General features: G+C 33.3%; 2 protein-coding genes across 8 annotated transcripts in view; one reads left to right on the top strand and one right to left on the bottom strand.

Moving 5' to 3' along the window:
* Positions 1–22,269: 22,269 nt before the first annotated feature.
* Positions 22,270–31,079, bottom strand: LOC127732749 (uncharacterized). The gene is made up of 4 exons (XM_052241940.1): positions 30,958–31,079; positions 28,561–28,698; positions 24,343–24,436; positions 22,270–23,389 (listed from the first exon to the last, which is right to left on the bottom strand). The coding sequence occupies exons 1-4, from the start codon at positions 31,077–31,079 to the stop codon at positions 23,258–23,260; spliced, it is 486 nt and encodes a 161-aa protein (XP_052097900.1). The 3' UTR covers positions 22,270–23,257.
* Positions 31,080–35,038: 3,959 nt separating this feature from the next.
* LOC127732674 (ral GTPase-activating protein subunit alpha-1-like) overlaps positions 35,039–72,089 on the top strand; it is an 88,198-nt gene continuing 51,147 nt past the window's right edge. For 5 of the 7 annotated variants that reach the window (XM_052241838.1, XM_052241839.1, XM_052241841.1 and 2 more), the window contains exons 1-20: positions 35,039–35,242; positions 45,391–45,501; positions 46,003–46,052; positions 47,049–47,106; positions 47,306–47,349; positions 49,084–49,237; positions 49,397–49,518; positions 49,959–50,097; positions 50,993–51,125; positions 51,876–52,131; positions 54,615–54,686; positions 55,217–55,342; positions 57,157–57,390; positions 57,755–57,828; positions 60,275–60,386; positions 62,583–62,705; positions 63,598–63,718; positions 65,343–65,477; positions 69,343–69,519; positions 71,878–71,934. In XM_052241838.1, coding sequence (XP_052097798.1) covers positions 35,116–35,242; positions 45,391–45,501; positions 46,003–46,052; positions 47,049–47,106; positions 47,306–47,349; positions 49,084–49,237; positions 49,397–49,518; positions 49,959–50,097; positions 50,993–51,125; positions 51,876–52,131; positions 54,615–54,686; positions 55,217–55,342; positions 57,157–57,390; positions 57,755–57,828; positions 60,275–60,386; positions 62,583–62,705; positions 63,598–63,718; positions 65,343–65,477; positions 69,343–69,519; positions 71,878–71,934 — 2,425 coding nt within the window. In that variant the 5' untranslated portion in view covers positions 35,039–35,115. The remainder of the gene's footprint in view (positions 35,243–45,390; positions 45,502–46,002; positions 46,053–47,048; positions 47,107–47,305; positions 47,350–49,083; positions 49,238–49,396; positions 49,519–49,958; positions 50,098–50,992; positions 51,126–51,875; positions 52,132–54,614; positions 54,687–55,216; positions 55,343–57,156; positions 57,391–57,754; positions 57,829–60,274; positions 60,387–62,582; positions 62,706–63,597; positions 63,719–65,342; positions 65,478–69,342; positions 69,520–71,877; positions 71,935–72,089) is intronic. The other 2 variants (XM_052241844.1, XM_052241843.1) reach the window with 2 other exon arrangements.

Consider the following 72,089-nt stretch of genomic DNA (forward strand, 5'->3'; position numbering starts at 1 on the left):
AAAATTTCTACACCAAATTAAAGCTTATTGATAGAGGAATAAACTGAGTATAAACGATATGTGCCGCAATGACCATTAGAGGGGTTACGGAGGACCTTAATGCCAAAATACGCGTGAAAATTAAGAAATAGCCAATTTTGAATAATGAAATGGATATTTTGAATAATGGAATGGACTGCTGCGACCTTTTAGCCCCTAATTATAGATATACCTTATATCTCATTCGAAAGCTTATTAAGAGAGGAACAAAAGGTATATAGTCAATATGTTCCGCAACGCATATTAGAGGAGTAACGAAGGACCTAAATATCGAAATACGCGTGAACATTAAGAAATAGCTTATTTTGAAAAATGGAATGGACTGCTGCAACCCGTCAGCCCCTAATCAAGGAAAAAATTTCTACACCAAATTAAAGCTTATTGATAGAGGAATAAACTGAGTATAAACGATATGTGCCGCAATGACCATTAGAGGGGTTACGGAGGACCTAAATGCCAAAATACGCGTGAAAATTAAGAAATAGCCAATTTTGAATAATGAAATGGATATTTTGAATAATGGAATGGACTGCTGCGACCTTTTAGCCCCTAATTATAGATATACCTTATACCTCATTCGAAAGCTTATTAAGAGAGGAACAAAAGGTATATAGTCAATATGTTCCGCAACGCATATTAGAGGAGTAACGAAGGACCTAAATATCGAAATACGCGTGAACATTAAGAAATAGCTTATTTTGAATAATGGAATGGACTGCTGCAACCCGTCAGCCCCTAATCAAGGAAAAATTTCTACACCAAATTAAAGCTTATTGATAGAGGAATAAACTGAGTATAAACGATATGTGCCGCGATGACCATTAGAGGGGTTACGGAGGACCTAAATGCCAAAATACGCGTGAAAATTAAGAAATAGCCAATTTTGAATAATGAAATGGATATTTTTGAATAATGGAATGGACTGCTGCGACCTTTTAGCCCCTAATTATAGATATACCTTATACCTCATTCGAAAGCTTATTAAGAGAGGAACAAAAGGTATATAGTCAAAATGTTCCGCAACTTATATTAGAGGAGTAACGAAGGACCTAAATATCGAAATACGCGTGAACATTAAGAAATAGCTTATTTTGAATAATGGAATGGACTGCTGCAACCCGTCAGCCCCTAATCAAGGAAAAATTTCTACACAAAATTAAAGCTTATTGATAGAGGAATAAACTGAGTATAAACGATATGTGCCGCAATGACCATTAGAGGGGTTACGGAGGACCTAAATGCCAAAATACGCGTGAAAATTAAGAAATAGCCAATTTTGAATACTAGTAATGAAATGGATATTTTGAATAATGGAATGGACTGCTGCTACCCTTTAGCCCCTAATAATAGATATACCTTATACCTCATTCGAAAGCTTATTAAGAGAGGAACAAAAGGTATATAGTCAATATGTTCCGCAACGCATATTAGAGGAGTAACGAAGGACCTAAATATCGAAATACGCGTGAACATTAAGAAATAGCTTATTTTGAATAATGGAATGGACTGCTGCAACCCGTCAGCCCCTAATCAAGGAAAAATTTCTAAACCAAATTAAAGCTTATTGATAGAGGAATAAACTGAGTATAAACGATATGTGCCGCAATGACCATTAGAGGGGTTACGGAGGACCTTAATGCCAAAATACGCGTGAAAATTAAGAAATAGCCAATTTTGAATAATGAAATGGATATTTTGAATAATGGAATGGACTGCTGCGACCTTTTAACCCCTAATTATAGATATACCTTATACCTCATTCGAAAGCTTATTAAGAGAGGAACAAAAGGTATATAGTAAATATGTTCCGCAACGCATATTAGAGGAGTAACGAAGGACCTAATTATCGAAATACGCGTGAACATTAAGAAATAGCTTATTTTGAATAATGGAATGGACTGCTGCAACCCGTCAGCCCCTAATCAAGGAAAAATTTTTACACCAAATTAAAGCTTATTGATAGAGGAATAAACTGAGTATAAACGATATGTGCCGCAATGACCATTAGAGGGGTTACGGAGGACCTAAATGCCAAAATACGCGTGAAAATTAAGAAATAGCCAATTTTGAATAATGAAATTAATATTTTGAATAATGGAATGGACTGCTGCGACCTTTTAGCCCTTAATTATAGATATACCTTATACCTCATTCGAAAGCTTATTAAGAGAGGAACAAAAGGTATATAGTCAATATGTTCCGCAACGCATATTAGAGGAGTAACGAAGGACCTAAATATCGAAATACGCGTGAACATTAAGAAATAGCTTATTTTGAATAATGAAATGGACTGCTGCAACCCGTCAGCCCCTAATCAAGGAAAAATTTCTACACCAAATTAAAGCTTATTGATAGAGGAATAAACTGAGTATAAACGATATGTGCCGCAATGACCATTAGAGGGGTTACGGAGGACCTAAATGCCAAAATACGCGTGAAAATTAAGAAATAGCCAATTTTGAATACTAGTAATGAAATGGATATTTTGAATAATGGAATGGACTGCTGCTACCCTTTAGCCCCTAATAATAGATATACCTTATACCTCATTTGAAAGCTTATTAAGAGAGGAACAAAAGGTATATAGTAAATATGTTCCGCAACGCATATTAGAGGAGTAACGAAGGACCTAAATATCGAAATACGCGTGAACATTAAGAAATAGCTTATTTTGAATAATGGAATGGACTGCTGCAACCCGTCAGCCCCTAATCAAGGAAAAATTTTTACACCAAATTAAAGCTTATTGATAGAGGAATAAAATGAGTATAAACGATATGTGCCGCAATGACCATTAGAGGGGTTACGGAGGACCTAAATGCCAAAATACGCGTGAAAATTAAGAAATAGCCAATTTTGAATAATGAAATTAATATTTTGAATAATGGAATGGACTGCTGCGACCTTTTAGCCCCTAATTATAGATATACCTTATACCTCATTCGAAAGCTTATTAAGAGAGGAACAAAAGGTATATAGTCAATATGTTCCGCAACGCATATTAGAGGAGTAACGAAGGACCTAAATATCGAAATACGCGTGAACATTAAGAAATAGCTTATTTTGAATAATGGAATGGACTGCTGCAACCCGTCAGCCCCTAATCAAGGAAAAATTTCTACACCAAATTAAAGCTTATTGATAGAGGAATAAACTGAGTATAAACGATATGTGCCGCAATGACCATTAGAGGGGTTACGGAGGACCTAAATGCCAAAATACGCGTGAAAATTAAGAAATAGCCAATTTTGAATAATGAAATGGATATTTTGAATAATGGAATGGACTGCTGCGACCTTTTAACCCCTAATTATAGATATACCTTATACCTCATTCGAAAGCTTATTAAGAGAGGAACAAAAGGTATATAGTAAATATGTTCCGCAACGCATATTAGAGGAGTAACGAAGGACCTAAATATCGAAATACGCGTGAACATTAAGAAATAGCTTATTTTGAATAATGGAATGGACTGCTGCAACCCGTCAGCCCCTAATCAAGGAAAAATTTTTACACCAAATTAAAGCTTATTGATAGAGGAATAAACTGAGTATAAACGATATGTGCCGCAATGACCATTAGAGGGGTTACGGAGGACCTAAATGCCAAAATACGCGTGAAAATTAAGAAATAGCCAATTTTGAATAATGAAATTAATATTTTGAATAATGGAATGGACTGCTGCGACCTTTTAGCCCCTAATTATAGATATACCTTATACCTCATTCGAAAGCTTATTAAGAGAGGAACAAAAGGTATATAGTCAATATGTTCCGCAACGCATATTAGAGGAGTAACGAAGGACCTAAATATCGAAATACGCGTGAACATTAAGAAATAGCTTATTTTGAATAATGGAATGGACTGCTGCAACCCGTCAGCCCCTAATCAAGGAAAAATTTCTACACCAAATTAAAGCTTATTGATAGAGGAATAAACTGAGTATAAACGATATGTGCCGCAATGACCATTAGAGGGGTTACGGAGGACCTAAATGCCAAAATACGCGTGAAAATTAAGAAATAGCCAATTTTGAATAATGAAATGGATATTTTGAATAATGGAATGGACTGCTGCGACCTTTTAGCCCCTAATTATAGATATACCTTATATCTCATTCGAAAGCTTATTAAGAGAGGAACAAAAGGTATATAGTCAATATGTTCCGCAACGCATATTAGAGGAGTAACGAAGGACCTAAATATCGAAATACGCGTGAACATTAAGAAATAGCTTATTTTGAAAAATGGAATGGACTGCTGCAACCCGTCAGCCCCTAATCAAGGAAAAAATTTCTACACCAAATTAAAGCTTATTGATAGAGGAATAAACTGAGTATAAACGATATGTGCCGCAATGACCATTAGAGGGGTTACGGAGGACCTAAATGCCAAAATACGCGTGAAAATTAAGAAATAGCCAATTTTGAATAATGAAATGGATATTTTGAATAATGGAATGGACTGCTGCGACCTTTTAGCCCCTAATTATAGATATACCTTATACCTCATTCGAAAGCTTATTAAGAGAGGAACAAAAAGTATATAGTCAATATGTTCCGCAACGCATATTAGAGGAGTAACGAAGGACCTAAATATCGAAATACGCGTGAACATTAAGAAATAGCTTATTTTGAATAATGGAATGGACTGCTGCAACCCGTCAGCCCCTAATCAAGGAAAAATTTCTACACCAAATTAAAGCTTATTGATAGAGGAATAAACTGAGTATAAACGATATGTGCCGCAATGACCATTAGAGGGGTTACGGAGGACCTAAATGCCAAAATACGCGTGAAAATTAAGAAATAGCCAATTTTGAATAATGAAATGGATATTTTTGAATAATGGAATGGACTGCTGCGACCTTTTAGCCCCTAATTATAGATATACCTTATACCTCATTCGAAAGCTTATTAAGAGAGGAACAAAAGGTATATAGTCAAAATGTTCCGCAACTTATATTAGAGGAGTAACGAAGGACCTAAATATCGAAATACGCGTGAACATTAAGAAATAGCTTATTTTGAATAATGGAATGGACTGCTGCAACCCGTCAGCCCCTAATCAAGGAAAAATTTCTACACAAAATTAAAGCTTATTGATAGAGGAATAAACTGAGTATAAACGATATGTGCCGCAATGACCATTAGAGGGGTTACGGAGGACCTAAATGCCAAAATACGCGTGAAAATTAAGAAATAGCCAATTTTGAATAATGAAATTAATATTTTGAATAATGGAATGGACTGCTGCGACCTTTTAGCCCCTAATTATAGATATACCTTATACCTCATTCGAAAGCTTATTAAGAGAGGAACAAAAGGTATATAGTCAATATGTTCCGCAACGCATATTAGAGGAGTAACGAAGGACCTAAATATCGAAATACGCGTGAACATTAAGAAATAGCTTATTTTGAATAATGGAATGGACTGCTGCAACCCGTCAGCCCCTAATCAAGGAAAAATTTCTACACCAAATTAAAGCTTATTGATAGAGGAATAAACTGAGTATAAACGATATGTGCCGCAATGACCATTAGAGGGGTTACGGAGGACCTAAATGCCAAAATACGCGTGAAAATTAAGAAATAGCCAATTTTGAATAATGAAATGGATATTTTGAATAATGGAATGGACTGCTGCGACCTTTTAACCCCTAATTATAGATATACCTTATACCTCATTCGAAAGCTTATTAAGAGAGGAACAAAAGGTATATAGTAAATATGTTCCGCAACGCATATTAGAGGAGTAACGAAGGACCTAAATATCGAAATACGCGTGAACATTAAGAAATAGCTTATTTTGAATAATGGAATGGACTGCTGCAACCCGTCAGCCCCTAATCAAGGAAAAATTTTTACACCAAATTAAAGCTTATTGATAGAGGAATAAACTGAGTATAAACGATATGTGCCGCAATGACCATTAGAGGGGTTACGGAGGACCTAAATGCCAAAATACGCGTGAAAATTAAGAAATAGCCAATTTTGAATAATGAAATTAATATTTTGAATAATGGAATGGACTGCTGCGACCTTTTAGCCCCTAATTATAGATATACCTTATACCTCATTCGAAAGCTTATTAAGAGAGGAACAAAAGGTATATAGTCAATATGTTCCGCAACGCATATTAGAGGAGTAACGAAGGACCTAAATATCGAAATACGCGTGAACATTAAGAAATAGCTTATTTTGAATAATGGAATGGACTGCTGCAACCCGTCAGCCCCTAATCAAGGAAAAATTTCTACACCAAATTAAAGCTTATTGATAGAGGAATAAACTGAGTATAAACGATATGTGCCGCAATGACCATTAGAGGGGTTACGGAGGACCTAAATGCCAAAATACGCGTGAAAATTAAGAAATAGCCAATTTTGAATAATGAAATGGATATTTTGAATAATGGAATGGACTGCTGCGACCTTTTAGCCCCTAATTATAGATATACCTTATATCTCATTCGAAAGCTTATTAAGAGAGGAACAAAAGGTATATAGTCAATATGTTCCGCAACGCATATTAGAGGAGTAACGAAGGACCTAAATATCGAAATACGCGTGAACATTAAGAAATAGCTTATTTTGAAAAATGGAATGGACTGCTGCAACCCGTCAGCCCCTAATCAAGGAAAAAATTTCTACACCAAATTAAAGCTTATTGATAGAGGAATAAACTGAGTATAAACGATATGTGCCGCAATGACCATTAGAGGGGTTACGGAGGACCTAAATGCCAAAATACGCGTGAAAATTAAGAAATAGCCAATTTTGAATAATGAAATGGATATTTTGAATAATGGAATGGACTGCTGCGACCTTTTAGCCCCTAATTATAGATATACCTTATACCTCATTCGAAAGCTTATTAAGAGAGGAACAAAAAGTATATAGTCAATATGTTCCGCAACGCATATTAGAGGAGTAACGAAGGACCTAAATATCGAAATACGCGTGAACATTAAGAAATAGCTTATTTTGAATAATGGAATGGACTGCTGCAACCCGTCAGCCCCTAATCAAGGAAAAATTTCTACACCAAATTAAAGCTTATTGATAGAGGAATAAACTGAGTATAAACGATATGTGCCGCAATGACCATTAGAGGGGTTACGGAGGACCTAAATGCCAAAATACGCGTGAAAATTAAGAAATAGCCAATTTTGAATAATGAAATGGATATTTTTGAATAATGGAATGGACTGCTGCGACCTTTTAGCCCCTAATTATAGATATACCTTATACCTCATTCGAAAGCTTATTAAGAGAGGAACAAAAGGTATATAGTCAAAATGTTCCGCAACTTATATTAGAGGAGTAACGAAGGACCTAAATATCGAAATACGCGTGAACATTAAGAAATAGCTTATTTTGAATAATGGAATGGACTGCTGCAACCCGTCAGCCCCTAATCAAGGAAAAATTTCTACACAAAATTAAAGCTTATTGATAGAGGAATAAACTGAGTATAAACGATATGTGCCGCAATGACCATTAGAGGGGTTACGGAGGACCTAAATGCCAAAATACGCGTGAAAATTAAGAAATAGCCAATTTTGAATAATGAAATGGATATTTCGAATAATGGAATGGAATGGAACGCTGCGACCCTTTAGCCCCTAATTATAGATATACCTTATACCTCATTCAAAAGCTTATTAAGAGAGGAACAAAAGGTATATAGTCAAAATGTTCCGCAACTTATATTAGAGGAGTAACGAAGGACCTAAATATCGAAATACGCGTGAACATTAAGAAATAGCTTATTTTGAATAATGGAATGGACTACTGCAACCCGTCAGCCCTTAATCAAGGAAAAATTTATACACCAAATTAAAGCTTATTGATAGAGGAATAAACTGAGTATAAACGATATGTGCCGCAATGACCATTAGAGGAGTTACGGAGGACCTAAATGCCAAAATACGCGTGAAAATTAAGAAATAGCCAATTTTGAATAATGAAATGGATATTTTGAATAATGGAATAGACTGCTGCGACCCTTTAGCCCCTAATTACAGATATACCTTATATGTCATTCGAAAGGTTATCAATAGAGGAACAAAAGGTATATAGTCAATATGTTCCGCAATGCCTATTAGAGGAGGAGTTACGGAGGACCTAAATGTCGAAATACGCGTTAAAATTAAGAAATAGCTAATTTTGAATAATGGAATGGACTGCTGCGACCCTTCAGCCCCTATTTATAGAGGAAGAAAAAATATTATCAATATGAGCTGCAATGCCGTATTCAAATGATAGTGAGGACCAGAATCTTACAAATATGCTTGTAAAAAAATACCAGTAAAAGCTTCACTGCCAACTGATGCTCCTCGAACTACATTTCATGTACATATGCTTGCAATTATAGTGAGAAAGAAGCAGGAACCTTCATCGAAAATATTTTGTCTGTATACATGTGTTGCAATTAATAATTGATAATGGGGTACTGTACCGAACCGGTATTTGAACTAATAGTAATTTTAACCTATTCCCTATATCAACCATCTGTATAAGTTTCATTCCACCAAGCAAGATAAATATGTGCTACTATCTGTATATCATTTTTTTTTAGCTCACCTGGCCAAAAAGGACAAGTGAGCTTTTATCATCACTTGGCCGTCGTCGTCCGTCGTCGTTAACTTTTACAGAAATCTTCTCCTCTGAAACTACTGGGCAATTTAACCAAAATTGGCCACAATCATAATTAGAGTATCTAGTTTAGAAATATGTCTGATGACCCCGCTTGCCAACCAACATGGCCGACATGGCTTAAAATAGAACACAGGAATAAAATGCAGGTTTTGTCTATTATCTTGAAAACTGCTACTAATTGAGGCAATAGAGAAAAATAGACAAATAGAAAGAGGTTGAAATGTTCAAAATGATCAGGTCTACTTATTATCTATTATTTCAAAACTTTTGGCTAATATTCCAAAAATGATCAAAGCACATAGTCGAAATCGTCAGACGACTCTCGAGTTATTGTCCTCTTTGCCTGCTATCTTGAAAACTATAAAAAAAAAAGAATAGATAGACACTTAAAAAGCAAAAATCAGTGTATATAATGTGCGAATCCTGAAATACCATTTTTGCTGTATCCGTTATGAATTTCTAATATAGAATGATAAATAAACAGATGATTTTTGAATAAAATAAGAAATAATACATAATGTGTACTGTTTTTATAAATTCATAATATAGGTATGAGATGCGGACGGGTTTTCAACGCGCCTACAGCCATCCAGGTGTAAAATTGATACACGAATAGATAAATATTAAGAATAGTTCACGAACAGAGCGTGCAAGAGATTGAAACGCAGCAGTTAAGGTTCATTTGCAGAAAAATGTACCTTTTAACATAATTATTAATGTTGTATAACTTAAAACAGGTTTTGTTATCCAGCTTGTTGATATTGAATTAAATTCCACTATTCTGTTTTCGTTATGCGATTCATGTTAACTGTCGAATAATGATACTAGACTTCATTTTCACTGTAGGGGCGATTCATTTCTATTGTACATGCGATGCATTTTCACAGAAGGAAATTAATTAATTTTCATCATATAAAGTCTTAATTCAGCCGACTTTCTAGCAAAATTTGTGAAGTCAGAAGGATTGATTATATATGCATACTTTGTGAGTGAAAGTCTGGGGTAATATATCAATAAATTCCAAAAAATAGCATTTATGGCTAATATTGTCCATTCTATTTTCTGTAATAATTTGTCCAGATTCAGATCTATATGTAGGATAAAATTTATCCTTTCATATGACACGCCATCATTGAATACATATATCTTGGACAGTTAAGGCAAAGCAGTTTTCGGTTTCGGTCTAAATCTACATCACATACAAATAAAACTTCATTAGAGCTATTTTCCTAATGCTTGTAGTTTAAAGGTGCGGTTGGCTTGCTTGCTTTGTTTGTATAAATGTTTGCTTAGGCATTGAAATTAAGTTGAGCAAACATTTATACAAACAAAGCAAGCAAGCCAACCAAACCTTTAATCTACAAGCATTAGGAAAATAGTTCTAATGGATGCATCTTAGATAACAAAGAGCATTCAAAAGACGATCTTCATTTCACGATTGAATGGGTGGTAACGTTTTCATCTAGCACAAACAATTACTTTACATTTGACGCTTGGATGACTGGATAATTGATATTTCTCATGCCATTGTGTATACATCTTATACAGTAAAGAAAGTTCGAGCAACAGTTGAGTCACCTTAATTTATGTTTGAATTTCTTATAAATCGTTGTTACAAATAAGAAATACGTAATTGTAAGAATACAAGGATATATTGAATACAGTTTATTATTACATGTTTAAATTGTTCGGGGTATAACCGCCGTACAGTTGATTCCGGACGTTAATCGCTGCATCGCAAAGCGATATTGGTAGATAGACCGTCCTAATATTTTCACCAAAGACTAATTGACGTACTGTTCAGTTAAGTATTCGATGTTTATGAAATCAAAGTTTACTGCCCCTGACAGCATTATATATTATTTATATTACATGAACACCATGTGACTATTTTAAATAGACAGTTCTGTGAATTACTTGTAAACATCGAAAAAAACAATCACTCTGTGTAACTCAAACTTGATTAAACTACAAATATAGCATAGTTGGTTGGCTCTTACACTAAATGCGACCGTGTATTTTGTGATTTGTTGTTGATTAAAATACATAATGCGAATGAGAAACCCGTTGTTTTATTCTATTTGCAGACATTTATTTGAAAAACTGACCTCAGAATTTTGGCACTGAACGATTTATTCTCTTTGTAGTTTGTTTGCTTTCTTTAGAACCGTTCGTTGTACATTCTTGTACTGTTCGTTGTGCAAAAGCCTATCAATATGGAGGAAATATGTATGAAACGGCGTGACAAATTTTCAAAGCTTACAAAGCTTTAAAAAAACGTTATAGTCATTGATGTTCTACTCCAGTATATTTCCGGATCCATGACACGCTAATAGAAAACTCACCAAAAATATTTGAATATGCATGATATGAACGTGTATCATCTTAAGGCGATGCGACGCATATTACCCTGACCTTTGAACTCAAGATCAAAATACTGGATTTCTTAAAAAACTGGATTGCAATCAGGCGCTGCCGATGAGTGGGCTTCTCTAGCTCCAGTAAGTTCTGTTTCACGTCAAACAAATACAAAATTCAGGTTGTTTTAATCTTCAATATGAAATGTTAGAAATGTCAAATAGTTTTAGTAGTTTCAAATGCTTGCTAACAAAAAATAAAAGATAGGTATTTCAATAGAAACAGCTAATTTTGTTCTCGATGTTTTACTAACGAACGGTACATACCTTTGACGAAAATACGCAACGAACGTACTGAAAAAAAAATTGACGAACGGTATACAACGCACAACGTCCGGAATCAACCATACGTTGGTTATACCCGTGTATATTTAAGTAAGCATCTGCAAATAGCTTGTATTTCAAATTGTAAATATCATCAATATTAAAGTCATTAAAAGACTATTTTCAGTTGTTGCATTTCGAATTATCATATAAAACAACAATGAAAATTCATCGCACCTCCAAAAAAACCCACATCAGAAATGATCGCACTCATCGCATTTATAGTTAAAATGAATCGCATTCAATAATCAATATTATGGATTCAGCTGCTTTAGTTACACTTTTTTGGACTTTAATCCTGTTTTTATACATTAAAAAGTTATATTCTAATGAAATTGTGTTAAAACAAAGTTTCAAATCAATTATTTTGTATTTTCAAAAAGTAAACAAACGCAGTTTTTCCCATCATCTTTTTTTCTACAATAGACATACTAGCATACGACAGTGAAAATGAACTAGCTGGATTCGCACTTTATATACACTGATAATGATCACCAAGACAAGATCTACAAATAAGTCAAATTTTGCCGAAATCGTTGGTTTACTCTTTACAGGAGTGATTTCCTTAAATGTTATTTTTTCATCTTTTATTTGTGTTTTGAGCTAAAACTAAAGAGAAAAGAGAGAAACTTTAAACAGAAAAATTGATCAGCAATACAAGATAAAAAAAAAATTTGTCATGAATTCTATTCTAGAACTTTGTTGAAGATGCTCATAGACCTAGGTGAGCGACACAGGCTCTTTAGAACCTCTAGTTAAATAATATTCTTCTTTGATTAACATAAGACGGTAACCATACCTTTATTCTATAGACCCAAAAATGAACAGGCTTACACAGTTGTTTTAAAAGAGGCGATGCCTCTGCAGCTAGCTTATTCAACAAAAAGGCACGTGGACATCCACAAATATTACCGTGCAATGCCAGAAAAATGACAAACCTGCTCCAGATTATCCTCAGATAATACTGTTCGGTCATCAGTGAACGGAAGAATTGTTTCTCTCTCCTTTTCACATGACATAACTTGAAAACCCAAAGCCTCATATATCTTGTAACATGGCCAAAACCGAAATGTGGTATTCAACATGAAGGGCAAACCGTGAGTTTTTCAAACGAACAGGAAAAAACATCTATATCCCTTCCGCAGACCTAACAAATTCAAAAGTTTAATTTACCAACATTTAGAAAAACAAAATTAAATTATCAAAATTATTACCACTTCAAACTGTCCAGAAACAACCAAGCCACTCACATTAACAATTAAAAGATTCCCGTAAAAGTTGCAAACTGTCTTGGATTAAACGACTACAGACAGCGTTTTCTCTAGGTCTTAATGACAATATCATTGACCAAATAAACATCGTTCTAATTCTACGATAAATGATCCCGTATAAATGTTTAAAAACAATGGTAGACATCAATTAGTATGCAAACTGGGTCAAATGCCAATTAGTAAAATTACATAATATTTATGACGAGTATGAGAAAAATCGTTTTTTAGTCCAAAATATATGTGTTCACGTATCATTACAGCTTTTTGTCACCATAGACTGTTTCCTCGAATAAACAAACCCGAAGATCATAAAAGGTATTTTCTAAAAAAAAATACATTTACATTATTTTTTCTAGTTTTTTTAATGACTCTACCATTCAAAACATTATACCTCCATATTTTGAACCACCTAAAATTTCTCATACGTAATACAAAAATCCAGTACAAGTTAAATTTTTAATTATAAGTCAGGTACATAAAACGTCAGTAAAGAAAATAATGCTCCTAAAAGGTATAAACATTCTGATTAAAAAGATAGAAATATTGTCCTCCGTCGAAAATAAATTGGAAAGTGTGTCGTCAGGTCATTTAAGATTCTCTTTCATCCTATCGTGAAAATTGGTATAAACAAGAACTGATTGTAACAGGATGCTGTTACGAAGTCTCCCAAACGAAGCTCCCATAATTCGTAATTCCCAGGTTCGCCTGACATTGGGCAACGTCCAGTGAAAATTGGTTTGGTCCAGTAAAGTTATATGCATAAGTGATGCCTAGGGACTAACCCTGTATATCATTCAAATTATCTTGGCATGACAAACCAGAATATATATGGTTTAGGGGTGGGATTCTCGACCATTTACAAGATACTAGAACATAGGGGGGTGGGGGGAACCCCTGGGGACTGACCCTATACGTCATTCAAATGTTCATTACATGACGAACAGGAATATATATGGTTTAGGGGTGGGGATCTCAACCATTTACAAGATATTAGAACATTGGGGGTGGGGGGAACCCCTGGGGACTGACCGTATATGTCATTCAAATGTTCGAGACATGACAAATAGGAATATATATGGTTTAGGGGTGGGGATCTCAACCATTTACAAGATATTAGAACTTTCTCAAATGGCAGGGGGTCGGAATGACCCCTGGGGACTAACCCTATATATCATTCAAACCATCTTAGCATGACAAACCAGAATATATATGGTTTAGGGGTGGGGATCTTGACCACTTACAAGGTATTAGAACTTTCTTAAATGGCAGGGGGTGGGGGTGACCCCTGGGGACTAACCCTGTATTTCATTTGATGTGCTTTATCATGACAAACCAGAATATATATGGTTTAGGGGTGGGGATCTCGACCATTTACAAGATATTAGAACTTTCTCAAAAAGCAGGGGGTCGGGATGACCCCTGGGGACTAACCCTGTATATCATTCAAACCAGCTTAGCATGACAAACCAAAATATATATGGTTTAGGGGTGGGGATCTTGACCACTTACAAGGTATTAGAACTTTCTTAAATGGCAGGGGGTGGGGTGACCCCTGGGGACTAACCCTGTATTTCATTTGATGTGCTTTATCATGACTAACCAGAATATATATGGTTTAGGGGTGGGGATCTCGACCATTTACAAGATATTAGAACTTTCTCAAATGGCAGGGGGTCAGGATGACCCCTGGGGACTAACCCTGTATTTCATTCAAACCATCTTAGCATGACAAACCAAAATATATATGGTTTAGGGGTGGGGATCTTGACCACTTACAAGGTATTAGAACTTTCTTAAATGGCAGGGGGTGGGGGTGACCCCTGGGGACTAACCCTGTATTTCTTTTGATGTGCTTTATCATGACAAACCAGAATATATATGGTTTAGGGGTGGGGATCTCGACCATTTACAAGATATCAGAACTTTCTCAAATGGCAGGGGGTCGGGATGACCCCTGGGGACTAACCCTGTATATCATTCAAACCATCTTAGCATGTCAAACCAGAATATATATGGTTAAGGGGTGGGGATCTTGACCACTTACAAGATATTAGAACTTTTTTAAATGACATGGGGTGGGGTGACCCCTGGGGACTAACCCTGTATTTCATTTGATGTGCTTTATCATGACAAACCAGAATATATATGGTTTAGGGGTGGGGATCTCGACCATTTACAAGATATTAGAACTTTCTCAAATGGCAGGGGGTCGGGATGACCCCTGGGGACTAACCCTGTATATCATTCAAACTATCTTAGCATGACAAACCAAAATATATATGGTTTAGGGGTGGGGATCTTGACCACTTACAAGGTATTAGAACTTTCTTAAATGGCAGGGGGTGGGGTGACCCCTGGGGACTAACACTGTATTTCATTTAATGGGCTTTATCATTTAGAACATTTTCAATTAAAAAGATTGTGTTTATCACAAACGGTTTCAATTTATAATCATTTGAAAATTTTAAAAAATAAAATCCCATAGGGTTCTATAGTAAAACCCTCTTTTCTTTTTGCCCCTCAAAGTACCCCTTTATAAACCCCATTGCACAAACAAAACCCTGATTGCACCACTAGACATGTTAGTCTAACATATTGTGAAACCCTAAGTTAATCTGACAAGCGGTTTTGGAGAACGGGTAATACTTCCAATTATAGGACTAAAAACACAATTTAAGTAATCGCAAAGTATTTTGTGTTCGTACCGGCCGACAAAGCAGCCAACGATGTGGTGGTGGTATGACGTAAATACTACACGGAAGTCCTTAAGAATGAAATTACTCATTCAACTACATTCAAGGCCGTGCGCTCCATACATAGTCAAATAGTAAATAACCTTGTCGCTATCACAGCACAGCTAAAGGACTCCTCTGAATATTTGAAAGTCCGTACTATGTATTGGCATCCTAAACTACACAACAAAAACGTACATATTTCGTTTCCTCTCGGGTTTTAGTAAATGTTCTACTTCTAATCTTACTTGGCTGTTAACTGGTCCTCTTACTTTTATTACAAAACTTGTTATTAATTTCTGTAATAAAGCATATGAAAATAATTGAATTAACTATTTTGGAGTGTTATAAACTATTTGGATGTTTTGGATAAATTACGTGCTTTTGATGGTCCGTTCAATTCGGTTGACAGTTATGATATTTTCGACTCTATACACTATATTACAATATGGTCGCAGATTTAATTGCTTCAAATCATATAAGGTCCTTCTGTAATGAAAACGGGAAATATGCTACTTTTCAGTATGTCTTTTTACCGTCTCCGATTTAGTGGTGTTGCATCTTACAAAGTCTACCCGAAGTATTTTACAAAGAATTTCATTCAACCGGGGCTGGGGACCGTCTTACTCTTGCAGTAAGGTGAGAGTTTATCTTTTACTCCGTGTTGAAGGCCTCACTGTGATTTGAAGAGATGAAGAACAGCAACGAAAGCGCTGTTCCTTTGCTTTTTGTGTGTTTGTTTTTTTTTTGCTGTGCATGTACTGATTTTGTGTCATGGATGGATAACCCATATCCTTTGCTTTTCTATCAAATATGCTTACTGGAACTGTGATGAGATGATTAGAGCTTTAAATTTTCTTCTTGACAACATATATGTACGTTTCGGCAATAAAGGTTAACGAAATTATGTAGGTATTCCGATGGGTACCAATTGCGCCCCTTTAATAGTAGACTTGTTATGAATCACATTTTATGGCCAAAATCAGTAAAAATCCGTTTTGCTTTAAATAATCCAGAATTTTCGAATTTTACTGCGGGAATTCACCCAAAGGTAATTAGTTTGAATAAATCTAATACATCCAGCAATATTTTTCTTTATCTAGATTCGGATATTTCAGTTCCACACGGAAACTCTATACAAAAATTTACGACAAAAGAGACGATTTATGGTTATTTCTCGCCTTTAGAATGGTGGCGTTCCTTTCGCCCCTACTTACGGTGTGTATTTTTCACAATATGTTCTCTTTGCCCATGTCTGTAGTCATGTTTTAGATTTCAATGAACGTAATTCATGTTTAACTGATAGATTATTAAGTCAGGGATTTTGTTATCAAAAATCAATTAAAACCTTATCCAAATTCAATATTTAGTTTAGAAGTTTGGCTGTACCTGAAGAGTTCTTATTAAAAGTGGAATACCACATCCTAATTTTTACGACAATGTTGATTATAAAGCCCGTAAATTTAAATACGATCAATGTAAACTAATTGATCCTATATATAAACTTATCATTAAAGGTCATAAATTTACCACAGTAGAAAAATCTTTAAAGATTGTTGTTATTGGTATTAACATTGAGTTTGTTTTTGATAAAATTGAACCATGAAAACTAAATATATATTGCTATATATATTCCTACATCCTGTCGATACTGTTAACATATATTTGGGCATTGCACAGGGTTATGCATTTCTCAGACTGTTTATAACGTCTTCACATTAAATATGTTGGATGTGTAAAGATTGATATATATAAGTCTGGGATAACATAATTTTTTTTACTGGTAATTGGGTTTGAGTAACTGCGAGTACTCTTATTTCGATGCTTTATGTTGTGATGTAACACCACTTACCCAGGTTAGGGGAGATTGAGCGCTTACAAACATGTTTTAACCCGTCATATTCTTTATGTACTTGTCCCAAGTCAGGGTTTTTTATTTCAGTTGTTGTCGTTTGTTCATGTCTGTCATATTTGTTTTATTGTAAACTGTTTTGTTATAAAATAGGCCGTTAGTTTTCTCAATTGAATTCTGTCACATTTTTGCATGTCGGGGCCTTTTATAGCCGACTACATGGTATGTTTTTCCCCTCATTGTTGTAGGCCGTACAGTTGCCTATGATTGCTTACATCCACTTCGTTTGAACTTTGAAGGATAGTTGTCTCATTAGCAATCATACCGCATCTCCTTATTTTTATATAACTTCCCTTCCCAGTTCAATATATTGCTTGTGTAAATGTTTCATTCCAATCATGCAAAAAAAAAATCAAGTTAGAATAATCCTACAACCATTTAAAAAAAAAGAATAAGGATAAGCGAATAAGGAACGAATAAGTAACAGGGCATCAGTCAAGCGCGGAAACGGGTACATATGCGCTAATAGGACAATTTCACCGCTACGAACTAAGAACTAACACCAGAGAGAAGAACAGAAAAGAAAGCATTAAACAGGTGCAGCGTATAAAAGGCGAATAAGGAACAAATAACTAGCGAATAAGTAACAAGGTATCAGTCGAGCGTTGAAACTGGTACATATGCGCTTACGGGCTTAGTCTAACTCTGCAAAAACAGAACTAACACCAAAGACATGAAAAGAACTAAAAGGGATGTACAAGTACCCGGTTACGTCCACTCCGTGTTTTTGTTAGATGTATTTCTATTTGTATCCACCTGATGAGTTAAGCCTTTTTCAACTGATTTTTATAGTTCGTTCTTATGTTGTACTGCTACACCACTGTCCCAGGTTAGGGCGGGGGTTAGGGGGGTCCCGCTAACATGTTTAACCCCACCACATTCTGTATGTATGTGCCTGTCCAAAGCCAGGATCCTGTAATTCAGTGGTTGTCGTTTGTTGCTGTGTTACATATTTGTTTTTCGTTCATTTTTTGTACATAAATTAGGCCGTTAGTTTTCTCGTTTAAATTGTTTTACATTTGTCATTTCGGGGCCTTTTATAGCTGACTATGCGGTATGGGCTTTGCTCATTGTTGAAGGCCGTACGGTGACCTATAGTTAATTTCTGTGTCATTTGGTCTCTTGTGAAGATTTGTCTCATTGGCAATCATACCACATCTTCTTTTTTATATCAACACCAAAGACATGAAAAGAAATAAGACGAAATCATTAAAAGGGGGCAATGTATAATAAGCGAATAAGGAACGAATAAGTAACATGGTATCAGTCGAGCGCAAAAACAGATACATACGCGCTAATAGGTCAATTTCACCTCTACGAACCAAGAACAAAAACCAAGAAAAGAAAAGGAAAGAAAGCATTAACAAGGTGCAACGTATAAAAATCGAATAAGGAACAAATAAGTAGCGAATAAGTAACAGGGTATCAGTCGAGCGCAAAGACGGAGACATCCGCTTTAACAGGAAATAACAATTCACCGAACCCATAGCTAACACCAAAGACAAGAAAAGAAAGCATCAAAAAGGGGTAGCGTATCAAAACGAATAAGGAACGAATAAGTAGCGAACAAGTAATGGGGTATCATTCGAGCGCTGAAACGGGTACATACGCGCTAACAGGGTATTTTTACCTCCTCAAACCAGAGTTAAGGAAAGAAAAGAAAGCATTAAAGGGGGCAACATATGAAAAGATTATAAGGAAAAACAAGTACCGAATAAGGAAAATGATTCAGTAACGAATAGGTAAGAAATACGGAATAAGGAATAAAGAATAAGTAACGAATAATAAATAAGTAATAAGTAAACAAATTAGCGAACCTCAGGGTCGCAGCAGCGCAGCAGTCAATTCCATTATTCAAAATAGTTTTTCCATAATTCAAGATTGGTTATTTCTTAATGTTCACGCTTATTTTGGTATTTAGGTCCTCCGTAACCCCTCTAATGGGCGTTGCGGCACATATTGATTATAACCATTTTGTTCCTCTGTCCATAAGCTTTCGAATGGTGTATAAGGTTTCTCTGTAATTAGGGGCTGAAAGGTCTTAGCAGTCCATTCCATTATTCAAAATAAGCTATTTCTTAATGTTCACGCGTATTTCGATATTTAGGTCCTTCGTTACTCCTCTAATATGCGTTGCGGAACATATTGACTATATACCTTTTGTTCCTCTCTTAATAAGCTTTCGAATGAGGTATAAGGTATATCTATAATTAGGGGCTAAAAGGTCGCAGCAGTCCATTCCATTATTCAAAATATCCATTTCATTATTCAAAATTGGCTATTTCTTAATTTTCACGCGTATTTTGGCATTTAGGTCCTCCGTAACCCCTCCTAATGGTCATTGCGGCACATATCGTTTATACTCAGTTTATTCCTCTATCAATAAGCTTTAATTTGGTGTAGAAATTTTTCCTTGATTAGGGGCTGACGGGTTGCAGCAGTCCATTCCATTATTCAAAATAAGCTATTTCTTAATGTTCACGCGTATTTCGATATTTAGGTCCTTCGTTACTCCTCTAATATGCGTTGCGGAACATATTGACTATATACCTTTTGTTCCTCTCTTAATAAGCTTTCGAATGAGGTATAAGGCATATCTATAATTAGGGGCTAAAAGGTCGCAGCAGTCCATTCCATTATTCAAAATATCAATTTCATTATTCAAAATTGGCTATTTCTTAATTTTCACGCGTATTTTGGCATTTAGGTTCTCCGTAACCCCTCTAATGGTCATTGCGGCACATATCGTTTATACTCAGTTTATTCCTCTATCAATAAGCTTTAATTTGGTGTAGAAATTTTTCCTTGATTAGGGGCTGACGGGTTGCAGCAGTCCATTCCATTATTCAAAATAAGCTATTTCTTAATGTTCACGCGTATTTCGATATTTAGGTCCTTCGTTACTCCTCTAATATGCGTTGCGGAACATATTGACTATATACCTTTTGTTCCTCTCTTAATAAGCTTTCGAATGAGGTATAAGGTATATCTATAATTAGGGGCTAAAAGGTCGCAGCAGTCCATTCCATTATTCAAAATATCCATTTCATTATTCAAAATTGGCTATTTCTTAATTTTCACGCGTATTTTGGCATTTAGGTCCTCCGTAACCCCTCTAATGGTCATTGCGGCACATATCTTTTATACTCAGTTTATTCCTTTATCAATAAGCTTTAATTTGGTGTATAAATTTTTCCTTGATTAAGGGCTGACGGGTTGCAGCAGTCCATTCCATTATTCAAAATAAGCTATTTCTTAATGTTCACGCGTATTTCGATATTTAGGTCCTTCGTTACTCCTCTAATATAAGTTGCGGAACATTTTGACTATATACCTTTTGTTCCTCTCTTAATAAGCTTTCGAATGAGGTATAAGATATATCTATAATTAGGGGCTAAAGGGTCGCAGCAGTCCATTCCATTCCATTATTCGAAATATCCATTTCATTATTCAAAATTGGCTATTTCTTAATTTTCACGCGTATTTTGGCATTTAGGTCCTCCGTAACCCCTCTAATGGTCATTGCGGCACATATCGTTTATACTCAGTTTATTCCTCTATCAATAAGCTTTAATTTAGTGTATAAATTTTTCCTTGATTAGGGGCTGACGGGTTGCAGCAGTCCATTCCATTATTCAAAATAAGCTATTTCTTAATGTTCACGCGTATTTCGATATTTAGGTCCTTCGTTACTCCTCTAATATGCGTTGCGGAACATATTGACTATATACCTTTTGTTCCTCTCTGTATAAGCTTTCGAATGAGGTATAAGGTATATCTATTATTAGGGGCTAAAGGGTAGCAGCAGTCCATTCCATTATTCAAAATATTCATTTCATTATTCAAAATTGGTTATTTCTTAATTTTCACGCGTATTTTGGCATTTAGGTCCTCCGTAACCCCTCTAATGGTCATTGCGGCACATATCGTTTATACTCAGTTTATTCCTCTATCAATAAGCTTTAATTTGGTGTTGAAATTTTTCCTTGATTAGGGGCTGACGGGTTGCAGCAGTCCATTCCATTATTCAAAATAAGCTATTTCTTAATGTTCACGCGTATTTCGATATTTAGGTCCTTCGTTACTCCTCTAATATGCGTTGCGGAACATATTGACTATATACCTTTTGTTCCTCTCTTAATAAGCTTTCGAATGAGGTATAAGGTATATCTATAATTAGGGGCTAAAGGGTCGCAGCAGTCCATTCCATTATTCAAAATATTCATTTCATTATTCAAAATTGACTATTTCTTAATTTTCACGCGTATTTTGGCATTTAGGTCCTCCGTAACCCCTCTAATGGTCATTGCTGTACAATCGACTTGTTATATATATAATTAGAGGATGAAGAATAGCGAAGGTCCAGTGAAAATAAAAAAAGACCACGTAGAGTATTTTAATTTATAAATATATGTTTTGGTATTCAGGTCGTCCATACATTGAACCAAGGAATTTCTGTTAGTTCTAGTTAGGAAAACCCACTAGTTTATCCTCCGAAACTAGGAACCAGATAAATAAATCAAATTAGAATTTAAAGAGTGTTTTTATTTTATTTTTCTGATATCAATTTCAATATTTGTTAGATAACAACAAAAAGACTAATTTAGAAATACGGGATATAGCTAAAGTGTCACAGTCAATTTTTTTATTTTTATTTCACTATTCACCGCTTTAATTGAATAATGAAACATAAACTATTTCATTATTCATTATTCATCACTTAATATTGAATAGTGAAAAGTGAACTATTTCATTATTCATTATTGAATTTTGAATAATGAAAAATGAATAATGGACGTACTTCAGCGTGTTGAAAACAACCGGCCTGATTTATGTACAAATAATGAATGAAAAACAAATATGATATAAGTCTTTATGAATATAAATTCGATGGAAGTTTTACACCTGCAAATAAATACATTTAATACGATTCCGTAATTTTGATTGGCCGAGGCATTCAAAAAGTTTTATCTTATTTCCTTATAAATACAACATCTATGACTGCATGTGCTCTCCATGACAACGTGAAAACAATGCAAAGAAAAAACGAAATGCTTTATAATATTTGACGTTATTTTATTGTTGAAGCATTCAAATTTAGTTATAGGAATTGAAGGCTATTTTTTGTAATTTTATAGATTATAGCTGTCGGATCATAGGTTCTGACCTTTTTGTTCTTTCTTGTGGTGTTTTTTTGTTGTTGTATTGATATCTTTCTGTAATGAAGTCAAGGGTCATTATTGCATATTATTTCATATCTATTTACAGAGCTTTTTTGAACATTTGTATGGTGCAAGTATGTTGTATTTTCACCTTACATCTTATTGGCGTCGTTTCTTTTTACATATATCCCACTTTCATATCTCTACGAAGATGTTCAGGGACCCATTTAGTAGAATACTAGGAATATGAGAATATGATTCTGTATTCAAGCCAGTTTCTTAATATGACAATTTTGTAACCTCGCAAATAAAAAATGACATTAATTACGATCCACAAATCAGTCTCCTGTGTTTTCTAATGCTTATCGGATAAGTTCGTAAACCATGCACTTACTTTATTAATAAAGACCGCCTGTAACCGTTTAATTATATTTTGAGTGTTTTGTATAGTTGGGATGTTGTTTCATTGGCATATACTCAACATTTTCTTTTAAACATGCATGGTGTACACTAGATTCTCCGTCGAATAATATCATATGTAAATCTATAATGATTTCTGTTTTTTACATATAAATTAATCCAATGGACATAAACAATAGTTACAGTTTCTGTTCTGGTCATTAAAGAATCTTACAAGTTTAAGAGAAATTATGTCAACACTGACAGATAAAATTATGAATATCAATAAAGCCGTCAATAGTAGCTAGAGGTAGAATCCATTAATTCACTGTTGGTGATTAAATTATGGTAGATATAGCTGGAGATGCTGATTGGGTTCCTTTGGGTAGTAATTTACGATTTCTGAAAAATCTCAGAAATCCTAGGGCTAACTGCGCTACCCATAACAAAAATACTATCCAACATGCAATCTACAAAGTGACAAAATATAAATCAAATATCATTGAATTCTAAAATCTATAAAGGACAATATTGAACAAATGTGTGTTTTATGTGCAATGAAATCGTGTCACCATCCACATTTCAGTTAATTACTCAGCTGGTGTTTGTTAAATATGTCGCTGTTTTGAACTATTTCCGCCAAAAGATTTTATTTTTAGCAAGTTTTGAAAATAAGTTAGTAAAATGAATGTAATATACTTTTTGCGTCCGTATTTTTTCCGTCTTATTTTGATTGCTTTTGAATGATTTCAGTTCTTTAAATTTTGTCAATCATTAACCGTGAGTATCAACAAAATACACTCTGGATTTTGAATGTACTATTTAGTAGATAATTCGAAGCGAGAAGTAGACTGAATGATGACCTTCAGTAAAGTAAGATCATGCTAAAAAGGCAATGATAACCACAAGTTAACAGACAGAAAATAACGTGGGCAATAGAAAACGAAGACGAAAAGACCGTGAGACAACAGCCAACGAGATATTTTGGAATTGCACAGCCTATCAATTACTCCGTTGAAGGTGTGCACTTATTGGCACTTTATTCTGGGAAGGATTGTTAATTTATTAGCTAAAAGGCTTTCAAGTAGTTCTCATTAGTCCATTGGCTGTTGTTTGTTGCTGTCTGGCAAAATTGTTTTTCGTTTAATGTTATTTGCTTAAATTATATCATTGAATCGTTTCAAATTATAATATCTCGTGACTTTTCATAGCTTATAATTAATCATTCATGGAAACAGTATATCAACCAGTGTTTACAATATATCAACCAGTGTTTACAATATACTGATTTTGTGGATGTTTTTGTCTCATTGAAAATCATACAAAAAAAGGTTAAACGAACGCAGCGGGGTGGACTTACAACAAAATTGCCATGTAACTTCCGGTTTAAGTCGATGTAGGAATTTTGGGATGTATAACTTACTTGAGAAATATTCATCATGCGATAGTAATGTCCAGGATGAAAATGTTTGCCAGTATCTTCATTATGCCATTCACTCCCTTCTGCATCTGAACAGCTTAAAAGTTCCAACATTTCAACGTTATTTATTGTATATATTTATAAACACTAATGAAATAAAAGTAATTTCTATACATAGCTAGCAAAACAAAACAAAATGACATGTTCCCCATTAACATGTACAATACTAGATTATTCAATAGCCAAATACTAGTAAATAAGAACTACTGTTCCTTTGCTTTTTGTGTTCTTTGTTGTGTATGTATTCATTTTGAGTCATGGATGGATGCACTATATCCTGTCTTATCTATAAGGAAAAAAAGTGTGGTACAATTTCAATATGCCTTCTTATTCCCGTGTTTCAAAAAATTGCAAAATTTATTTAAAAAAAAAAACTATTTTGGACTATACAGACGATATTATTTCAGGGAATACTTAAAAACGTAGTGAAAAGATCCATCAGTTTATTTCAATGAAAGTATGGATGATCTTTATGTTATATCCTTGTCTAAACGGATTTGGTAGAATAAGAGTCAGATTAATGTGTCCTAGAACTAGCATGTTAAAAATGACAACGGTTTTCAATCAGCACGACCATTCATCCTTTGTATGTTTGTGTGTTGGGGGAGAGGGGCATTTTTTTAAAAATAGAATTGCTTGATTCTAAATTTCTTCAGAAAAAAATGTTTCACAAAAGAAGTGGAAAAATACTAAGATTAAAAATAAGATGTGGTATAACTGCCAATGAGACACCTATCAGCCAGAGTTCAAATTACGTGGATATAAGCAATTATAGGTCATCGTACGGCCTTCGACAGTGAGAAAAACCCATACTGTACAGTCTGCTATAAAAGGCCCCAACCTGAAAAATATGAAACAATTCAAATGAAAAAAAACTTACCACCTAATTTATAACAATACAATTTATGAAAAACAAACATGACAAACATGAACCATCGACAACCACTAAAAAGTAAAATAATAAAAATACCGAACTCAAAGGAAAATTCAAGACAGAAAATCCCTTATTAAATGGCAAAGTCAAAAGCTCAAACACATCAAGCAAATTGAAAACAGCTGTCACATTCTTGACTTGGTACAGACATTTCCTAATATACCAAATGGTTCTGGTTTTATAGCTAGCTAAACCTCTCACTTGTATAATAGTTGCATATAATTCAATTATATTGAAAACAATGTGTGAGCAAAACAAACAGACATAAAAGATAAAAATGTCAAAAATTGGGCTACAGCAGTCAATATTGTGTTATAATCTTATTCACTATAAAAACAAACAACTATGTCAACAAAGAAAATCAAAAATGAAAATTACAGACTCCTGACTTGGGACAGGCTAAAAAAGAATGTTGCGCTTATATAAAGAATAAAGAAATAATAAAGAAATCTACAGATACAGCCAAACATCCTAACCAATTTTTTGTATCTTTGGAAGAATTTAGTAAAACTTTGTTGATTATTAATTTGTGGTAACGAAATCGCTGACTAAATAATTTATCAGTTATAAATAAATTGCGTTAATTGAAATATAAAGCGCGACTATACACGGGCATTGCGAAAAAGTTGAAAAATATACCGTAAGAAGGAGCCAAAAGAATATCATCGTCCAAAAAAGGAAATTAACTATAGGAAACGAAAAATCGTCTCTTTCGTCGTAAATTTCCCGTGTGAACCTAACTTATCCAAATCTTAAAGAAAAGGCAATCATCGCTGTCTGTATTATATTCATTTAAAGTTAATTCCTTTTGGGTAAAATAAGAAAATTATAGACTATTTAAGAATGTTCGCTGATCTTGTTTTTGACTTTTTGTCAGATATTTGGAATCCTCTGGGTTATTCCATGTAGTGTCATTAAAAAGTTTGCCTGCTTACCCCAACTTTTCATAATTTCATGGCATAAAGTTAAAAATTCTTTTTTGAAAATCTTATAAAATTCTTGTTATTTTTACATTGTTTTTTAAAGAAAAAAAAAACCGTGCCAATGTTAAATGTATGAAAAATCTAGAGAAAATAAATTTCCGTCAAATTTTCAACGGCTTACATCTAAAAAAAAAGAACACGGACCTTTTATTTTTTCTGCTTTTTTAGTTTGCTCATCATGGCAATGCATTACAGTCTTTTGAAAAGCTTGATATTTGAAACAGATCGATCAGTCAACATCCTAGGTAAAGGCAGAAACATCACCACAGTAACCTCACCTCACCTCATCTATCAGTTTCATGCCTGTCGGCATTTAAGGCCCAGATACATTCTTTCCATTTTACACGCTCTGTAGATGTTATCCTTGCTGTAGCCAAGCTGTTCCACGCAAGTGTCGTTCTTTCTCTCTCCATGTGGTTTTGGGACGTCCAACCTTCCTTTTCCCTCTGGTTTCCATGTTAGTGCTACTGCACTTATGCTGTTGTTATCCATTCTTAGTACGTGGCAAATCCATCTCCAACGCTGTTCCATAATTTCCTTGTTCCAGCTTTGATGTGAAGGTTTTCATTTTATATGGTGTAGGGCCTTCTTATTCTCAGAATTTGTTTTAGACATCTACTTTGAAAGGTGTTTGATTTCCGTTTGTCTTGTTCTGTTGTTTTCCAGGTTTAACATCCATACAGTAGTACCGATATAACCAAACTGTTAAATAACTTAACATCTGTTAAATGAAAGCGCTGATGATCTCCATATTTTTCTTAACCTGCTAAATTGGCCTTTGGCTTTCTTGGGCCCGTCTTCTATATCATTGTCACTCCCACCCATTGTTGTTTAACTATTCCTCCTAGGTAAGTGAAGATTTCAATATCCTCTAGGTCTGTTCATTTAACTTCACCGGATTGTTATGAGTGGACGTATTTATCTTCAATCCTATCTTGCTGTCAGTTTCTTGAAGTTTGCTTGTGTTCAGCTGTATATATTTAAATTTGGAAAGATAGTAGTGCAAGGTCATCTGCAATATCAAGGTCTTCTTATTTGGTGGTAAATTTCCATCTTATTCCTGTTGTTTCATTTTCTTTTGTTGTTTGTTTCACGACATGGTCAATGGCTGACAGAAATAAAAAGTCGGACATTACACAACCTTGCTTTTCTCCTGTGTTTACTTTCAACCATGCATTCAGACTGTACTCCTTCGTCTATGACTGCACATTCAAATGTATCGTAAAAGAGTTTTATAACTGTGATGAGTTTGTCTGTAATGTGAAATTCTTTCAAGATGGACCATAAGCCTTCCCCGTGGATGGAATCAAATGCCTTTTCAAAGTATAGAAATTTGATGTGTAGAGCAGCATTCCATTTAGAAAATTGATAAACATTGTTCAATGATGTTTCGTAAAGTGAAGAGTTGCTCATTCGTACCATTTTCTCCTTCTGAAACCAGCTTGTTCTTGTCTAAGCTCTTCCTCTACTCCTTCCTGAATTCTTTGGATGATGATTTTATATAATACCTTCAGGTCTTTTTCATAGATAAAAAAAAACAAAAAAAAAAAAAACACATGGCCCTTCAGTAGATGAACGGTCGGTGCTAACATCATTTACCTGTATGTTACTTATTTTGAATGAAACGCTTCTTTATTATAAGCTTTTTCACTTGTTCACTTCAACCAAATGTGTGTTAAATAAATAAATAAAAAAGCTAAATTTAGCCATGTAGGGTCACTGCATGAATATATATTCACAAAAAAAAATCCTAAATTCGTTATTTTAGACAAAAAGATAGCTTTTATCATTTACAACAGATAGATGGATGGATGAATGGTTGTTAAATGTCAAGTGGCAAATGCATATTCACGGGACGAGAATATGTTAGTGCGATATGAATATGAATCCTGCTTTGTACTAGACCGACACGCTGAGACGGAGTTTTAACTAGCTAGTTCACAAGGTAACAGTCCACAGAAAGACATGTCACCTTACCCGGACACATTATATCGACTCAGAGCAGACCAGTTTTTGCTCTTACTCCTTAATGCCGCGTGCTTAGCGGAGAAGCAGCAAATACCAATTTTACAGTCTTTGGTTTACCCCGGCCAGGGTTCGAACCCACGACCTCCCGTACTCGAGGCGAACACGCTATACCACGAGATCACCGAGGCGATTTCTTTACAGTGCAATACTATAATGAAAATCAAAGCATTTAAAGCATTAAAGTAATAAACAATAACAATATACCACTATTCTTACTGTGTATAATATTCATGATTTTTCAACAGTCCATTACAAAACTTTTTGAATCCAACAGATATCATACATGCAGCTATAAATGACATCAATGCCATAACGGTATTTGTTATCACATACGGCAAAACCCACATCTGTGCTCTGAAAAAAAGGGAAATTGATCAGTTACTAAAACAGCAGTTAATAAACTGACAAAAGAGTTCATCTGGTTACAGATAATACAGGATACAATCAAACTGATAAACTGACAAAAGTGTTCATCTGGTTACAGATAATACAGGCTACAGTCAACCATATTTTAAAAAGTGAGGAGTCTGTGAATTTTTAAACCAAACAATTAAGTTAAATAAGAATGTCAAGCCATAGAGAAGATGGGGAATAAATCACAATATTAACCTTTTACTTGACTTCTTATAGAAGCAAATATCTATATATTGTGCATTTTTTAATGTCCTTTGTTCTTCACTCGAGAAAAAAATGGGAGGTTGAATACTAACATAAGATACTTTAACCCTGCCACGTATTGTGTGTATATTAAGTGGTTTTATTTCTTCATGGTCTCTCAATTAAAATTTGGTGTTCAAATGTGTCAGATATATATGGTCGTCTGTTGTCTTTCAATGGCATATTTGCAAATACTTTGTTTTTATTTGTGTCAACTCAGTTGAACGCGAAATACAAGAACAAGAGATATAGGTTATAGATATTCGGTCAAAGATTCCTATACTCATACTTAGTTAAACTTTACCTTGTTGTTTGGCTTCTTCTCAATTGAACTAATGCGTACACATAATAACTACCAATTGCCAAACCGTACAGTATACAGCCTACCACACTCATGTACAAAGGGAAATTACAGTTGTTTGAACTAGATACCTTCTGCAGAATGCCATCCTCAAAATGTGCATACAGCAGACATGAATTGTCAAACTGAATCTGAAAAGGGGAACTTAAGGTCATTTAGATTTAAAGTAAAATCACTTGATAAATTTCCGATATAGATATTTGAGTATTTTACAGTTTATGTTTGTTTTGTTTGTGCTTATGTTTTTGTTATATCGTAAACCGTTATTTAAAAAAATAAGTTCTTTTCCGGTGCTTATTTTTATTATATGTCAGTTTTATGCACCTTTTGTTTGTCCACTGGTCGAAATAAAAAAGTTTCTAAAACTAGTTTTAATTCAAGCAATAGTAGTTAACCGACGTTCCAGTATTCTTACAGCTGTTATCCTAATGCTAGCAAGTTAAAGGTTTGGTTGGCTTTGCTTTCTTTGTTTGTATTAATGTTTGCTCAAGCTCAGGGTAAGTGTCTCCTGCTATACATGCATTACCAGCTATTTTGCAAATCCACAAGGTCAAAATGTCAAAGTCGGTCCGGTCGGTCAATGTTTGTGTGCCTTTCCCAAGTAAGGAACGGTTAAAGGTCTGTGGATAACAAAAGAGAAAACCAACGGCCTGCTTTAAGCTGATAATACTTAACGAAAAATAAGTATGGATATCATTAACCAAACTACAACCAGGCACCTGACCTAGGACAGACACATAAATAATGTGGCTGCATTAATAATGACTGTGAGTGCTTAAATCTGGTGCTTAACCTTGGACCATGGTGTTACAGGAGAACATTTGAACAAACTGCAAAAAATCAGTTGAAAAGGGCTTAACACATCAGATCGGTACTAAGCACAAAAAACAACTATCAAAATGACAGGAAACAGAAAGAAATCTATGAGTAAGATATCTAAGAGTGTTTGCAGTTACTGAAAGCTGTAGTTCAAAACCTAATTTCAACTGATAAAGGGACCATGTTTCCCTAAACTAAAATACCAATCATTACACCCCATACAGACTTTGGTGTTTTAAAAGACAATATACGCAGTCTGTAAAAGGCATACTTTGCAATGTCAAATCACATGTCTTAACAGGATGCAGAATCATAAGTATTTTAAAATAACTTGATACCAATAAAGTTTTGTTGGGAACTTAACTTGAATATAAAACCGTTCTGGAGTTCAAGTGCCCACAATAATCGGGAGCGGGGTCATTATTGCTCTAAGAATGTTAATATTCCTCGGATAATCAACGGCTTATGTAATAAAGCGTCCACTGTGGAATGACGTACTAGCTGTTTTAATTTTCCAAACAGTCTAAATGTATTGTGTTACTCCATATCAAAAATAAGGAGATGTGGTATGATTGCCTAGAGTTCACATGACGTGGATATGAGCAATTATATGTCACCCACTGTACGGCATTCAACAATGAGAAAACCGATACCGAATAGTCCGCTATAAAAGGCCCCGACACAAAAATGTGAAATAATTCATACGAGAAAAATAGCGGCCTCATTTATAACAGTACAATATACGAAAAAATAAATATGACAGACAGCAACCATACTTGTTTCTTATCCATAGACCTACCTGCGATACTCCTAATGGTATACTTATAATGAAACCACAGACAAATATCAGAAAATACAGTATAGTTTGTGCAAGCAAATGTGCATCAATTGGTTCCATCGAGAAGCTTTTATCATCTATATCCTTGTATAAACGTTGTATAATCGAGATATTGTAACATCTATATATTATGTTTATACTTGTCAAGTGATCCACTGTATCTTATTCTTGTTATAATCTTTTATCATTGGGGTTAAATATCAACGTTTGATTAAAAAAAAAAACAATGTATTGTAAACAGGGGGGAAAAGTGGGGTTAAATTGGATATTTCAAAATCAATTCGTGGCACGTCTAGGGAAGCAGTGTTATGATTAAAAATAAAAAAGTAAAATTTGAATATAATAATAAATTATAAATCATTATCAATCCCATTATAACTGTGGTTCTTTGAATTATAACCTTTGTACTTTATTTAGTTTTGAATAAAAGGAGACGTGTGGTATGAGTTATTGAGACAGAAACCAATCGACAAAAACTACATATTGTATAGACACCCGTCTGTTGTTGAAGATTGTATGTTGATCTATAGTTGCTTACATCTACGACCGTCATTTGTTCTCATGTGAATAGTTATATCATTGGCAATCATACCACATCTTATTATTGTTATAATCAAGATGTCCTTTGTTTTTTGTGTGTCGTTGGACTGCTGTCACATTGTCTAATATTACTCTAACATCCAACACCGCATCAAATCGCAGTCACTGAAAGCAAGCCCAGATCAATTAATATGCTGACGGATCTGAGATCTGACTATGATTGTACTCTTTGTGAAAGAATAAAATTCTTCGAAGGAAAACATCTCCATGTTAATATTATGATTTAACGAGACTTTTGTGTGCGTGTGTGAGCGTCTTATAAATGATGCCTATTAATTCCTTATTATGCATGCAAAAGGTATGGTTTATTTCCACTTTATTTGATCAATCCGTGACAGGATCAGAATCGTTGATTAGATGATACCTGCTGATATATGAAAAAGTCTAAATTATATCACTGTGTCTAAACTACCCCGGCAAAAAATATTTGGACTCAATAGTATCTAATATCAACTACGGTGACGGACCTTCAACAGACAGAGAAAATGTATGATTTCTGTTCATTTATTTGTTATTTTGATGATATTGAAGAATATAAATACACATATAACTATTTTCGATCGTGAGATGTAATAGTTTCTTCGACCGTTCTAGATAAACGGAGAAATAAGTAAAAACGCACGTCAAAATGATGAATTGAGGGAACCTTGACTCGATTTTTTTTCGGCCAGTTTCTTGTTAAATTGCGCACATTGTACGGAAAGAAAGGTGAGGAAAGAAAGATATAAACATGGAGATTGCAAGACTAGTCATTTTGAGCATCTCAATGTTTGTATTTATGTGCATGGAACGAAAGAAATGGGTCATGTCAAAATTGAAGGACCCGGTTTCGTCCTAAAATTTCACAGAGCAGGACCCAGCTTTTTCGTTGAAAATAATGCATAATCGTATAACGTAAATTAAAATCCGTCATTCAACAGGAGTTTGATGGCCCTATGGAAAACGGTTTCTTAAAGAGGACAACTTATCATTTATTTGAATACAGCAGTCAGCAGTGTATATGTCACTTATATAAAAAAAATAACTTTCAACCAGAGACCAAAGGACGTACAAAGTTAGCAACTATAAGTCACCAGAACCGTATAGCAAATGAAGTATTAAAATTTTCAATAAATAAGGTTGGCTTCAATTACATGATCTAATTCATCAAACAAAACCGATATCTTATCAGTATAAAATTAGAGCACAACTGTTACAATTTATTGCCGACTTGTTTCTTTAATATTATGAGACTGACTTCATACAGGAACTTCTTAGGAAGAAAGATAAGAAGTTAGCAATGTCTTTTAACTTTACGTTCCGCTATATAGATGATGTTCTCTCACTAAATAATATTAAAATTTGGTGACTATGTTGAACGAATCTATCCCATCGAACTAGAGATAAGGGATACTACAGATACAGTTAAGTCTGCCTCATATCTTGAATTACATCTAGAAATTGACAATGAGGGTCGGTCGAAAACAAAACTTTACGACAAGAGAGATGATTTCAGCTTCCCAATTGTGAACTTTCCATTTCTATGTAGCAGCATTCCAGCAGCGCCTGCATACGGAGTATATATCTCCCAATTGATACGGTATTCCCGGGCTTGTATTTCCTATCATGATTTCCTTGATAGAGGATTGCTGCGCACAAGGAAGCTATTAAACCAAGAGTTCCAAATGGTGAAGTTGAAATCATCCCTTCGTAAATTTTACGAGTTGGTTGACCGTTATGGAATAACCGTTTCACAGATGATATCGGATATGTTCCTTATGTCGTAACTACAATACCCTTCCCTTTTCACGAATGTGACCTACCAATTAGACTATTTACCGGATTTGTAATAACATAAGCAACACGACGGGTGCCACATATGGAGCAGGATCTGCTTACCCTTCCGGAGCACCTGAGATCACCCCCAATTTTTGGTGGGGTTCGTGTTGCTTAGTCTTTAGTTTTCTATGTTGTGTCATCTGTAGTATTATTTGTCTGTTTGTCTTTTTATTTTTGGCCATGGCGTTGTCAGTTTGTTTTCGATCTATGAGTTTGACTGTCCCTCTGGTATCTTTCGTCCCTCTTTTTTAACTCCGATAAATTAATATATTGGCCAAAAACATGTGACTGCCGCGAATGCATGCTCCTAAAACTGATTATAAGTTTACAATAGTCTAAGATGTTATAGAAAGGGGAAGTTTTTTATCTGCATTAGACAATAGGAAAACTATAATACAGGCACTGACATTATATGGCTTCTGCTGTTGATCAACCGACTCTAACAACTTTTTTTATTCGATTATTTCATTATTTCTACCTACAAGAAGTTACGTAAGTTAACTTCAATGATAATGATGATGATGTCACGGAACCCGAGCTGCATCGCTGGACATAACAATATATTGTACTTATTCTGTATCTTATTTACATCTATATTACATCTATAAAATATATGTCACATTATTGATTTGTTCTGTTTTGCAACCGTGAAATGTATGGTTAAAACAGTGCTGTAACTGAGTGCTTATTTCTTTATCATAAGTTCGACAACGATACTAAAAGATACTCTTTAAGATTAAAAACTTAATTATAAATTGTTTTGCTCACATATTGTTGTCGGTATAATGGAATTGTATGCGACTGTCATCTTCTTTTTCCGAATACGGGAGTAGACTCCTATGTCTGAGGAGTGTAAAACTTCCCGAAACTTGTGTGCTATGTACATATGGACTTAATTAAAATTACTATAAACAATAAAATAAAATAGTCTATTGATAACATATATACATTATGTACACTGGCCTTCAAGTTGTGGTTTAATAAGTTGGTGTGGATCCTTCAAATGTTTGAACCGGGATTCCAGGGTTTCAGACATACCTAATGCTGCCGGTAGTGAATTCCAGTCAGCGATGGTGTTTGGATATAAAGAATATTTATAGAAGTCTTTATTAGTTGCAACTTGCCGAAATTTATGTTGCCCCGTAGTACGTCTGTCATACAAGTGAGAGGTTTAGCTAGCTATAAAACCAGGTTTATTCCAATATTTTCTACATAAGGAAATGCCTGTACCAAGTCAGGAATATGACAGCTATTTTCCATTCGTTTGATGTGTTTGAGTTTTTGATTTTGCCATTTGATAAGGACTATCCGTTTTGAATTTTCTTTGAAGATCATTGAAGTTCGGTATTTTTTGTTATTTTACTTTTTATCAAATCTATTAACTTACCAGACCAGAACATTCTTATTTAGTGTCATAACCTGATTAAAATTGTTCCATGAGTTTCGAAGATAAAGATTTAAAAAACAAATTTAAAGTTCATTATACCTGTCCGCTAGCTAATTTCGGTCATTTTGGCTCAAATCGAAATGGTGATAAAATTGGTAATTAGAGAAACCCGTTTACGGAAACGGAACACACATTTGCTTCTGCGCATCGCCCGATCGCCATTTGTCAGAGGATTGCAGACGAAATACTGATTTCTTACAAAAAATGTAGCATTTTGATGCTTTCAGATTAATGTCTGCGGCTTTGGCTATGTTCAGAACCAAAACAACTCATGGGGATATTAAAAAATCAGCACAGAAAGTTTCTGATCACAAGAAAGACAGTATTACCAGGCTGAAACACCTTCGGCTTGTGATAGGTGCGGAAATAATATTAAACCCTTGAATCCGTGATTGTTATCCGGCTTCTCCTGTACAAAATTATTTATAAAATGTAATGGAGATGATCTTTATTGAATTACTTCAGGGATATTTGTTCAATTGTTACACTGAAGTTTTCTGATTTTGGAAAGATTGGAACTATTGTGCCAATTTCCTCAGTGACAGTTCCCAGCCTCATCCAGCATGAATCATGATGCAACCCGGTTAGCCACAAATGTATATATGCACTGACTTGAAGTTACCACTACTTTCCATGTCAATGCCCAAATGAACTGCAAATATTTTGTGTTCTATATCTTAAGAGCAGTTTGTTTAAGACTATAAGAGAATGAAGTGTTTAGCCCAAATGGCACAAAATAAGATTGCTAGATTTATTCTACAATTACATTCTAGAAAATTTGTGTCATACATGTACATGAATATTGAAAAAGTAGGTTTTTTAGATATTGGTTATGGTAATAGAGTCAAACAACTGAGACTCAATCGGTACCTTGATTGACCGAATAACACTGTTATTATCAGAATAACACTTGTAATGACCGAATAACACTTGAAATTTTAATATTAGCACATATTGGTAACTTTTAAACATTGATTAATAAATAATAGTATATTATTAATGTATTTTATAACTTAAAAATGATTTACAGAAAGCAGGTAAGTTCATAAAGATTATTTTAAATATAGTGTGTACAGTACGGGTAGAGACTTATTATTATGGATGTCTGAATCCGTCTAGATGTCAGACTGGTCGGACAGTTGTCTCAGTGTAATTAACACCTGCTGTGATATTAACCTGTACAATATCCGAGTGGAAGATCGTAAATCAATCTGTACCAGCTTGATTAGAATTAAATTTTACCTGTACAGATATTTTAGTATTTATGGAGGATAGATAATAAATTGTAAAATATTGTTTTGTATTCAAAGAAAAAATTACAATAAAAATAATTTAATATGAATATGGGATCAACTTTTTTTTAACTTGAAAATGAAAGAAAGACGATTTTTAACAATGTACTGTAAAAATGTGTTGCCAATTGTAATAATTGTGTTTGTGCCATTAAACTATTTGTATTTGTAAACCGTAAATATTTCATTTTATTCAAAATTATAACAACCAGGACTGTTTTCAATCGAAGTTTTAATCAAAATGTTGATACATCAATCCCATAAATTATATGAGTTTTCGTTGATGGTTACAATATTTCCCCCTTTTAACGTCCTGTTCCTTTATGTTATTAATAGAAACACAATTTTAAGTATAAGGCCAACATATCATATTTATAAAGTATATAAACAAATTGAATATAGGCATTGTGAATAAACTGTTATTTTCCTTTCGATACCACGTTCCCCGTCGTAGTCTCTACGTCTATTCATACATGTCAATCATTTCTCGCAAGTAAAACAATTTGGTCAGCCAGATCATCCGTGCTTTCTATTTTGACATATATTTCCCGTTAATCTCTTTGAAACAATTGTTTTTTTTACAATATTTATAACGCCGTGATCATCTTTCGATTCCTAGTTTTTATATATAAAAAACTTTTCATATGCACGTCAATATTCTATGACCCAGCATTATTTTAAATTTTGTTTGTTAATAAATTTACATATAATGGAAATAACAGATTTGTTGACACTCGTTGTATTATAACAAAGATATTGCCTTTCTTTTTCCATGTTTGAAATTTTAATGAAAATCGTGTTTTTTATAAACATATTTTACGAATTGTGTCAATCAATACACGAAGATCAAAGTTTTACACTATTCATGATCAGCCGTCTTTACTTTTGCGTCGTATTTTTAGCCATTCTCCAGTGATCTGGAAGGATTTTTTCTCTATGGGCCCAGGGCCCCCCAAAAATAAATTCAATGGGCCATGTTGTCAAATGAGTGGGCCATTCGTTAACAATAAAAAAAATTTAAAAAAGTGTATATTTCACTGTACTTACAAGTATGATTCTAATTAATATCATGGAAATTGTTCCTGTGATTTTGTTATTTCAATTTCAATGAATATACAATAACTTCTTCCAAACCGGGCAATATTTACGATAACCTTTATTTACAATGTTAAAACTGGTACTGTTCCCTTGTTCATGTTCATGTTTTTTTTTCCATTAAATTTGGGTCTTCGTCGATACCATACTTATTCCAGACGTTCCGTATTAGAGGACGTTTCTGGCATTTCCTCTGCACTTGTATTATTATTACTTCATCACGATGACAAGAATAACAGTAGAGAGCAATGTTAATTGATAAGACACGACAACAATTTGCTGAAGGCATGTTTAATGTCAAAACGAGTCAAAGAACAAAAAAATTGACAAGGACAGTAAAGCCCCTTTTATGGAGACAAATACTATGCTATTCATAAAAAGGCTTTTGGATTTTTCAATCGAAATAATAGCAAGCTTACTTAAAAGATTATAATTAAAGAAGAATTCTCGACTGTACTAGCCAATTTTCACAAATTTAAAGTTGTTTATAAAAAATTATATCATGAATGATAGTTAATTACGTTTTTGGGGTAATCAGTCATACCGCATGTTGCTATTATTACCATAGGAAAACACCCGAGACGTCCCAAAAATATATACGTGCTCCTATCATTGGAGTTGTGTACTCACACATGGCGGCACGAAATACGATCGGAAATCCATTTGACGATATCTCAACGTTTCAAAACGAAGTGAAAAATATCATGCGCCACGCGGGCGCTTACATTTGTCACTCTATGCGCCATTTCTGGTCGATAAGCGCAATTGGCGCAAGGCGCACGTCCTTCATGATCACTGATTCTCTAAAGCTCGTGCAGTCAGTAAGATTTTGTAAATCGATGTCGGCAGTTTAAATTGTATAATTCCCAAACTTTAAAGGAGGTATCCAAATAAATTATTTAAATAGGAATCTGGGTGTTGACTGATAAATATAATAAATAAAATAGTTGAAGAAGACTAAAGCTTGTTTTGTTTATAATTACAAGGATTAAATTTTCTATTCTGGTAAATCAATTATTAATGGATCTCGATCAAGAGCCTCAAAACTAACACACAATACTGCCAATCATTACGTATCAAATTAAATCATGAATAGATTTTCCCACGGTCGGTCAGTAAGGTCACCTGTGTTAACTGTTACGATATTTCCCGCCATATGAAAATCACGTGCATTTGACAAAATTAATCCCAGCTATTTTTAGCATTCAACATTGTATTGTGAGTGAAGTCAAGTTCAAAGTTCAACCACATGCTGTTGATCACTAATATGTGTATCATGGAATTGTCTTTTCACGGCAAATATTTTTTTTAGATTGGTGTCAAAAATACAACATACAAGTTAACATGCATTGTGCGTAAATTAATATTATGCAATTAAGAGTCAATGCAGCACCATAGAATTATTTAAATAGGAGTAATTGCATTTCTTTAGACTACAAATCATAGTAAATATTTAATTAACTGGTCATCAAACGATTGAATGCTTCTAGTTTAATGTCCATTCATGTCAGTGGCAATTATTTCATGCATATTTAACAAACACAGAAATATCAAAATAAACCTAATTCCTGAGAAGAATCGTTATCTTCTTCTAGTGTTATTATTTGCGTACTACTTTAGTTATATATCACCAACTTTCGGACAATATTTGTTTACAGTAAAAAGTAAATTCACAATTATAAAGAATCACCAAACTACTAGTATACAAGTATTGCTCACTGTAATTATTTTTATTTCAGAACTGACCCAACGCAGACTGAAAATTAAATACAAATGTAGTGTTGTCAAACTAAAACTTATGCAGCAGCACTTTGCACATCATTCTTCTAATCAATGGGTTTACGTGGAAAATAAATCAGAAAAACAAAAATAACCTTCCAGAAATAAAAAAGAAAATATTTTAAAAACTGTATGCCAACAAATACGAAAAAGATACATAACCATGATAACAAAAAAAAACAAGGGAACATAGAAAATAATATTTTGAGGAATATAAACAGCATTTGAAATATAAAAAGCCATAATTAAAAAATAGGCTATTTTTATTAAAACAAAGTTGTCTCCAGTACTTCACCTGTAAAAATATTTTATGTCAAATACGATGTAGAACTAATCAATACAGTGACTGAGAGGTTTAAATCACAGGTACATGTAACCTGATTCTGAAATCAGTGAAGCATTATAATCTAGTAGCACGGATTGAGATGAAAGGACAATTATATTACCGTTCACACCTGGATCTGTCGATTAATGACCATTCTGCCCACCATAAAAAAGTCGGATTATTCATTTCCGACATGTCCCAGTCCGTTATTTATAGTAATAAGTCTCTACCCGTACTGTACATCCAACATGGCGACCAAGGAAATCATAATGGTCGCCATGTTGGATGTACACACTAAATTTAAAAGTGTTATTCAGTCATTCATGTTACCCAGACTCAATCATGTCTTCAATATTTTTACCAATACATGCCCAAATTATTCACATACTAATTTTGTTAGAAATGAAACATCTTTTAACACGAGATCTAGTAATATAAATTTTTATAAACTTGGAATTAAAGGGTATGAATCTACCACTTTTTATACGACCGCAAAAAAATATGACGTTGGCGTCATTGTCGTTTCCGGCGTCGTCGTCCGAAGACACATTGGTTTTAGCACTCTAACTTTAGTTTAAGTGAATGGATCTCTATGAAATTTTACCATAAGGTTCAATACCACAAAAGGAAGGTTGGGATTGATTTTGGGGGTTATGGTACCAACAGTTAAGGAATTAGGGGCCAAAAAGAGGCCAAAAACAAGCATTTATGTAACTTCCAGACATAACTTGTGTGTTAGTGTATGGATATCTCTGACATTGTACCACAAGGTTCAATATCACAAAGGGAATGCTGGGATTGATTTTGGGGGTAAGGCCTAAATTAATATATTGTTTGTTTCCCCAATCCCGACCCTGCCAAGCAGGTGTGGGTAGGTAGGTAGGGAAATAATTTTATTTTTCCAAAAAGCTTGAACATTATCGGATGATCCGGCAAGCCTGAAAATCAGAAATGAATAAAATAATATTTGACTAAGTTTTGACAATAAAATTTTATGAGTAGGACCATTTTTGCAGGGTCGGTCGGGATTGGGGAAACAAACAATATTTTATTTTAGGCCTAATTGCCTCAAAATTTTAGGAATTAGGGGGCAAAAACAAGCATTTTTCTAGTTTCATGACAATAACTTGTGTGTTAGTGTATGGATCTTTCTGAAATTGTACTACAAGGTTCCATATCACAAAGGGAAAGCTGGAATTAAGTTTGGGGGTAATTGCCAAAAACGTTAAGGAATAAGAGACCAAAAATAAGCATTTTTCTAGTTTCCGTAGAATAACTTGTGTTCAAGTGTATGGATCTCTCTGAAATTGTCCTGCAAGGTACCATACCACAAAGGGAAGGCTGAGATTGATTTTTGGGGTAATTGCCTCGTAATTTTAGGAATTAGGGGCCAAAAAAGGGCAAAAAACAAGCATTTTTCTAGTTTCTGGACAATGACTTGTGTGTTAGTGTATGGATCTTTATGAAATTGTACTACAAGGTTCCATATCACAAAAGGAAAGCTGGAATTGAGTTTGGGGGTAATTGCCCAAAACGTTTAGGAATAAGGGGCCAAAAATAAGCATTTTTCTAGTTTCCGGAGAATAACTTGTGTTCAAGTGTATGGATCTCTCTGAAATTGTACTGCAAGGTACCATACCTCAAAGGGAAGGCTGGGATTGATTTTGGGGGTAATTGCCTCAAAATTTTAGGAATTAGGGGTAAAAAAGGGGCAAAAAACAAGCATTTTTCTAGTTTCTGGACAATAACTTGTGTGTAAGTGCATGGATCTTATGAAATTGTACTACAAGGTTCCATATCACAAAGGGAAAGCAGGGTTTGAGTTGGGGGGTAATTGCCCTAAACATTTAGGAATTTGAGGCCAAAAAAGGGGCCAAAAAACAAGCATTTTTCTAGTTTCCAGACAATTACTTGTGTTCAAGTGTATGGATCTCTCTGAAATTGTACTGCAAGGTACCATGACACAAAGGGAAGGCTGGGATTGAGTTTGGGGGTTCAAAAAATTTGGGGGGGGGGATTTTTTTTTCCCTTTTTTTCTTTAAAATTTTCCATTTTAAGTTGGTTATTTCTGATTTATATATAAAAGCAAATAATAATGATATGGTTTGAATAGGTAAATTAAAAATTTTTTAGTTCTTAGACCACATTCATTCTGTGTCAGAAACCTATGCTGTGTCAAATATTTAATCACAATCCAAATTCAGTGCTGTATCAAGCTTGAATGTTGTGTCCATACTTGCCCCAACTGTTCAGGGTTCGACCTCTGCGGTCGTATCAAGCTGCGCCCAGCGGAGCATTTTATTGTTTACCAGATTTCAGGGAAAAAATCCTGACCCACAGATATTGGTTTGGCAATTAGAAATTACTGGTATTTCTCAAAATTTTAGTGCTCTTCATGTTAATGAATCTGCAATTATAACACACACCTTATACATGTATATAAATATACAAATGATTAGGTCTCATGGATGAAGGATTGAGGGCAACATTGCCAGGGCTATCATTTTGCGTTAGAATACACTATTCTAACACAGGAAAGGTGAAAGGGCTTCTGAGGCCAGACTTAAAAATATTTCTGTTTGCCCAAACCCTACCCACCAGTCTCAGGTGTGGGTAGGTAGGTAGGGATTTTTTTTTTTTTTTTATACTTTAAGAGAAAAATAAGGGTCAAAATTATTTTACCTTTTAACAACTTTTACAATGAAAGCTTAAGACTATTATAGAATTTTGTATAAATTGTCAGACACATATATACGTAAAATTGAGAATGGAAATGGGGAATATGTCAAAGAGACAACAACCCGACCAAAGAACAGACAAGAGCCAAAGGCCACCAATGGGTCTTCAACGCAGCAACAAAATCCCCCACCTAGAGGTGGTCCTCAGCTGGCACAAAAATAAAATTGTGAACTAGTTCAGTGAAAATGGACTTCACACTTAACTCTAAAACATATAAATGACCTATAATTAAAAAAAACGTACAAGACTAACCTGCTAACAAAGGCCAGAGGCTCCTGACTTGGAACAGGCACAAAAATAAGGCAGGGTTAAACATGTTTTGTGAGATCTCAACCCTCCCCCTATACCTTTTGCCAATGTAGAAAAAACAAACACACAGCAATATGCACAGTAAAACTCAGTTTAAAAAAGTCTGAGTCCGATGTCTGAATAGGTAACAAAAGAAACTAAACAAAATGGCAATGATACATAAATTAACAAATAAAGGACTACTAGCAGTTACTGACATGCCAGCTCCAGGCCTCAATTAAACTGATTAAAAGAGTATGTCTTCATCATATGAAAATCAAGTACAATCCCTCCCGTAAGGGGTTTAGTATCAAAAACTATCATACCATCTTAAAATATATGAGATTGATTTTTGGTGTTTTAACGCCACTTTTAAGCACTGCTTTTGGGCTATTTCGTAGCGGCCAGTTTTTATTGGTGGAGCAAGCCGGAGTGTCTAGAGAATACCACCGAACTTCGATAGGAAAACTGACAATCCTAGTCAATTAAGATTGGAGTCGAGTGCACCTGCACGAGCGGGGTTCGAACTCACAACCTCAGTGTTGACTTGCTAGTGATTACAGTAGTAACTACTTAGACCACTCAGCCACCGAGGCCCCAAAATATATGAGAAGAACATAACCCGTATCATGCCATAACTGGTTTTAAACTGTATCTATTTACAACAAATGCAGCAAATTTTAATGCCAAATCAAATTCCTGAACACTTGGATTGGTTCCTCAAAATCGGGCTCAAACGAGTGTCCTGATCGGTCAGAGACAGTCACACAAATTTCATCAGTTTTCCGCAGCATAAAATCGTCATCACACACTTAATCAAACACCTCTTTCCATGTTTTTATATGACCGCAAAAAAACTTTTGGGATCGTATAATGGTATGATGTCGTCGTCTGCGTCATCGTCCGAAGACACATTGGTTTCCGGACAATAACTTTAGTTAAGGTGAATAGATCTCTATGAAATTTTTTAAGAAGGTTCGATACCACAAAAGGAAGGTTGGGATTGATTTTGGGGATAATGGTCTCAACCGTTTAGGAATTAGGGGCCCAAAAGGGACCTTAAACAAGCATTTTTCTAGTTTCAGGATAATAACTTGTGTATAAGTATTTCGATTGCTCTGAAATTGTGCCACAATGTTTAATACCACAAGTTGAAGGTTTTTGATTCATTTTAGGGGTTATGGGGCCAACAGTTTAGGAATTAAGGGCCAAAAACAAGCATTTTTCTAGTTTCCAGACAATAACTTGTGTGTAAGTGTATGGATCTCTCTGACATTGTACCACAAGGTTCCATATAACAAAGGGAAGGCTGTGATTGAGTTTGGGGTTAATTGCCCCAAACATGTAGGATTTAGGGGCCAAAAAAGGGCCAAAAACAAGCATTTCTCTAGTTTCCAGACAATTCCAGACAATAACTTGTGTGTAAGTGTATGGATCTCTCTGAAATTGTACTACAATGTTCCATACTACAAAGGAAAGGCTGGGATTGAGTTTTGGGGTTATTGCTCCAAGGGGGGTGTCAAAAAGTTGGGGGGGGGATTTTTTTTTCTAATTTTTTTAAGGGATTCATATTTTTTTTTCAAAATTGAATATTGTGTCCAAATTTGCCCAAACTGTTCAGGGTTTGACCTCTGCGGTCGTATCAGGCTGCGCTCAGCGAAGCATTTTATTGTGTTTTCAAAACGATAGATTTTGTTGGAAATTACAAGTTTTGATTTTAATCCAAACGAGAGGGTAACATGTTGATTTTCATCTGTATCAATTGGAGGCTTTTATACATAACACAAATTGTCCTGTGATAAAGCGCCGTCAGACCGGATCAGGTTATTCTATGCAACAAACTCAAGATGGATATGGATACGAAAAAAATCCTAAAAAAAAAAACATTGCAAATTTAGAATAAAAAATGATTTTGACTTGGGTGCTTTTTTATGGATCGGTCTGGTTAGGGCAAACCAACCTATTCTTTTTTATGGCCAGAATTACATAATCATTTTTTTTTGCCATAATAATCATTGAAATAGAACACCACTCACCTTGCTTCTATGTTACATAGAAGTGTTAATAAAAACAGGTTTCTTTACATTCTGTCAGTACATGGTAAACATTATATAAGACTTGAAAAACCAAAATAGTATTACAGAGGTTGTTACATAAATATATAAACACATCAGATTGACCACTTGAAGCAGAGGATGATTTAGAACTAAATAGTACGTACAAAGAAACTACTGTTGAATGTGCTAATAGTGATAAGATATAATACATTTATGTGCAACTCATATGAGTGCAATTTATGAAACCATTAAATGCAGAAATTGGTTGAAAATACATTTACACTATCAGTGTATAATATTGCATAAAAAACAACAAAGGACAGTATCATTTGCATAAAAAGCATACACACAAATAAATAAAAACAAAATATACTGAAATAAAAAAAAAATGCCTGCCTTGTCTACTCTAAGAATCTGGATAGGGGTGGGGTGGGGAGAATCTACATTTTTTTTATGATGGCCTAATTTTTACTGGTTTATTGACTACATTGTAAGACAGTCATCATGCTGCTTTTGCCCAGTGATTAAGATAATTTTCAAAAGCTTATTTTAACAAATAATATTATGCAGTTAGAAGCTATTGCATATGGATAACAAAATATGACTTTAGAATTGGTGGTGAAGTTAAGTGAACAGGAAAGAATCTAGGAAAAAAAATTAAATCAAAATGGAAATATTAATTATGCAGCAACATTTGGTCATAATGGGGTTGTTCATTCTGATGCCCCGTTTAGGAAGTGTGCCACTCTCTCTGCAAGTTAAAGATCCCTTGTAACATCCCTGAGGGGTCAATAGGTAGCCTGTTGAAAGGCAAAATTTCTGTCCCTATTCAACTAAATTAAATACATTAGGCTGACATCTTACTTTTTATCAGAAAGAAACCCAATGTATTCATTATATAATATACATGTATTTTTATTTTATTTTGTAGATAATTATGAAGTTATTGAGGCTAAAGCATTCTTTGAATCCAATTACTCCCACATATATTACATATTTAATGACAATTTTGCTACAGTAGAAGCAGATTTAAAGCAGAGAGGTAAGATAAACATACAGATATGATTGGGTTGCAGTAGCAGTCTTCACAAAAACTTTTTGACTTATAAGTCTGAAAATCAGTTTGTTTTATGATTTGTGAGGCCTCTTTCAGAAAAATAATGACTGGCCTGGGCTAAAAGATTGACCAACAATTACGAAAACATCATATATATACTATATCTTAAGTAGTATTATATTTATAGAAATGTGTGTGGGAATGATCATACAACACATGTAAATATAGACAAGTAATTGGCATATGAATACAGTTAATATGTACATGAATGGTAGTTTATCTAATTTTATTGTTTTCATTAAAAAAAAAACAACAACAGTCAATAAAATACATAAATGAGAAAATTTAGGCTTTAATGGAATATAGTCAATGTAGATATATGGAGAAAAAATTAACTCTACTAACTGTATAATAGAAATAATAGTAATAATTTTTTTTTACAAGAGTGGAAGCACAATTTATACAAACACTATTCTCTCCTTGCAGCCAATAAAGCACACAGAGAAGAATTGGAAGGAATTCTTAATGTATTTGAGGTATTGTTTAAACCCAAAGGTCATAGAAAATAGTAATAGACACACATTGTACTTCTCTTATACACAGAAGAAACCAAGATGTGGATCTAAATTTCATTTATTAGATCTTACAAAAAAGTTTGAAAATCTCTGTTGAAGAGAAATTTATGCTACCGGTAACTAATGTTTAAGAGTTATTTTACTTTAATCTGAATAGATCAAACAATTTTGTTCTCTTATATAAAACTTTTTTGTTGTAGAGGAGAAAAAAATAAGTTCTCATTCCTTTTCTTCAATCCGGGTTCTAACTAAGGATTTTTGAAGGCGAGTTTAGGGACTTGTCATTTTTGGCCATGGCGAGTTCAACACTGAGAAGATGGAATTTTGTTGCTATATAATTTATTAATTCAGTCCCCATGACAAAATAGGGCATGGGAATTACACCAAATTTATATTATTTTGAAACTATTGTTATCAAATGATGACATATGTGCTCATCTGACATGTTTGATACAACATTTTACAATCTTGATGTATCTTTGGACTCACCATTTTAGAAAATGATGAGTCCAGACAGATTTTCATGAGTCCTATACTCACCTTAGTTAGAACCCTGTTTAATAGACTGACCATTGAAAGAACCGTAGAAAACAAAAGGGCTTTATTAAGATACCAAGGAGCGTAAAACATTCAAATGTCCTATAAATATTATGCACAATAAGTAAATATGTGAATCAGGTAATTAAACAGAGTTATCATACACCCTAATAACATGCAAAACCAGTGAGAAAATTAAGAAATCAAACAAAACTACGTAAGCATAAGCTTCTTGTTCAATACCAGCTCGACTTTCAAATAAATTAGTGAAAGTTAGTATTTGTAAATGTAAATTAGAAAACTGTTATCTATTAAATAAAATATTTGAAACATTTGAAATAAAAATTAAGACTGCTTTGAATTTCACTGTAAGCACATCCATATAACATATCTTATAGATTTACAATTTTATTTTTTCAGAAAATACTGTTGTTGTTACCAGAGTTAGTTCAAAGAAGATGGATGTTTCACAGTATTGGTGAGTTCATCTGCATGGGAAGTCATCTGTACAATTTTCATAATTTTTTTCAATGGATTTATTCAAATATATAGATCACTTTTGCAGACCATAAATTTCATTTAATGCAACGAGAAATACACATACACTTAATACACAATACTGGCAGGTAAGTGATTACAGGCTTTGGAATAATTTAGATATTATTTTATTTTTATAGGTCGAATAATGAAGAAACTTCTTCATCCTGGAAATGGTATAAAGGTAAATATAAGTTTATTTGAAAAAATAATTACTTATTAATACACAAAACACTGTCAAAATTATGGTTGTATTTTTACCTGTGCTTAAGGCAGAAGTAGGGTTAGTAACCCATCAACTCTGTCAGCTGTCCATTCGTAAGAAATCTTTCATCAAAGTTTTCTTGATTTCTATGAAAGGGAATGTTTTAAATATTTGGTCTACAGCTTTGTAAGGTTGAGTTGTAGAGATTAAGCAATTTTTACATCTGAAATGTTCAACTTCCTGTTTGTCAAAAGTTTTAAATTTTACAACACTTATTGTACAATGAAAATTTTCGTCAAAGATTTCTCTGCTCCTATGGAAGGGTATTATTTAATATTTGCCTGCAGCTCGATAATGTTGAGTAGTAGGGAGTAAGCAATATTTACATCTGCTGTGTATCCACTTCCTGTTTGCCGATAGTTTGAAATTTTTCAACACTTCATTGTACAAGGAAAATTTTCATCAAAGTTTTCTTGGCTTCAGCAAAAGGAAATGATCAGTTATGCTCCAGTATAAATGTTACCGCAATCAATTGCATGAAGCGACTCTTCAGAATAAGTTAAATCTTAAAGTAATAATTAATAATAACCGGAAAATTAAAAGTCCTACTCGTTTTTGTCGAAAAAGCGAGACTAGCGATCCTACATTCCGTCGGAGTCTGCGGCGGCGTCAACAAATATTCACTCTGTGGTTAAAGTTTTTGAAATTTTGATAACTTTCTTAAAATATCCTGGATTTCTACCAAACTTGAAAAGAAGCTTGTTTATGATCATAAGATAATATCCAGAAGTAAATTTTGTAAAAAAAAATTCCATTTTTTCCGTATTTTACTTATAAATGGACTTAGTTTTTCTGCCAGTTAACATTACATTCACTCTGTGGTTAAAGTTTTTAAAGTTTTAACAACTTTCTTAAACTATCCTGGATTTGTACCAAACTTGGACAGAAGCTTGTTTATGATTAAAAGCTAGTATCTAGAAGGAAATTTTGTTAAAATTTTGTTCCATTTTTTCCGTATTTTACTTATAAATGGACTTAGTTTTTCTTCAAGTTAACATTACATACAGTCTGCAATTTAAGTTTTTAAAACATTTATTAGATTCATAAACTATCCTGGATTTTTACCAAACTTGGACAGAAGCTACTTACAATCAAAAGATAGTATAGAGAGGAATATTTTTATTAATTTTTTTCCTCATTTTTGTTGAGCCTGCCATTAACAGCAAAAGTAGGCGAGACACTGGGTTCCACGTAACCCTTACGAATTTTTTTCACAATATATATGTTCATTTCTAGTAATTTTTTTACAATTCGATATTTCATTAAACATATATTTCCTGCATTGTTTACATTAATTTAAACAAAAGATAACATAACGGATACATCTTTATACAAATCAAATATATTACATAATTTGCATATGAATTATAAATAAATCACTGTCATTGAGAAGCTAATTAATCTGTAAAAAAAGTTACCAAACTTTTGAATATGATAACCATTTGAAGGATTAAATGGACAAGGATCTGTGTAGTCAGAATATCAGAAGACCAATTGCTATTGCACATCTCTAGTTACACTTGATAAATAACAGTTTATCCTACTTTTCACTTAGGCAAAGCAAAGTTATTGCCAAAGTTGATTATTAGTACCAATATCATCAGATGCTCACTGTTATGTGTTATTTTAAGGAGTCTTTGTTTTTAATTTTAGACAAGAAAAGAAGGAATGCGATTGTTCATTATTTGGTACCAGATATTACAGGAGAGTGCTTCAGAGGAATGTCATGATATTTTTCTACAACTGGTTCCTGGTTTGGGTGATGGTATAGATCAAACAGCCCTCCAGAGTAAATCAACTGCAGACAGTAAGAGAACTTAATTGAAACAAGCCTTTTCCATTTATATTTTTACAGTTAAAAAATTTATTTTTCAGTTTGAAGAAATTAAGTTGTATAAACATTTAGCTAGACTTTGAAATATTGTGGGACATGTTGCATTTTTTAATGATTAAATATTATTATTAGGTTTTGGTGGGATGATATCGCCTGATGAAATTACACCAATTCTACCCAGCAGTGGAGAGAAACTTCCAGATAATGTTACAAAACATTTCTTTGACTGTCTCATATATTACTTAGTGTCAGAGGTAGGCTATAGAAAATTTAAAAATGTATTATATAGGATCATATAGATATGGATTTGAAAATATTCTCAGTTTCTATAACATCTCATTACTGAGAGCAAAAATTTGGTTTTTACTAAAAAGAAGTTTATGCTTTTTGAGTAGGTAGGGTATGCTAAGAAAGAAAAATCGTATTTACTTTAATAAAGCTTAACATTTAACATGTTCAAAAAAGGTAACTTTTTGTATATTGTATACACTACTGAAGAAAACATGCAAGTAATTATATAGTTATAATAAAATTACTCTTTTTGTTACACACCAGGAGTGACTTAAATATTGGACCATAACAGACCATGTGTAGAGCAAACATCAGTATCACATGAATATTATGCAACAAATTTAATTGAAATTATTCTTAATGTTTGATTTATAATATAATGTTTTACTGCCTATTGTTTCAGGTGTCTAAAATTGTATGGCTTAATGACAGAATGAGAGAGACCGGATTTGTTTTTCTGTTTTATAAGTTTAAGTCATCTTACCTAAAATGGTTGTTACCAGATTTTGATAAAAATAGTAGTGTTTACAGGCCAGACCTAGGTAAATATTATTAATCAAATATATTGTAAAGGAAGTGAGATGAGGAACAGTTGTAAATGAAACAATCTTATAGATTTATTGCACTAATATAAGGAATATTGTCCTGAACAATATATCATATTACTTAAGGAATGACTAGTATTTTTTCTGTCTGTGAAGAAACAACTTCAAAAAGTGCACATATTTAAAGATGTGCACCACATTTTCCTAGGTTACTTCGAATAGACAGAAAAAATATTACAGTCTTTCCTTATAATTTAACTCTAAATTCCATTTCTAAGGAGTAAATCATGAAAATAAAAAGTTGGTGACATCAAGGTCACGTGACAAAATTATGTCTATGAGCTGGTAGACAAAAAACTTATAGCCAATCAGAACACATCATACGTCCAAAATTTAATTATAAGAGCTTGTCAAAAAGTTATATACTTGAAATGTCATGCACATATACATGTATATTAATTTTTTGTCATAACTGTTGTTGAGAGGAGGTAAAATTGCATATTAACATGCAGTCACATAATTTGTTCAGCTATCTTGACCACTCATACCCCATTCCACAGAAAGAACAATGGCATACTGTGGATTAATTTATTTTTCGTGGATATTAGATTTCGTGGTTTTGCAAAAGTCTACATACAAACATTTAGATAATGTGTACTTCTTCAAATATGTAAATTGGGTTGTTACCTATACACATGAATATTAATGAATTTACAGTAGTTGGTTTTCGTGTAATGTTTTATTTATTAAAAAAAAGTAATGTTATTCACACTGAAAGTGATAATCTACTGTATTTGATTTGATTGAATGTTTAATGACAATATAAGATTGTAGAGTTATCATGTATATAAAGCATTGTCTTATTTTTTTGTATCTTATATATGAATTATAGATTTACCAAGTGTCAGGAAGATGGAAGATATGAAGAGTAAGGACTTGCCCAATAATGTGGCAGAATGTAGATATTCTTATATTAAATGGTTGGCACATTTCATGATAAACAGAAAACAAGAAGATGAAACAAGGTATTACATACTTACAGCAGTAATATCGGAAATAACATCTAAGAATTCAAATCCAGGAAATTCTATTTGTTGTCATTTGTTAAAGAAAACTCTTTAGACCAACAATAAAATATAGATTGTTTGTTGTTGCCTACCTACCCACCTAAAAAGCAGCCTAACCGAAGCACCTACCTATGACACAAATAGGTTCACATGTTTTTTTTTAAAGATTTTTTCCTGCTCTTATGTCGTTTTCTTGTCTAAAACATGTAAGTTATGTTGTTAGTCCAAAAAAATAAAATCTCTACCTATCTACCCAACCCTACAAGGCATGGGTAGGCAACATCAAACAAAGAATTTTTTTGCTGAAAAAGTTAATTGTCAGGTTATTTGGATGTTTTTTATGCCCTGCCATCACCAGAGGGGGCATAAAGTGTTACCCTTGTCTGTCCATCTGTCTGTGCGTACATCCCAAAATTGTTTTCCATTCTCTTATTTTAGTTTGCCTCGACCAAATGTTATGAAACTTATACACAATGCTTATTACCACAAAATACAGATCAAGTTCAAATTTGGGTGACGTCCCTTTTACCGTTCTCGAGTTGTGTCCCTTTATAACGATATATGCAAGATGGGGCATCATCTGTGTCCCATGTACATTCTCCATTTATTTTTATTTGCAATGGGTGCAATCACATTGTTCTTGAACAGTAAACCTGTGAACTAAAATAAATAACCAGCATCATATTTTAGGCTATTGGATATTTTTAGGGAACCTGAACAGGAAACAACAGATTCCACAGATGTTGATCCATCGAAAGAACAAGTTGAGTTTAGGAATAATACAGCAGAGAGAATGCCAGGCAGCAATACAAGTACCTTGTCAACAACATCTCACGGCTCCGAACATGATTCTACCAACTCAAGCCTTTGTTATGAAGAATTTGAAAATGAAAATGATATTGTTAGAAGTGTCTTATTTTCAACTAGAGAAAATGTCAATGTTATACATGAATCTTTCAGACAAGCAAGTATTTCCAATATTATATCATATTTTTTAAAGATAAAGTTATTGTGTTAAATTATCATATTAGTAACACATGTTTTTTTTCCCATCCTAATGGGTGTTCTTTATTGATTAACTTTATGAATACTTTAGACAATTTTGTATTATTTCATAGTATTTGATAAAGTTGGTTGATGAAATTATTGTAAAGTAATAATTGTATTTGATCAGTTGCGTGTCTCTTTAAAAAACAATTCTGAGTTTTGCTTCTTGCTAGCTCCTACTATTTACTGGGTTTTCAAACAGTAATGGGGTTTTTGATTTGGGATGGTATGGTGGACGGGCAGACGTCCTTTGAGCAGCTCCAGTTATTTCTGGGTAATTACTTATAAACTGTACAATCCAATGCTTTTCACATTTTAATATGTTTGCACTGACTTGAGGTCAAGTCAAGGTTGACATTGAGGATTGTCATTTTCATTCAGGAGATATGGTCCTTGATTGATTTGGTTAAAGTACTTTATGTTGTTTTCATCCAATCACTTGAGAACTGTTCAACTAATGCTTTTAAAATTTTAAGATGGTATTACGGATCAATACTAAGGATTATAACTTTTGTCATTCAGGAGTTATTGTCCTTGATTGATTGGAAACTGGCACTTTATGTCGTTTTTGTGCAGTAGCTGGAGAACTGTTCAACCAATACCTTGAAAATTACAAGATTTTGTTTTTACTGATTTGATTGAGGTCAAGTAAGATATTGTGTATTTTTACTTTTGCCGTTCAGGATTTATGGTCCTTGATTGATTTAGAAAATGGCATTTTAAGTTGTTTCTGTACATCAAGTTGAGAATTGTTCAACCAATGCTTTTTAAATATTTGTTGTTATTGAAGACAAAATTCAGATCAAGTTTGGTGTTGATGGTTGCAAATTTTTGTTGTTCAAGAATTACGACCCTTCGTTGCTTTATCAATGACACTTACAAATGTAATAAAAACCTGATTTGCTCTACTCATATTGACAGCTTTTGTATTATTATATTAGAATTTTTGTCGCAGAAAGCTCGACATAGGGATAGTGATCCGGTGGCGGCGGCTACGGCGGCGTTAGCTAACTTCTTAAAAGCTTTATATTTTAGAAGGTGGAAGACCTGGATGCTTCATACTTTGTATATAGATGCCTCATGTTACGAAGTTTCCGTCAGTCACATGTCCAATGTCCTTGACCTCATTTTCATGGTTCAGTGACTACTTGAAAAAAAGTTCAGATTTTTTGGAAATTTAAATTCTCTCTTATTATAAGTAACAGGATAACTATATTTGGTATGTGCGTACCTTGCAAGGTCCTCATGCCCGTCAGATAGTTTTCACTTGACCTCGACCTCATTTCATGGATCAGTGAACAAGGTTAAGTTTTCGTGGTCAAGTCCATATCTGAGATACTATAAGCAATAGGTCTACTATATTTGGTGTATGTAATGATAGTAAGGGGTACATGTCCAACTGGCAGGTGTCATCTGACCTTGACCTCATTTTCATGGTTCAGTGGTCATAGTTTAGTTTTTGTGTTTTGGTCTGTTTTTCTAATACTGTTTGCAATAGGACAACTGTATTTGGTGTATGGAAATATTGTACGATGTTCATGTCTGTCTGGCATGTTTTATTTGACCTTGACCTCATTTTCAAGGTTCATTGCTCAATGTTAAGTTTTTGTGTTTTGGTCTGTTTTCCTAATACTGTATGCAGTAGGTCAACTATATTTGGTGTATGGAAATATTTAATGATGTACATGTCAATCTGGCAGGTTTTATTTGACCTTGACCTCATTTTCATGGTTCATTGTTTATGTTAAGTTTTTGTGTTTTGGTCTGTTTTTCTTACACTTTAATCAACAGGTCAACTATATTTGGTGTATGGAATGATTGTAAGGTGTACATGTCTAGCTGGCAGGTGTCATTTGACCTTGACCTCATTTTCATAGTTCAGTGGTCAAAGTTAAGATTTTGAGTTTTGGTCTTTTTTTCTAATACTATATGCAATAGGTCAACTATATTTGGTGTATGGAAATATTTTATGATCTTAAGTCAGTCGCGCAGTTTTTATTTGACCTTGACCTCATTTTCACAGTTCATTGCTCAGTGTTAAGTTTTTGTGTTTTGGTCTGTTTTTCTTAAACTATAAGCAATAGGTCAACTATATTTGTTGTATGGAAGAATTGTTACCTGTACATGCCTGCCTGGCATGGTTCATCTGACCTTGACCTCATTTTCATGGTTCATTGGTCAATGTTTAGTTTTCTTGGTTAATGTTAAGTTTATGTGACAGTTGTAAGAAAGCTTTATATTTAGGACTATCAACATAATATCAATGATTAGTAAAGAAGGCGAGACATTTCAGCGTGTGTACTCTTGTTCTTATTGGTTTATTTCTAGATAAACAAAAGCCTTGCAATATAAATTTGAGAAAAAAAATATCCATATAAATATAACATCTTATCTTTTCAGGCATTGTTGTTTACATTCAAACAGGCAAAAGCAATAAAAACTGTAATTGGTGTGTACAAAGATTGGTTCCAGGTAGGCTTATTATTTTTATAATGCTTGGTTGATTAGCCTGATTTAAAAAAAAACAAAAAAACTTTTGAACTAAGATACAGGCAGGTTAAATTATGAATGTGGATATTTACATCATAAAGTATAGAGAACATATATCAAGGATATACAAGTGCTAGTTTATAATCAAGGGAAATCAATTTTTAAATTTAAACTTTTCTTCTAACTTACCTCTTAAAGTATAGAAAAATTCTCTTTTAAAAACTATTATCCAACTATTTCTTATCTCATCAGATTTTTGGGTGGTTTCCCTTATTTAAATATGAACTGTCTGTGCTACAAATGGGAGATAAGCTGATTTGACATTAGTAACACTGGCAATATATGGATAAATAATTATATCTCTCTTCACTATATTTAAATTGCATGTGCAAATTACTTATTGTGGCTGATATACAGAAATAGTTCTGATAATACATTTCATGTGTATATGCATGATAACTTTGATATAGACATCTGCATGTTGTATACTAACAACTTTGTCTGTTAAACAGCATGCTGATTGTAAACCAATTTTTATGCAAGAGCCTTGTGATATGGAGCATGGAAGTCATAATAGAGAAACAGCAGAAATACCTTCAACTCTATCTGATATCTTAGAGGAGGATGCTTCATCAGATGTAGGTATTCAATGCTATATATTATTGTAGGGCTACACAGCAGCTGTATTCTTTTGCTAAGCAGGAGTCTGTTTCACAAAAAAACTTAAGACTAAGGTCGATCGTAAGTATACTGACTTGTTCATGACTTACGATCAATCTTAGTGGTAAGTTTTTTTGTGAAACCCACTCCTGAGCTTTAGAGTTTGCTTGCTTTAATTTTTTGTGATGATATCAAGTGGTTGATTATAATTACAGATTATATGTTATCTTCCTGTTCTGAAATGTGCATGTTTGCAAATCCTTTGTTAGGTTAAAAAACAGCATGGAAGGGAAAACAATGTTAGACTATAGGATAAAACATCTCAAAATCATAATAACAAAATAAGCAAAAACATCAATGTTGGAGTTCAAGGTAAAGGTCACAGGTTGATAGCATGATACATTGTCTGTTTTTTTTCAAAGACAGAAACACTAGCTTTATTTTCTTATTTTAGATAATAATTCATTGCATTAAGGTGAAAACAGTTGTAAAAACTTTCTTGAAATGCATAGAAAATCAGTGGAAAATATAATTTGTAGCATATGTCAAATAAAGTAACTAGAGTAATTTTCATTGATACAAAGTAATGCATTAAAACATATGACACTCTGTAATTGGTTGATATTGTTTATCAATGCATAGATGTAACATGATCCACATCTATTGCTAATTCTGTTCAAGCTAGTGGAAAGGGCATCTTAAACTTGCTGTGATATTTTATAATGGTTGAAGGCCTTGGTGTGACTTTGTGCTGAAGAAAAGCAATGTTCTCAAATTATCTTCCTTCACTTTTGATTTTGTCTTTTTAATGTTGGCATTTTGTGTCATAAATTTATACACTATATCTGTTCTTTCCAATTACATAATACAGTGAAAACTATCTAAAATGGAAACGCCACATCATGCTTAAAAAGTTGTCTTTGGAATTGATAATTCGAGAAAATATTCAATTTTGATCCTTTTTAGCTCACCTGGCCCAAAAGGACCAAGTGAGCTTTTCTCATCACTTGGCGTCCGTCAACTTTTACAAAAATCTTCTCCTCTGAAACTACTGGACCAAAGTTATCAAACTTGGCCACAACCATCATTGGGGTATCTAGTTTAAAAAATGTGTCCGATGACCCAGCCCACGAGCCAAGATGGCCACCATGGCTAAAAATGGTCATTCTCTATGAGTTCACTCACAGTTCTATTTTTTTCCCCTTCCTTTACCAATACTTGAATAGTTTTTAGGCATGAGCCAGATGAAGTGCATCATTCAGATTTGAGTTAAATGAAGTTGCATGATTTGTCTCTTAATACTACATAACTGTTACATATCATAGGGCCAAAGGATGCATGGACAATGTACCACACTAATGACACAGGCATATTTATACAATCACTATGACATGCTATTTTTGCTTGAAAATCACAGCATCTGTATATTCTCTTCATTTCTTTAAATATGAAATTAACGTCATGTAGAATTTCATTGACTTTTACAAAAGGACCATATTTTAATGATGTTAATTTAGCTTCTTTAAGTGTTGAAAAAATGTTTTCCTGTAATATAGATGATACCTTTAATCATTTTATTTAATATTGACTTCTTAAAGGCAGCAGAGTGAAATCTGGAAAAAAAAGATTAATTACAAGTCTTAAAAACATTAATTATTAAAATTTATATGGGTGAGATTTTTTTTAATTTTTTCTAATTTTCAGAATAAAGATGCACTGCTGTGATTTTATTTTACACCTGTCTTTTATTTTGCTTTCAACTAATGTATATCGTTTTAATAATTAATGATAGGAATCAACGTTAATGAACTCTGGAAGAATCATGCCATCATCATCAGAGCGATTAGACAAAACTGGTGTGTGTATACGTAATCCTTCCTATCTTGGTGCAATAGATGATTTGGCAGAGGATCATACTCACTGTGATATACAAGCTGGTGTACAGAAAGTATTACAGATCTTTATAACTAATGCTTCTAATGTCTTCCTTCTACAAACAGAAGATTCAGAAATGTTGGTAGAACAGGTAAATATGCTTTAACGTAGCATGCTATCAATTGGCTAAATTTATACATCCAATATTATACAAATTCAATCTATTTACAAAGTGTGTAGAAAGCACAGGACAGTTATTAGATTATATCGTTTTAAGACAAATGTGCATGCAAATAGAATATTGTGTTGTACAACAGTTTGAAGAAGCAAATATAACAAAAGATTTATGATATTATGATTGTTAAGTCAATATTTCAGATTTCAGACTTAACTATATAAAACTTTTCTAAAGAGTGCATACATATATCTTTGAAGATGTACATCAATTTTACTGTATGGTTTTGTTTTATTCAGAAAATTTTACAATGCATGAATAAGTCATTTTTTCTTGACAGGTTGATCTCTGCAAAAAGGTGCTTAATATTTATAGATTCCTTGTGATGAATGTTAAGATGGAACAGAGAACCTGGTAAATACTTAATCTATATGTTATTCAGAATGGGAGGGATTGTGCTTGATTTTCATATAATGAAGACATAATCTTTCAATCAGTTCAATTGAAGTCTGAAGCTGGCATGTCAGTAACTGCTATTATTCCTTTGTTAATTTATGTATCTTTGTCATTTTGCTTTGTTTCTTTTGTTACATATGCCGACATCAGACTCTGACTTTTTTAAAACTGAGTTTTTCTGTGGGTATTGCTGTGTGTTTGTTTATTCTACATTGGCTAGAGGTATAGGGGGAGGGTTGAGATCAAAACATGTTTAATTTTTGCGCCTGTTCTAAGTCAGGAGCCACTGGCCTTTGTTAGTCTTGTATGTTTTGCAATTTTAGTTCATTTATATGTTTTGGTGTTTAGTGTGACATCCATTTTCACTGAACTAGTATACATTTTTGTTTAAGGGCCAGCTGAAGCCTGCCACCGAGTGCAGAATTTTCTTGCTGTGTTGGTGGCCTTCAGCTGTTTTCTGCTCTTCTGTCTGGTTGTTGTCTCTTTGACACATTCCCCATTTCAATTCTCAATTTTATTCAACATCTTTCATAACTGTTATGTTAGTTGTTAATGTAATAAAGGTTTAATTGATTATGTTCTGGACAGTGATCACTATCAATTGATTGAAGAAAGATACATTTATATTCCCTTTGGGAATTATGATTAATGCCCTCAACCAAACATGACTGCCACTGTTACTTGAAAAGGAGGAGGGGAGGTGGAAATGAAGGTAGAATGTCACTTTTTAGCTCACCTGGCCCAAAGGGCCATGTGAGCTTATGCCATCACTTGGTGTCCATCGTTCGGCTGTCGTCTCGTCGTCGTCGTAAACTATTTCAAGAAATTTCTCCTCTGAAACTACTGGGCAAAATACCTTCAATCTTTAACTGAATTATCCTTAGGGTATCTAGTTTGTCATACCCATTACACCTCCAAATTTAAGAAGCAATCACATTACATTTTTATGCCCCCGCCGTGGCGTTGGGGGCATTAAGTTTTACCCTTGTCTGTCTGTACGGACATACGTACGTCCGTCCTTGCGTCCCAAAATTGGTTTCCATTCTCTAACTTGAGTTTGTATCAACCAAATGTTATGAAACTTATACACAATGCTTATTACCACAAAACACAGATCAAGTTTGAATTTTGGTGGCATCACTTTAACCGTTCTAGAGTTATGCCCCTTTATAAATGGAAAAATTGCAAAATTTTTAGTTTCTGTTCTCTTAAACAAGTATGCCTCAACCAAATGTTATGAAACTTATACACAATGCTTATTACCACAAAACACAGATCAAGTTTGAATTTTGGTGGCGTCACTTTAACCGTTCTAGAGTTATGCCCCTTTATAAATGGAAAAATTGCAATTTTTTTATTTTCTTCTAAATATCAAGTAATTTTTAAAATTGGAGTTATCTTCCTTTGTCCATGATTATTGTTGAATCAACTACAATCAATGCTTCATACAATGCAATGTTTAATTTTGACTTCCACTGATAAAACACAGATCAAGTTGAATTTGGGTAGTGTCACTTTAACCATTATTGAGTTATGCCCCTTTAAAAATCGAAAGATTGCAAAATTTTTAGTTTCCATTCTGTAACTTAAGTTTGCCCCAACCAAACATTATGAAACCTATACACAATATTCATTACCTCAAAACTAAGATAATGTACAATTTTTTGGTTTCCGTTCTCTAACTTTAGTTTGCCTCAACCAAATGTTATGAAACTTATACACAATGTTTATTACTACATAATATAGATAAAATACGAAATTTGGTGGGGTCACTTTTACCATTCTTGAGTTATGTCCCTTTATAAACATAAAAATTGCTGAATTTTTCGTTTCCATTCTCTAATTTTAGTTTGTCTCAACCAAATGTTATAAAACTTATACACAACCGTTCTAGAGTTATGCGTGTTTACAAATAGAAAAATTGCTGAATTTTTAGTTTCTGTTCTCCACTTAAGTTAGCCTCAACCAAATGTTATGAGACTTACACACAATGCTTATTACCACAAAACTCAGATCAAGTTCAAATTTGGGTAGCATCACTTTTACCGTTCTTCAGTTATGTCCCTTTATAACTATATGATATGCAAGCGGTGGCATCATCTGTGTCCACATGTGGACACAATCCACATTTATTTTCAAAAGAGTCAATTGAACCCCAATCACTAATGTATATCTGATTTTAGTGCTTTCCAGTAAGGATGTTTTCTCTAAAGTGATTGTATTGTTTGTTTTCTATCAAAAACACTGCCTGTGCTTACCTCTGTCCAAGTCTATAATCCCTGATTTCATGCCTGCAGGACAGTCTGCCTTCTTATTCAGTGGTATTCTTCCAAACATAACGAAGAAATTCATAGTTGTCAAATATTTTATGCATTATGAAAAGTGTAAAATTTTGTCTTTTTAGGGAACAGATGTTGCAAGTTCTTCTGTCTATTACATCTGGGGTGCTTGAAACCACAGTGCCTAATGAAAAGGAAAAGTCACTAGGAGGAAAACTAGCACAAGCAATATTTCAGGTAATGTTTTATACAGATTATTACACATGTTTATTACCAATCCCAATATTATTCCAAGACTCCTATATCAGCCCAGGCATGTCATATATTTCTGAACTTCTGTATAGCCTGTAATGAATGTAATTTTAACACATGTTCATCGATAGAATTGTTTTGTAAATTTGGTTGAGCTTTGAAATTTGTGAATATGTTTACTTATGATTCACACCTGTTTACCATAAATGGATATTCTAGTGATTATTATTTTTATACGACCGCCAAATTTTTGTCGTATATTGGTATGACGTTGGCGTTGGCGTTGGCGTCATTGGTTTTCGCACTCTAACTTTAGTTTAAGTGAATGGATCTCTATGAAATTTTACCATAAGGTTCAATACCACAAAAGGAAGGTTGGGATTGATTTTGGGGGTTATGGTTGCAACAGTTAAGGAATTAGGGGCCAAAAAGGGGCCATAAATAAGCATTTTTGTAACTTCCAGACATAACTTGTGTGTTAGTGTATGGATCTCTCTGACATTGTACCACATGGTTCCATATCACAAAGGGAATGCTGGGATTGATTTTGGGGGTAATTGCCTTAAAATTTTAGGAATTAGGGGCCCAAAAAGGGGCAAAAAACAAGCATTTTTTTAGTTTCATGACAATAACTTGTGTGTAAGTGTATGGATCTTTCTGAAATTGTACTACAAGGTTCCATTTCACAAAGGGAAAGCTGGAATCGAGTTTGGGGGTAATTGCCCAAAACGTTTAGGAAAAAGGGGCCAAAAATAAGCATTTTTCTAGTTTCCAGACAATAACTTGTGTTCAAGTGTATGGATCTCTCTGAAATTGTACTGCAAGGTACCATACCTCAAAGGGAAGGCTGGGATTGATTTTGGGGGTAATTGCCTCAAAATTTTAGGAATTAGGGGCAAAAAACAAGCATTTTTCTAGTTTCAGGACAATAACTTATGTGTAAGTGTATGGATCTTTATGAAATTGTACTACAAGGTTCCATATCACAAAGGGAAAGCTGGGTTTGAGTTTGGGGGTAATTGCCCTAAACATTTAGGAATTTGGGGCCAAAAAGGGGCCAAAAAACAAGCATTTTTCTAGTTTCCAGACAATAACTTGTGTTCAAGTGTATGGATCTCTCTGAAATTGTACTTCAAGGTACCATAACACAAAGGGAAGGCTGGGATTGAGTTTTGGGGTGATGAATCATAAGGGGGTTCAAAAAAAATTTTTGGGGGGGGGGATTTTTTTTTCCTTTTTTTTTTCTTTAAAATTTTCCATTTTAAATTGGTTATTTCTGATTTATATATAAAAGCAAATAATAATGATATGGTTTGAAGAGGTAAATTAAAATTTTTTAAGTTCTTAGACCACATTCATTCTGTGTCAGAAACCTATGCTGTGTCAAATATTTAATCACAATCCAAATTCAGTGCTGTATCAAGCTTGAATGTTGTGTCCATACTTGCCCCAACTGTTCAGGGTTTGACCTCTGCGGTCGTATCAAGCTGCGCCAAGCGGAGCATTTTATTGCTATTTCAATGCATTAACTTTTCATGCATTGATTGATAAATGTGTCCTTAATGCAAACTGTTTGTCAATGGAATATTTTGCACGTTTTATGTGATTGCTAAATTAGCAAAAAATGACCCCCTCTAAAATGTTTCCAACATTTACAGTATATTATTAAACCTAAAAGACATCATGAATTTAAATTTGGCTAAAATTTGCATCACAGGATCGCCTAAAGATATATTCTTTTAATGTATCCTATTAAGATACTAAATGGCTAGTGTTGCATCCATTATGCCAATGAATGCTAAACACGTGTTTTTTTTTTTGAGATATGGGTTTAACATTAAAAAGTTCCTCACAAAATACAATCAACCTATTTAAAGGCTGACTTAAATCATCCTTTTTTCGGATTTTGATAACATATTGACATATTTAGGTGACGTAGTCTCAGTTTAGCATGTAGTGTACTTTATATTTGTTTTACTAACGGTGAAAGACTGTTGAGAAGGATTTTGAGTTTTTCTTTTGAACAGTCAAAACACCAAGATAAATTTGATTTTGCCTCAGCATTATGACAAGATTAAGTTAATGCTGGCCGAGGGGTCAAACAATTTTGTTTATGCATGTAATAGATATTGAATGAACAAAAACAGCAGTTGTAAAAATAGTACTGATTTTTTATTACAGACTTTAATAGTAACCTGGATCAAGGCAAACCTGAATGTTTTTATTAGTGTAGAATTGTGGGATAAGTTCTTAGAGGTCCTGTCATCACTGACTTCATGGCCTGAACTAATAACAGAATGGGCGGTATGGATATTATTATTGTTTCACTACTGTTGAAAAAAAAGGGAATTGTTCTTTAATTTTGCCTTTCAAAAGGCCTAACTTGGTGCAGTGCCTTTTTTCTTACAACATTATAAATAATCTATTCTTAAAGAAAAATGCATAACATTTAAAACATTACTTTGGTTGAAATCAGATAATTGACAAACATCAGGCGAATTTTGCACAGAAAGATTATTAAAAATTGAAAGTTTAAAAAAACAGTTAAGGACTCTCACAATTTTAAGCAGATTAAGAAAGTTGTACAAAGAAAGAACAACACCAGAATCTTAAGATCCAACAAAATCCTTAACAGAAACTGTTAGTGATACTGAATGCTTTCAAAGGGTTGACATATCTTCATCTGTTTGAAACAGCCATAATAAGTCATCTGATAATTTGTAGTCTTAAGTAGAGTGTAAATCAAATATATACAGTATAGATATACATATTGAGATACCAAGCAGTTTTAGACAAAAAATGAAATATTTGTACATATTTGTAAATTTTTCTAATTATCATTTTGCCTAGAAAAAAATACATAGTATGGAATTAGGCTTCTACCACACACCTCCCTAAAGTGATATGGTGTCATTTACAATACAAGGGTCATAGTTATGTTTATCATGAAAATGGGTAGCCTGAATTTTTAACTGCAATATTCAGATGACATACAGTGTCAATTTAACATGCATATACTATTTACATGTGACTTTTGGCAATGAAATCTGCAAAATTAGGATCAAAACCTAATCAAACAGCTGATTTACCATAATGCAATTGATAAATATTTTTATTGGGTCACTTGGAATAAGGAATCAAATAATAGAAAGAATTCACCTATTGTAATTTCATTATTTGATATTCATTTTTTCAGAAAACTATGGAAACACTGACTCGTATGTTGGCAAAACAGGTTTATAATTTAGATTTACTGGATTTGCCACTACAAAGATTGAGTGAACAAAAGGAAAAGAGAAGGCGTGGAAGAAGTCAAGGTAAACATCAGAGTTAATATGGTTACTTTTACAAAAGTAACAAAAATATAAATATTTAGTTCATATGAGCAAAAATTTATTTAGCTTACATCAGATAAAATTGAACTGGACGGAGTATCTCATCACTGTGCATAAACATATGTGAGTCAATGGAAGGATCAGTAATTGTCACATGAATATGTGTCCTGTATTATTGACTTTTAACAATAGAAGTATATCAATATAACCTATTATAATGATAAAGTGACATTATTGGCTTCAAATTATTGTTACAAAGTTAAGGGATGGTATGACTTAGTGTATTGATTTTAACTTAGACAAACTTTTATTTATGTAATTTTTGTCGCAGAAAGCTCGACATAGGGATGGTGATCCGGCGGCGGCGTTAGCTAACTTCTTAAAAGCTTTATATTTTAGAAGGTGGAAGACCTGGATGCTTCATACTTTGTATATGGATGCCTCATGTTACGAAGTTTCCGTCAGTCCCATGTCCAATGTCCTTGACCTCATTTTCATGGTTCAGTGACTACTTGAAAAAAAAGAGAACTTTTTTTGTAATGTTAAATTCTCTCTTATTATAAGTAGTAGGATAACTATATTTGGTATGTGCATACCTTGCAAGGTCCTCATGCCCGTCAGACAGTTTTCACTTGACCTCGACCTCATTTCAAGGATCAGTGAACAAGGTTAAGTTTTGGTGGTCAAGTCCATATCTCAGATACTATAAGCAATAGGTCAAGTATATTCGGTGTATGGAAGGACTGTAAGGTGTACATGTCCAACTGGCAGGTGTCATCTGACCTTGACCTCATTTTCATGGTTCAGTGGTTATAGTTAAGTTTTTGTGTTTTGGTCTGTTTTTCTTATACTGTATGCAATAGGTCTACTATATTTGGTGTATGGAATGATTGTAAGGTGTACATGTCTAGCTGGCAGGTGTCATTTGGCCTTGACCTCATTTTCATGGTTCAGTGGTAAAAGTTAAGATTTTGAGTTTTGGTCTTTTTTTCTAATACTATATGCAATAGGTCAACTATATTTGTTGTATGGAAGAATTGTTAGCTGTACATGCCTGTCTGGCATTGTTCATCTGACCTTGACCTCATTTTCATGGTTCATTGGTCAATGTTTAATTTTCTTGGTTAATGTTAAGTTTATGTGACAGTTGTAATAATAATTTTTATATTTACGACTATCAACATAATATCAGTGATTAGTAAAGAAGGCGAGACATTTCAGCGTGTGCACTCTTGTTAGAGATTGTAGTATGAATATTATTAGTGCATATCAAAAATCCAAAACAAAATAAAAAAGGTTGAAATTTTGAAGGCGTCATCTAAATATATGTAAAGGCTGTTCCATTAAAACATACTTGGTACCCAGGGAAGTTGAAAATGAGTGACCATCTATGGTTACTATTTTACAGATTTTCTTAATTTTTCACATCACAAAATTACCCACACATAGATGACATTTTGAAGTGCTTTCTCTGGGACCCATGTATGTTGTTACTGAACAGCCCTAATGTAGTTCAAAAGAGATATCTGTGAAATAGTGAATTCTTTTAGTATGATATTGAACTTTCTCCTGTAGATATTATAATTAGAATATATTTTACTTAAAGATATTCCTAAAAGTAAAATCAACGACAAGAGCTTTTCTAAAGCATGGAGTAAAAGTGATTTACCCACAGAAACCCACTCGTCTTCTAGTATACATGGGTCATCATTTGAAAGAGGGAAACTGAATAAAAGTGATGGTATGTATATTTTTGAATGAAACTTTCCATGCATTTGATTGTGATCTGTATGTGTAGTTATGCTACCCAGTGTATGTGAATGATTTTGAAAACATTGTATTAGATAACATCAGTGTCACATATTGTATTTCTTATCAGTTCACCTTTTCTAATGTATTGCAGGAAATAAAGATACAATAAGTAATTGGTTCTTTATTGCAACCACCCTGGAAGTATATTAGTAAGGACTTATATCAACAGGGATAGGGGTCAGTCTAGGGATAGGGATGCTATCTATTTGTTTTAAAGCTATACATTTCAGAAGGAAAATACCTGGATGCTTCATACCTTGCATATATAAACCTTATTTTCTAAAATTTCCATCTCTCATATGTCAGTTAATCTTTACCTCATTTTCATGGTTCAATTTCTGCTAAAAAATCTTACATACACACGAATTTCTCACTTAAAATGAGTAATAGGATAACATTAATTAGTGTGTGGGATCCTTGCAAGGTCTTCATATCTGTCAGCTTGGTCTTGCGGTCATAAAAATTTTAAGCACAATTATCGTACTCAGACTCGACCAATCAAAATATTGGATTTGGTGGTTCTGGCACAAATTTGTACTGAGCAAGTTTTATGACCGAGAGCCCTGACCTTTAAGTTTTTGTGGTCGAGTCCATATCTCTGGAACTGTAAGAAATAGGTCAACTATATTTGGTGTATGAAATGATTGTAACTTGCAATGTCAGTCTCAGATTTCAACTGACCTTGACCCAGGGATGGGGTAATCGTAATCTGTAATCGTAATCGATTGTAATTGATTACATTTTTTCAAGTAATCGACAGTAATCTGTAATCGACAACATTTTCGATTACATGTAATCGTAATTTAATCGATTACAGCAAAAATTAATATGTAATCATCGATTACTTTAGTAAAATAGTTTGATGAAATAAAACCTAGTTTAAATGAAAATAGACAACTGCATGTATTCATCAGTTTATAGTACTGATAAAATAGAATGTATTGATATTACTTGAGAGTTGATCAAATACCTTATTTAGATCTGTTATCTCAAGCTGCATTATGATTAACCAGATCTTACAAATTTTACTATATTTCCAGCTTTTGAAACGCTTGTCAATAATTTAAGACCTTTTATATTAAACAAAAAAATTTTAAAAATAAGAAAATAAATTCAAAATAGGAAAATACATGTAGTCCTAAGTTAAGTTCTATACTACATTGAAGTAGTAAGCTTATTTGTAATACAATTCCTTAAAGCATAATTTTCAATAAGAGTTAGAATTTTAGCTTAGAATAGATAAACTGTTGATTAGTCATAATGTTATGATATCAAAATTAGGAAAGAATACAAAACCCTTTTGACAATGAACCAATGCATTGAAATGTTTGTTTGGTAATAGATACATGACATTGTATCCCATTTTGACACTAAAATGTATATTGTTTATGATTTTGAATATATATAGAGAACAAAGAATTCTCAACAACCTTCTTGTTTTTACCCGTTTACTGATCAGATGATCATAGACTTCTAATCAATGAGATACAGACTTTGTTTTGATTTTAATTATGTCTAATTAAGTGAGAGATTTAATATATTATATTGCCCTAGGTTATAAATTGTTCTCCATTGGCAGTTTTATAACCTGTAATTAGGGGGATTATCCAAACAAAAGGATAAATTCATACATGTAATTATAAATTTCCATCTTTTAAAATTAGCTGAACTAATTCTTCTTCTTTTTTATATAATTTTTTTCAGAGGAAACCTCTCACATTGCAATGAATTATATTCAAATATACCTGTTAATAATGAGTAAATATCAAACTTAAGTCAGTATGACAGCAAAAATTTGCAAACTATGAAGAAAATGACCTACAATATAAAGAAGCGATTGATGCAATTAATGGTCGATGTCATTTCAAGAATGTTCTCATGTTTATCATCACTCACTCAAGAATTTTTAAATAGTTTAAATCCTCTGTTAGAGCTTCCATCTAGAAAACAACTGTCAGCATAACATTTGGAAACAATGCTTTAAAATCTGTTTTTGTACAGTTCTAAATTTCCACTATAAATAAGTTGAGCAACATAATTGTGTTTAAGCTTTCTTCATTATTTTATAGCATGTAATTGACAGTAATCGTAAAGTAATATAATTACTTTTGATAAAGTAATCGATTGCAATCGATTACATACAAAAATCAGAGTAATCGATTATTAATTGATTGCACAAAAATCCTTCACGTAATCGATTATTAATCGATTACATGTGTGAGTAATCGTGCCCATCCCTGCCTTGACCTCATTTTCATAATTGATTGGTCAATGCAGGGCTTCCAAAATGGTCGTATTGTCTGGACTTGAATTATTTTTTTAACTTGTTGTGCCTACCTGAAACAGACATTTAACGTGAGTTTGCCATTTTAACATAATTCAGAAAAAAATTGAAGTTTGACCTGACCTTTTGCCTTAAACAGCCACACATTTCCTGTCATAAAAGTGACATGCAATAAGTACTATCAATACAAACCCTACTATAATACCGTCTCATTACAATCGAGGTTGATTGGTTGTCTGACAGTTGAAATTTACCTGTTCAGGCAACAGGTAAATTATTTTGTACCAGACACTGATTGGTCTCTAACTTTATTTTCATAAATTTCAATGGTTTTCATCTAATTAATTTAGTCAAAAAGATTTAGATTATCAAAAATATGTGTATAAATCTGATTTGATGAAACATTTAAAAAGGTAGTTATAAAGGTTTTAAGTGAAAAATCGTCAGAACCACGTTGTTTGAACTAGTACATGCGTGTGCATGTGCGCAGGTGTGAGATTTAATTATGTATCCGAATTCTTCAAAAATGCTAAAATTATCATTGATACCTTTATCTAACGTCCATTTCAAGTATTTTCTTGAAGGAATAATGTGGAAAGAACTACTTAAACTTAATCGTGCTTTGTAAACATACACAAATTTTACGAATACGTCTCTTGTCCGTTATTTACCATTGTCAAGTCAACATCTGGTTTTAAGAATATGTGCCTTCTAAAAACAAAAGTAAAGTTTTTTGAAAACGTAATTTTGCACAAATAAAATTTCTAAGACAGATACTAGTATGATAATGTTGCACACTTCGAATGATGCACTGTCAATTTAACAGTTTATGTCAGTACATCCAATTTGTATCAATAGTCAAGTTTAATATCGTTTTTATGTCAATCATTTTTTATATGATGACCAACTGATTACCATGCTTGCCTTTTGTTACTTAGTCTTAAGGGATTAAAATCGGGATATGACAAAAAATGTCCGGCTGGCACAAATATTTTTTGGAAGCCCTTGGTCAATGTTAAGTTTTTGTGGTTAAGTCGGTTTCAAAGATACATCAACAGTGTCAATAATTGTTTAAATTTGAGTTATGCATTAATACAAAGCAAGACATATCCCTGTTAGCATCTTATTATTTTCAGTGATTTCCCAAATTTTGGCTTTTTTGCATTTAAATCCAGAATATTGATTTATAGCCAGTCGTTGTTATAGAAGTTTCTTATGTATGATAAGCCTTTGAATGTATTGACATTAGCTTGGGAATAACCTGAAAATCTAGAACCCATATCATTGAAAAGTTACATAGTGTGTAAGATCTGTATTGTTTGATATAATTTCTTATTACGTTTTAACCAAACTAAAAAAATTATATTGATTTTTTTTAACATGCATATACCTGTGTACAGTGATGTACATAACAACATTGTTTGATATTTGTGTGTAATAGATAGTTGATGTAGTAAGCATGTAGTAGTCATTAACATTGATATGTAGTGTTGAATGTGATTGTTTGTAGGAGCAGGAGGAAGTAGATCCAGACCTGATTTAGGAAAACAAAGATCAAGCAGCAATGTTGCCTCACCTACTCACTCTAGAACACCTTCAAATGCTTCAGATACAGCTCTGTACGTCCACTCAAAAACAACTGAAAATTTTTTTACTGACCCAGTAGAGTTTTTAGAGCAATTGAAGGGTAAGGTCACTTTTTGAAGCATTTTGTTAAACTTCACCATTAAGGTAAATTGGTAACATTGGATGCTTCAGATTCCATGAAAAAATGTTATAAAACAGACAGTATCATTTTGAAATATGTGCCACAACCAATACATGATGAGTCAACAGGATAAGCAGTGGAAATTAAATAGATGGGTCTGATCATAATTATAATGTTCAGATGTAAATTTATTGATATTTATTGTAATTATCAGTAGTGAATGGTGCGGAGCTACTGTAAGTTTCAAATAATTAAAAGTAAGGGGACATAACACTTTTTTGTACTTCAAAAATTTGTTTCTTGACTTGCATTCATGTTTTCTCAAACTTTGAACATTTTGAAACTGAAAAATATGTGTGTGGTAAATAAAGTGTTGCTTGTGCATGACATAGTGTATGTTTTAGATTACCATTTGACCATGAATTTGTAAAAATGAAGAGGATAAATTGGTACCAAAAGTTACATTGCTTATTGCATTTCCTATCGGATACTTGAATCAACTGTGCTGTTTTTGTATTGTAAGGCAGTTATTCTGTTTCAAGAATCCATATTTTCTTGTAACTGATCTGATCTACTAAATCTAGTCATCTTTATCAAGATATTGTAAGCTGTTCATGTAAGAATTTTACCAATGAAACAGTAAGACTCCGTTTATTTTCCTTTATTTTGAGTTTTGTTTATATTCTGTTTAAACATTTTATACTTCAACTCAGAGTGGGTGGGATACTGTATTAACCTTGTCTGTCCTATCTTTTGTCCATTTGTCCATTATTTTTGATAAATTTTACTCTGCATTATATTAAATAAATATCAGATGTATGATCTATAACTTTATTTCAAATGAGTTGTAGTGAGTAATTTTTAGTTCTGCTAGGTAGTAACTTCCAGTTTGAAGATTCTTTAATAAATTTTCATAATACCTACTGGGCAAGAACATTTTCATCACTTATTTCTCAGCTTCTGTATAAATTAATGATTTGATATTTTGTCTGGAACTTTATTTAAGTGATACGTACTGTGTAAGCTATTTTCTGATCTTCTGGGCAGACAGACACTTCCTGTTTTAAAATATTTATATTTTTTATACACGCTGAGCATGAACTTTTTTTGTTAATGTCCAATTACTAATGGGATATTATTTGCACATGCAACTCCTTGTTATTTCAACTCACAATTTTTGTTTTTAATTATGATGTGATCTTTTTGAAATATGTGCCAAATTAAGGTTTTGACCCAGATTTCACGGTTTACTGAGAGTTTTGGTTTAAGGTAATTTACCATAAAGTTGTAGTCACATCAGCCTGAAACTAAGATCACATGTTCATTATGATAAACTTTTGAAAACATATTAGGGTTTTGCTTGTTTTTGTCTGTGATGAAAGTTCTGACAGACTTGGATGTTTCTTTGCACATAATAATTAAGATTTTTGACCAATTTTGAAAATTTAATCAATACTAAGGCAGAAACTGTAGACTGTAACACAGCAACAATGATCAGCAAAACAAGATTTACGAAAAATACCATTGTGGCTGAAACCATCAATAACCTAACAGGAGTTATTGCCTCTAAATAATGATTTTTGTTTTACAAATTCAAGCATGTTTCATTCAATTATCTTGAAAACTTTTAATAGATAGACAGAAACTTGTATGTTGATATAGCATAAAATTTAAGTGACAAAAGAGATTTTGAAAAGTGTCAATATGATTTCAACCATCAATTGACTGCTGATAGGAATTATTGCCTTAATAGGGAGCAGTTATGGCTGTTAGTAGTCTATAGTTGTTACTTAAAAGTACTGTGCAGCTAGTCATACTTTTACTGATGAATACATCATCTTTCCCTTTGATTTCCCCATTGAGACTCTGAGAAAACTAATGTACTGCAGAAATCTAAACATAAGCAACATGGCATTTACTTTGTGTGTAATTTATGGTAACCTTGGTTTTCATCAATTTATTTAAATGCTGTTGAAGTAATTGTTTGAAAAAATCAATGTTTGATTATGGAATTATTTGGCCTAATTTGTTAATGATATTCTGACTTCATATTTGTAATAAACTTGAGTTGACACTGAAAGAAAATAATACTTTTAAAGTCATTAGTCCACTTAGAAATAATAATAATACTATCATTGGAAAGCATTTTTGAGTGTTTTCATAAATCTGCATGGACTTTTTTCTCTGGAAATATTGAAGTATGAAAGAAATAAGAAGTTAATTTACCATGGCATGTGCCTCTAAACAGAAGTCGTTAATTGTAATAATTGAAAAGATATTCTAAATGATGTTATATTTTGAACATTTTGTAACATGTAAGTCATTGTTATGTTTCAGGAAGCACAACACTTGCTTCACCAAAAGATGAAGACAAAAGCAATGATGTAGAAAATGGTAAATATTATTTTTTATTAAAGTGTACTTTGAATTTACCATAACTTGACATTGGGATGTAACATTGTATTATATTGCTGTTAAATAGTTGGATATGCTGTTATGATATGCCGGTAAACTGTCATAGTGAAATATAGAATATGTCATTAGAGTGT

This window comes from Mytilus californianus, unplaced genomic scaffold (genome assembly GCF_021869535.1).
Source record: "Mytilus californianus isolate M0D057914Y unplaced genomic scaffold, xbMytCali1.0.p SCAF_26, whole genome shotgun sequence".
Lineage (NCBI taxonomy): Eukaryota > Metazoa > Mollusca > Bivalvia > Mytilida > Mytilidae > Mytilus > Mytilus californianus.

Bases quoted from the DNA above. Each gene is read 5' to 3' on its own strand.
- LOC127732749 (XM_052241940.1), bottom strand. From the start codon at position 31,079: ATGGAACCAATTGATGCACATTTGCTTGCACAAACTATACTGTATTTT. The intron at 28,699-30,957 runs GTATGGTTGCTG...CCTTTTTTTCAG, and splicing joins GGTCTATGGATAAGAAACAA to AGCACAGATGTGGGTTTTGC. The intron at 23,390-24,342 runs GTAAGTTATACA...GTCACTTTGTAG, and splicing joins GCATGATGAATATTTCTCAA to ATTGCATGTTGGATAGTATT.